The following is a 72,089-nucleotide window of genomic DNA, read 5'->3' on the forward strand; positions in this document are numbered from 1 at the left end:
AACCATGCCCAAAAACTGACCAAAACTTGGTGAACCAATTGACCAAAGTGAAATGAGAGCAGTCGTTATCAAGATAACCGACCAAATGAGCGAATTGTTCATTTGGTCATAACTCGAGCTAGGAAGGTCAAAATGACCTGAAATTTTACCAGTAATTACCAGAAATTTTACCAGTACTTGTTCCGGTGACCGGTGTCGATCCGAATAATTAAGGGGATTAGAACCACACTTAAGACAATTAGAGAAGCCATAAACACAAATAATTAGTAATGTTCAATTAGTTAAATATAAACAAGAAAAACAGAACATAAGAAGTTAAACGAGCCACAACGATGGGTGACCTTCTCGGGAACGACTGCGAAGTCATTTTAAACTCAAATTTCGAACCGTAAAAAGTGACACTGCGGTCCTTAGGACCCTTATGAACACAGTGGAAAAGAGAAAATCACGATAAAGAACTGTTAAGCCAGTCAAATAATTAGGTCAGGGAGCCGGAAGAAATATGGAATTATTTGCAAACCGGAATGAACCGGCGAGGGGCAATTTGGTCAATTGACCCCGAGAGCTGACTCCTGACCTAACGGTCAAATAAAATCGGAGAAAAGAAAATTTCGGAATCGAGAATTAAATTAAAGAACTAATAGAAAAATAAATAGAAAAAAAAAGGAAAATGAAAAAGTTAAAAAGGTAATGACATCATGTGGTGACACATGCATGATGCCATAAGTATTTTAATTAAAAATTTATTTAATTAGAATTATGGTCTTCCTAAGACATACAATAACAAAAAGAAAAGAACAAACAAATTGGTTTCTTCTCCATTCCTGTCACTTCTCACCCCTCTCTCAAAATCCACCATTGAAGCTTGATTTCAAGCTCCATAAACCCTAAAAATCTCCCATAAATTCCCTAATTTTGTTGATTAAACCATGTTTGGGCAATTAGAAAAGAAGTTTGAGCAAGGAAATAAAAGAGAAAAAGGAAGGAATTGAGGAAGAGGAAACTCCAAGTTGAGGTAAACACATCAATTTGAAAGTTTGAGATTATTTGTTGTATTTTTAGCTTGAATTACTTGTAAATAAACTTAAAATAAAAAAAAAATATGTGTGAGGGACTAAACTGAAATTCAGCCAGCATGTGTATAGGGGTATATTTGCATGGTTTGATAGATTTAAATACATATGTGAGCTTGTTTGAGATGAAGAAACATGTATGTATGCATGGAATCAATCAAATGCAACATTTTAGTGTGATTAGGGTTTGGAGGCCTAGGGTTTTGAGGCAAAATTTTGAAAAATGAGTAAATGGCATGTTTGACCTATTGTGAAGTGAAAAATGGTCAATAATAACCAAAGGAGATGTGTGGGAATTATTAGAATGGAAGTCAAATTCGTAGGTTGAATGGTCACGCTGCTGGCAGCATGACCAAGCCAACTTTGAAGGACCAAAATGGAAATTTTACAAGTCCAATTGATATGCCACCAATTGGGGATGAAAATAGACATAAAATGACACAATTTTCATTAAGGAACCATGCCCAAAAACTGACCAAAACTTAGTGAACCAATTGACCAAAGTGAAATGAGAGCAGGCTGCTACTGCACAAACTGACCAAATGAACAGTAATTGTATATTTGGTCATAACTCGAGCTAGGAAGGTCAAAATAACCTGAAATTTTACCAGTAATTAGATAAGATATAGATCTAAAACTTTCATGAAGAACACCAACCCAAATTATGCCATTAACCTGATCAAATGATTGAGCAAAGTTGAGTTACTGAACCTGCAAAACTGCAGATTTCCAATTGAACAGTAATGTTCCAATGGCTATAACTCTCTCTAGAAAACTCCGATTTAGGCGATTCTTGAACCGATGGAAACCTAAGACATAGTAGAACATTTCATATGAAGGAAATTAGACCAAATTATGGACGTAACTTGATCAAATTATTGAATGAAATTGGATCAAAAATCTGCCAGAACCTAAATTGCAGCATGAACAGTGCACGTGAACAGTAATTGTATTTTGGCTATAACTTGAGTTACAAAACTCCAATTGGGGTGATCCAAAAATGAGAATACACTTAAGACAATAAGGAACATTTTCTATAAAGGAAGTTTTGCCACATTCCAACAGTAAAAGGGCTAATGAAACAGTGCAACTTAGGACTCCAAAACCGAAAATTGGCAATTTTGCCTAAAAGACCTAAGTTTTGAGAAAATGACCAAAACCAACAAGTTTAGTGACCAAAATGTGGTATGTGGGTGAATTTGGAATTCCCATACCTATTAAGCCTTAGAAAGTCAACAATTTGACTTGAATAATGCAGTGAATAGTAACCCGAAACACAAAAATTTCGAGAACGTCAAATTTAACACGTTAGAACTAGGTGAATGTGAAGCTAAATTTATTTTAGATTTATGTTAAATTCTAGTACTGAAACATTGTAAAATTGAGTGTTTCAGTTGAAAAGAATATCGGGAAGGAACCCGAGGAACCGAGTCGAGGCTAAGGGACGACTCGCTTGAGGTTTGTGCACAACGTGTAATTTTTGTAAATTATTTGCTGCATATTGTCTTGAATGATTTGAAAAGTGAATTGAGATATTATTTATGATGCTTTAATCGAAATTGTTGAAAGTTATTGTGTATATTTGAAATGACAATGTTTAGCAAATTGTTAAGATAAGTTTTGAAATCACAGTGTCATGACCATATATTTGAACACGTCACTAGCACGACTAGTGGGGGTAATTAGTTTCGAATTTTGATTCCTTCTCTGGAGAAGTGTTGAGGTGTGCCAGTAGAAGAGGATGTGAATGGATATCCATATATTTGAGCTAGCTAGCCTTGTGATATGATTTCTCTTTAGCCTCTGGCTATTGAGATTCTATTTATTTCGAATGGCATGATTTAACTGTGGGTTTTATGAAATGTGTTTTGATACTTCGAAATGAACGTGGTTTGCATTAAAATCTCATAATTCATGTTTTGTGTTTAATGCTCATGTTTAGTCAAAATTTTGAATAAATGTGATTTTATGTTTGCATAAAGATTATTTTAGTATGTTGTGCACCACTGAGTCCTAGTACTCAGCGATAGCTTTTATTCTTTGTCGCAGAATCTGAGACTAGAGGAGCAGCAGATTGAGCTGCTAAAGATTGATGATCATTCAGCCTAAAGTCTTCGGGTATAATTTATACCCTAATTGTAAATATTTCTTTTGATGTATATATTGCACATAAATGTATGGACATGTAAAAATGGATCTTGAGCAGTTGTATAAAATTTGTATAAAGTTTTAATATATATTGTAGTTTGAAATTCTCTTAATGTAAATTTTGTAATGATCAATTTAAATTGTTTTGTTTCTAATGAAATATGAATGGAACTATTTTATTTAATTTGAATGAAATGGATTGTTAGTATTTTGATGATCATTGGATACTGGATTTGAAATTGAAAGTTGATAAATGTGTTGAGAAATTGTTTGAGATTGCGTATGAAATTGAAGCAGTTGTTGAGAAAATTTTTAGAAGTGCTTTTTACAGGTATTTGAAGAACTGTTTTCTCAAAATACAGAGGGAACTCTGTCAAAATTTTTATAAAATTTGCGGAAAAATAAAATGGGCTAAAATTTCCAACTAGCTTTCAACTTAGTCACATGTTTAAAATACTTATTAGAAATGCTCACCACTTATTAAAAATAAGAAAATTGTTTTAAAATCCCTTGTAGGGTACTTAATGAGTTATCGGTAGGTGAAGTTCGGTAGTTCATTAGGTATTCTACGAGATCATGTTTGCCTTACAGAGGGGTAAGGTGTGACAGAGATAGCCACCATGCTTATCTTACCACTGTTATTTGGCTTTGCCCACGGACAAGGGGGAGAAGCTGTGAATTAATAGATGATCTTAGGAGTCAGTTCTCTTTTTGTTTTCATGAATCCTAATGGAAAGAAGCCCTCACTAAGGCAGGATGGATTGTAGCTCAGTTGATTAGCCATGATTGGGGGCAGGGAAGGAATAGACCAAATTCTAGAGCTTAAAGCTAGCTTTGAAACAAAAGAGGCAGATACACAAAGTTAGATCAAACACTATCTCTCATACAAAAGGTTATGGTTTCTCTTGTAGACACATGCAATGCGATTCGTTAGAATCCATGTGTGACTGATCTAGAGGTGGGATTTTTTTTAATGCATCATTGAGGAAGGATCCAAAGTCAACTAAGAAGAGATCGACATGACCATGGAGAGGGAAGCACAAATCGACACAATAATAATAGAGGGTGGAGGCGGCATGACTCTTTAGCAACTCACTTGCACCTTTTGGAATAGTCATTGTACTCTGTCATCTAACCCAGGATAGCCATTGGGGCAGCTGCAACGTCAACAAAAGGAAAGGCTTAGCCTCAGAAAGAAAAACTCTTGAGAGAAAATGCCTCTCTCTAGAAAAGCTAGAGAGAGGTCTTCTTATTATAAAATAAGATAAATATTTACCTATTGAACTCATTCTTATGTAAGAACAAACATATAGTAGTAAAATAAACTCCTCCATCAAGAGATTTAAACTTTCAACATGTTAATAGTAAATTCCAAGCTAAACTTGATAAGAAATACACTCCAAAATTTTTAAAGAATGAAGATCGTCAAACTTTAAACTAACTTCTTATGTTATAGGCAAGTATTTGACCATTAAATTTTTTATATTACACAAAGGAAAAGGGGAAAAAAAAAAAACCCCTTTTTTTCATTTTTAATTTTTTTAAGCAAATTGCAATAAAAGATTTGGCTGTGCACAGTTCCTGCGGATCCGAACTTAAACTGAAAAAGAACCGTTACTATAAGAATCGAATCGAAGTTATTTGACTATTTTGGTTTGGTTTTGATTTTTCATCAAAAACCGAACTAAAGCCAAACCAAAACTGAACCGAAATGAAACTGAGCCGAAAAATTGATTTTATATATATGTATTTTTATATTTTTTAGATATATTACATAGTTTCAATAAAATTATATATATTATTCGCAATTAAGATTATTATATATATATATATATATAACTTAATTTGTTATTAATTGTAAGTGTATCTATATAACATAATATTAACTTTTATTATTTTTATATATTAAATTGATGAAATACATTAAATCACTTTATAGTCATTAATTATCTAACTAAATCACTTTTTAATTATGCAGTATATTTTTTTGTTAAAAATTTTATAATTAAAAAATATGTATAAGATAATAAAATATGCTTGATATATATTATAAAGTGACTTAATTTATGCATGTCAAGGGATTGACTTATATCCCACTCAAAATATAAATAGTGCTGCAAATATGATATTTTGTAAGATCTATGATAATACTAGAAAGCATAATCTAAAATAATATTTAAAAATAAATATTTGTAATTAAATTCACTAAGTTTAAGATTACATTAACTATTTTATTTTAACTATAATCTACAAAATTTTTTAAATATCTACTATATTAAATTAAATTTATTTTAATACTTATTATTATAAATCCAAATTTAAACTAGTAAAAACTATATATTATCTAACAAAATTTTAACTTTAAAGAGCTAAATGAAAATATAATCAAGAATTTCTTTAAAGCCCAAAACTACTTAATTTTATACTTTTAGCTTAGATTAAGTTAATCTTATTCTTGATGATTTGCTATTATCTTATAATTAGATAAAAAATATTCTGACTTATTATGAATACTTAATGTTATCTTAAATTTTTATATGATATTTCTCTTGAATAAGTCATTATGTTTATATTATTTTGTTAATATTTTATATTAATATTAATATTGTCATTTATTATTATTATTATTATTATTATTATTATTATTAGAAATATATAATTATTTTTTTAAAAGAATATAATAATGTTAAAATTTTGAGTATAGAAATTGAGAACCAAACCAAATTAGAATCAAAACTGAAATCGAAACCCGAATAAAAAATAAAACTAAACTGCAACCTAAAGCATTTAAAATTGAACCGAAATTAAAACTAAAATTTGATTTCTCCTCTAATTCTAAAAAATGAAAAAACTTAAAATTCAATTCTGATTCCGATTATTACAAAAAACCAAACTGAAATCAAAACCTCGCAGCTTAATCACCCACGTTAGTGCTGCTCTGCTAAGCTTGTTAACAAGCTCAAATAGGCTGCAATACCGTACTACCACCCAATATGCTCTTGACAAGCGTCTATATAGTTGATGAAACCATGGTAGAAATTTATTTTTATTTTGGATAAATTATACACTGCTGAAAGTAGGGATATAATCACTCAATAGGTAAATTTAAAATGAGATTACACCTGCCAAAAAAAATCATAAAATAAAAAAAATTAATCCCTTCATGGTAATTCCCGAAAAGAAGAAAATCACAGTAGCTCCCCATTTGCATCTCTGCCAACAAACATTTCCCCCTCTAGAAACTTGCCACACAGGTTAGAAGAAGGCTGGACAAAATGGTGTAGAAATTAAGCAACAATAGCATCCTCATAGAGAACTATAAAAATAAAAGGCAAAGAAAACTCCTCTTTTTCAGTCTCATTATACACTCATCTACAGCAGACCAACAACGGATTTCTTTCTCTTTTCTTTTATTTCATTTTTCACTTTCCATTCTTCCTGAGGCAACTAGGGAAAAAAAACAAAAATACCTATTTTCTGCTGGTAACTAGCGAGAAAACTTGCAAGGGTTCATGGAAAACCAAACTTGGACAAGGCTGATAGGAACAAAGTTGAGAACTCCTGGGAAGTATTCTGATCATCAACTTTGATAGTTATCTGTGCTTTAGCTGATGATGTGTTGATTTTACATTCTACAAGATAAATAGATGATTCTTCTGCTTTTTGAGCAAAGAAGAAAAACTTGAAATTGGGCGATTGACCACCTGATGCAATGCATTGAATGGAATGGGATTGCATGTGACGGAGGAGGGCTTGAGGTGCCGTCAATGCTGCAACTCCTTGAGGATTTAGAGAATGCTCCTGCAACAAATTTAATGTGATTTATTAGAAACATGTAGGGTTTATTTGGCATTACTATTGAAACTACTATTGAGAAAAACACTTTTTTAAATATATTAGTCAGAGCATTAAAAAATAATTTAAAATTAAATTTGATAAGTTTTAGTTATTAGAATACTAAAATAGCAAAATAATTTTTTTTCAAACTGCTTTTTTCAACAGCATCTAAATGGTGCTTTTTCCCTACAAAGCAGTTTTATCCTTAAAATCTTAATGCCAAACAGGCGCGTAATTAAAGTATCATAGGGCGTGGTAATAGGTAAATGCAGAGTTGAGAATAGCATAGTTTTTCCCATACATATACTCAACTCAATTTAACTCAACTAAGCTTTTATCCTAAAAATTTGGAATCGGCTATATGAATTCTCTTTCTCCACTCTAAACGATTTCGGGTTAAATCTTCAGAAATGTGTAATGCTTCTAAGTCATGTTATACTGCTCTCCTCCAAGTCAGTTTAGGTCTATCCCTTTTTTTTTTTTTCTATCATCTAACCTAATGTACTCTACTTGTTTAACTAGAGCCTCCGTATGTCTACGCTTCACATGACTAAACCACCTCAGTCTCCCTTCTCTCAACTTATCCTCAATTGGCATCACTTTTACTTTTTCTCTAATACTCTCATTACGGACTTTATCTAGTCTAGTATGACCACTCATCCACCTTAACATTCTCATCTCCGCAACTCTTATCTTAGACACATACGACTCCTTTAGTGCCCAGCACTCACTACTATATAACATGGCCGGTCATATGACTGTACGGTGAAATTTTCCTTTTAACTTATTGGGAATCTTGCGATCACATAAAACTCTCGTGGCACGTCTCCACTTCAACCTTCTAGCTTTAATACTGTGACTAACATCCTCCTCACATCCCCCATCTACTTGAAGGATTGAGCCGAGATATTTAAAGTGATTACTTTGAGACAGTACCACTCCATCCAAACTAACTCCTTCCCTATCACCAGTTCGGTCTTCCCTGAACTTGCAATGCATGTATTCTGTCTTCGTTCTACTTAACTTAAAGCCCTTTGACTTTAGAGTACTTTCCAAAACTCTAGCTTTCTATTGACTCCTCGCGTCTCATCTATCAAAACTATATCATCCGCAAGCATCATGCACCAAGGGATACTCTCTTGTATATGTTTCGTCAATTCATCTAAAACTAATGTAAAAAGGTAAGGACTTACAGCTGAACCTTGATGTTATCCAACCGAGATAGGAAAATTTCTTGTGTCCTCTCCTACTGTGTGCACAATAGTAGTTGCTCCTTCATACATATCTTTCAACACTTGTATGTACCTAATAGATACCATCTTTTGTTCTAACACTCTCCATAAGACATCTCTTGGAACACTATCATAAGCCTTCTCCAAATCAATAAAAATCATATGTAGATCTTTCTTCACATCTCTATATTTTTCCATCAAGCTTCTACTGAGAAAGATCGCTTCCATAGTTGAACGACCGGGCATGAAGCCAAATTGATTGGGAGAGATAGAAGTGTCATGACGTAGTAGATGTCCCACAACTCTCTACCACAACTCTCTACCACAACTTCATAATATGGCTCATGAGTTTAATTAATTCCCCTATAATTTGAGTAACTCTATATGTCTCCCTTATTTTTAAAAAAATGTACTAAAATACTCCTCCATTCATCAGGCATTTTCTTTGAGTTTAGAATCTTATTAAACAATTTAGTTAACCATGCCACTCCCATATCTCCCAAACACTTCCACACTTCAATTGGTATTCCATCGGGTCTACAGGCTTTACTCACTTTCATTCTCTTAAGTGTTTCCTTTACTTCTAAAAATCTAATCCTTCTAGTATAATTCACATTCTTTTCTATTGCTCTATAGTCTATATTCATGCTATTACCATTTTGATCATTATTAAAGAGATCATCGAAATAATTTCTCTATCTTTCTTTAATGTCCTCATCTTTCACCAATACTTTTCCTTTTTTATCCTTAATGAACCTAACTTGATTGAGATCTTGACATTTCTTTTCTCTCCTCCTTGCTAATCCATAAATATCTTTCTCCCCTTCTTTAGTTCCAAGTTTCTCATATATGCTTGCAAAATTACTTTTCTTCATATCCTATTCACAACTCCCATTCCCACCACCCTTGATGTATATTATGGACTTTCAAGAGGTTAAGTTCCTCACAAACACCATAAATGTATTAACTAAAGGGGAGCAAAGACAGAGAGAGAGAACAATGCAGACAACGTCAGTAAATAGGAGAAGATTAAGCTACCATCTACAGAAATCATTGAAGTTTGTTTTTTTTTTTAAATGGAATGGAGATGCATTTTATATTATTTTTCTCCTTTCTCTTTTTCTTCCAGAAAATAAGACACAAGTACAAAAGAAACAAATAAAAATTACTTCAAGTAAACATAGAAGTGAACCTGTGATACAGATATTGGTAGTTGGCGCCATTTTTGCTGAAAAGTGGCCGGATCTAGGACAGCTCTGGAATTAAGCTTCAAAGGAGGAGGTGCAGGTGCTGCTGGTAGACCAAGACCTAGCAAATCATCAATGGCAAAGCTAGCCTGAGGACCTGCTACTTCAAGGTTTGAAATCAATGAATCTGATTGTGCTTGTGAAGCAGCAGCAGACACTGATGAAGCATCATATAAAGGAGCACTATATGCAGAACCATTATTACTGGCACCTCTGCTTTCTTCTTTCTCTGAAGTACTTAGAAGCAGATCCTGATCATTTGCCTCAACTCTATTTGCTCGTACAACATCATTTGTAGCTTCTGCCCCAATAGATAAATTGCCAAGCTCATCTGAAAACTCAAATGGTCCCCGGTGTTCTTTATCAGTGAACATGTAAGATGGCTGCAAGAATTTGAAAGTATAAGTTAATTCAAAACCCGCCCCTTGAAAAAAGTTTACCTACTCTAGACAAGCTGATAACAATCAGAATCATGGATTGCAATTATGGAATATCAAAGCCATTTACAAAATTGTCTGATTACTAATGGTAAGCCAAGAATGAAAGCTGGCAAAATTCAAGAACTTCTTGATAAAATGTTAGAAACTTAAGAATTGACAATAAAATGACACTAGATAAACTTTATTTTATTATTACATAGTCCATTATGCTGTCACAACATGTTGATGGATAGATCATTAATTCCCATGAAGCACTACACAATGTCAATCTCAATGACCATTGGCATGTCAACTTCACCCTGGCCCATTCTCTCTCTCTCTCTCTCTCTCTCTCTCTCTCTCTCTCTCTCTCTCTCTACCTTATCATCTCTGACTTTCTTTTTTTACATAATGGAACTTCAAAATGATTCAAAACTATTACTGTCATGCACAAAGTGAACTCATTTAATTCAGAAAGCACTCAAGGGAACTGTAGTTACCTTTTGGTACACCACAGAGAGTTGATAGATCATTAATGCCCATGAAGCACTACACAATGTCAATCTCAATGACCATTGGCATGTCAATTTCACCCTGGCCCATTCTCTCTCTCTCTCTCTCTCTACCCTTATCATCTCTGACTTTCTTTTTTACATAATGGAACTTCAAAATGATCCAAAACTATTACTGTCATGCACAAAGTGAACTCATTTAATTCAGAAAGCACTCAAGGGAACTGTAGTTACCTTTTGGTACACCACAGAGAGGCTATTAAATTCATCAAAAATGCGATCTTTTATTTCACTGCTATGCGTATCAGCAAAGACAGAAACAGGTTGCTTTGGAGGATTCACAACACGTTCTGCAATTGACACATTGTATTGCAATAGCCTGTAGTAGAACAAGGCTCTATCATGAACATCCTGCAACCAACTGAAAGTTTAATTGTGTTTCCTTACACCAAAGAAATTGAATAACATTGATAAATATGCATGTCAAATTCAATAATTATACAATAGCTAAACAACAGATGTTACAAATCTGAACTTTTCAAAATTTAACAATTTAGTGCTTTAAATTTTTTTCCTATCAATAAAGTGTTTGAATGGAACATTTTATTTCGATTAGGTGCATCTGGCCAGATTTACTCACCAGAAAATTAAAATGGACCATTTTACCAATAAACAATATCACTTTTATTCCTCCACCTCATTTATCAATCTTATTTTTTCCCTTACCTCTTTTTCTTTTTTTATTTTAAAAAAATTTAGTTAAACTTATTTGGTTTTCAAGAAAATGAGAAAAAAAAAATAGTTGTTACCAAAAAAATATGAAAGTTTAAAAATATTTGGGAAAAAAATAAAATATATAAAAAAATTAATCAAATAATGATTGTTGGTTGTAACTCCGCCAAAGTAGTTTGTGCTTAGCTGGTCCCAAGCACGGATAAAGGAGGAGGGTTGCGGTAGGTGACAACCAGCGTAAAAATTTCGTCACACCTTCTGATATGGATTCAAATGATATAAACGTTGGGGCGTCCTCTACTAACAACGCGCTACATCAGAGCTCGGGTGTAGTGAGAAATATGCAAGGGTGTAGGGCGTTCACCGAAAGTGACGCGCCATGCCGGCGCCCGGGTGTAGTGTTAAGTGAGCAAGGGTTCCCACATTATGGACGGGTGTGGATAAAGAAGTTAGTCCATAGGATAGATAGTAGAACAGATAGTGGAACAGAACATAAGATAGATATAGAAAACAATAGAAGATATCATAAAAAGAGACCAATTAGGAGGAACAGGATAAGAGGAGGATCAGGGTTGGTACTTGGAATGTTGGATCACTTACAGGAAAATTAATGGAGCTTGTGGATATCCTGGAAAGGAGAAGGGTGAATATTGCTTGCATTTAGGAGACTAAATGGGTAGGAGAGAAAAACAAGAAAGTGGGTAATTCAAGGTACAAACTGTGGTTTACCAGAAAGGAGAAAAATAAGAACGAAGTGGGCATAATCATAGACAGGACATTGAAAGACGCTGTAATAGCTGTGAAAAGAGTAGGAGATAAAATTATACTAGTAAAGCTAGTACTAGAAGGAAAAATAATAAATATAGTTAGTACTTATGCCCCACAAATAAGACTAGATAGTGAGAGTAAACAAAGGTTTTGAGAAGATATGGATGATTTAATGCAAAACATACCGAATGAAGAGAATATTTTCATTGGTGGAGATTTGAATGGACATGTAGGAAGTGATAGGCAAGGCTATAAGAATTTTCATGGCGGTTTTGGTTTTGGCAGTCAAAATGAGGAGGGAAAAAACATCCTAGATTTTGCTATGGCATACGACCTAATACTAGCAAATACCTACTTTATAAAAAGAGTCACATTTAGTGACTTTCAAAAGTGGGCAACATAGAAGCCAAATCGACTTCCTTTTAACCAGGAAGACAAATAGAGCTCTATGCAAGGATTGTAAGGTCATTCCAGGAGAGGCTTTAACAAGTCAACATCGGTTAGTGGTCTTGGATGTCAAGTTTAGGAACAATTCAAGTAAGGTCAGAAGAAATAGTGTAGCTCGAACAAAGTGGTAGGAGTTCAAAGGAGTAAAGCAAGTGAAGTTAAAAAATGAGCTTCTCGAGTCCGAAGCATAGAAGCTGAATATCGAGGCCAATGATATGTGGATACAGATGGCATCAAAGATTAGAGAAGTAGCTAGAAAAGTACTTAGAGAGTCTGAAGGACATGGACCACCCTCAAAAGAGAGATGGTGGTAGAATGAGGAAGTACAAAAGGCAGTGAAGAGAAAAAGGGAATGATATAAGAAATTACCTAAATGAGATAATAATGAGGCATATGAACAGTACAAGATAGCAAAGAAAGAGGCAAAAAAGGCAGTTATTCTAGCAAGAGCACAGGCCTTTGAAAAGTTATATGAGAAACTTAAAACTAAAAAAGGGAAGAAAGATATTTATAGATTAGCAAGGAGGAGAGAAAGGAAATGTCAATATCTCAATCAAGTTTGGTGCATTAAGGATAAAGAAGGAAAAGTATTGGTGAAAGATGAGAACATTAAAGAAAGATGGAGAAATTATTTTAATCGTCTCTTTAATAATAGTCAAAATGGTAATAGCGTAAATATAGACTATAGAACGATAGAAAAGAATGTGAATTATACTAGAAGGATTAGATCTTTAGAAGTAAAGGAAGGACTTAAGAGAATGAAAGTGGGTAAAGCCTGTGGACCCGATGGAATACCAATTGAAGTGTGGAAGTATTTGGAAGATATGGGAGTGACATGGTTAACTAAATTATTTAATAAGATTCTAAACTCAAAGAAAATGCCTGATGAATGGAGGAGGAGTATTTTAGTACCTATTTTTAAAAATAAGGGAGACATACAGAGTTGCTCGAACTATAGGGGAATTAAACTCATGAGTCATACTATGAAGTTGTAGGAGAGAGTTGCGGAGTATCGACTACGTCATAATACTTCTATCTCTCTCGATCAATTTGGCTTCATGCCCGGTCGTTCAACTATGGAAGCGATCTTTCTCGTCAGAAGCTTGATAGAGAAATATAGAGATGTGAAGAAAGATCTACACATGGTTTTTATTGATTTGGAGAAGGCTTATGATAGTGTCCCAAGAGATGTCCTATGGAGTGTGTTAGAACAAAAAAAGGTCTCTATTAGGTACATACAAGTGTTGAAAGATATGTATGAAGAAGCAACTACTATTGTGCGCACAGTGGGAGGGGACACAAGAGATTTTCCGATCTCAATTGGATTACACCAAGGATCAGCTATAAGCCCTTACCTTTTTACATTAGTTTTAGATGAATTGATGAAACATATACAAGAGAGTATTCCTTGGTGTATGATGCTTGCGGATGATATTGTTCTGATAGATGAGACGCGAGAAGGAGTCAATAAAAAGCTAGTGCTTTGGAGAAGTACTCTAGTGTCAAAGGGCTTTAAGTTAAGCAGAACGAAGACAGAATACATACATTGCAAGTTCAGTGAAGGCCAAACTGGTGATAGGGAAGGAGTTAGTTTGGATGGAGTGTTACTGTCCCAAAGTAATCACTTTAAATATCTCGGCTCAGTCCTTCAAGTAGATAGGGGATGTGAGGAGGATGTTAGTCATAGGATTAAAGTCGGATGGTTGAAGTGGAGACGTACCACGGGAGTTTTATATGATCGCAAGATTCCTAGTAAGTTGAAAGGAAATTTTATTGTACAGCCATACGATCAGCTATATTATATTGTAGTGAGTGTTGGACATTGAAGGAGTCGTATGCGTCTAAGATAAGAGTTGCAAAAATGAGAATGTTAAGGTGAATGAGTGGCCATACTAGACTAGATAAAGTCCGTAATGAGAGTATTAGAGAAAAAGTAGGAGTGGTACCAATTGAGGATAAGTTGAGAGAATAGAGATTGAGGTGGTTTGGTCATGTAAAGCGTAGACATACGAAGGCTCCAGTTAGACAAGTAGAGCACATTAGGTTGCAGGATAGAAAAAAAAAAATGGGTAGACCTAAATTGACTTGGAGGAGAGTAGTACAACGTGACCTAGAGAAGCATTACAAATTTTTGAGGATTTAACCCAAAATCGTTTAGAGTGGAGAAAGCGAATCCATATAGCCGACCCCAAATTTTTGGGATAAAGGCTTAGTTGAGTTGAGTTGAGTAGAATGATTGTTGGTTGTATTTAATTAATTTTTTTTTTTTTTTTGTATTGGAGGGGGAAAAAAAAAGGAAAAAAAATAAATTTTTAAGGCGAGAAAGAGACAGAGAGAGAGAGTGAAAGGCATGAAGAGGGGAAAGGGGTAAGGATAACACAATTTATAAGGGTAAATTTGTTCATTTTAATATTCCATTTCCAGCCTGTCAATCCAGTCAAATGCACTTAATTGAAAAAATGTCTCCATTCAAACACTTGATTGGTACAAAAATAAAGTTCAGACACTGAAATGTCAATATTTGGAAAGTTCAGACCCCATTCATAAAATTAAACCCACCCCAACAAAAAAAAAAAAAAAAAAAAACCCATACCTGGTGGAAATCAGCAAGGCCTGCAGCTAGTGCAGCTCCTAATGCTTTCTGAGTCTCAGGTGGTCTCTTAAAAAAACATTTCATTACTGCTGTGAGGAGATGCAAACGAACCTGTGCATTGCAATCATTTTTCATTGATTCAATAAAAAAGCACTAGAAAGTAGAAAATGTAAAGCAAATCTGATCACAAACATAAAGCTACGGAACAATTGAATGCTCCAGAAAAACTAGATTGCCCCTTTTTTTGTACAATGAAAATTTTATATCCCTTGACGAAGAGAGAGGTCAAAGCCACTACATGATGCAGGTAGGGAAAATGAAAATACGGAACCCGAAATAGCCAAGGGATCATAAATTAAAAATGAGGGAAAATTGAAGAGCAAAAGGGCAGTTTAATTACCTCAGCAGAATGCTCATCATCCCAATTCTCAGTTAAACCCTCTAGAATATAAGGAGCATCATTCATGTCCTGAGAATATTCCCCTAACATCCATATAAGAGCTGCTTTGGCCTTGGGTTCTTGAACATTTTTGCTGCTGATATTCCCAACAACTGCGATGCAATCATGACTCCATTGAGGGTATTTCCTCAGTAGATCTTTAACAAGAACCTGCAGAAAAGAAGTTATCAATCTGATTGCTGATACTTCATTAAAAACAACTTTGCCATTTCTTTGCTTGCAGGATCAGTTTTGCAGGAACCAGAAAGCAGTAGCATTTACATGTTTAATAGTGAGCATTTGAATGAGCACAGTTGTTATTGCTTACCAAAGCTTCAGCAGTCACATAGTCCTTTTCCATCTCCAAAAACTGAAGCAGCCTATCAACAATAGCATTCACATCATACTGCTGCAGTGCTATCTTTCCAACAGCCCGAATTGACTCTCTTGCAATCGGAATATCAACATTTGCAGCATATTCACATAATTCTGTCACTGAAATTGACTCAAGAAGTTTATTCATCAGTCATACTGAAAAGGTAACAACATAGGTTCTACCCATGTCAACTTTTCCCTTAGAGCCATAAAAATGACATTGAGAAGCTGTTTGCTCACCAATTTCATAAGTATTGGTCTCATTTGCAACTGCAGTCAACATTTCAAGCTTCAATTTTTTGACATAAGATGGTTCATTGTACTGGCAATAGAAGTGTTTGTAATCTGAGGAGAATATGTATGGTGCACGCAGTACCAAGAGATGCAAGTGACTTAAAACTGCATAAGATTGCTCTGGACTTCCAGAACTGACTAAAGTAAGCAGAGGAGCTTTAATACGTTCATATACCTAAACAACAAAAAATTTCATCAGTGAAATACTGACATCATAAAGTAATAGCAATCTAATTATAAAGTCTGGTCATTCTAGACAACCCAGGTTAAGAGTGGCATTACAGCTGAGGGAAACATTCCCTGCCACGGTGCCACCAAAATAGGCCTACCTTCAAAGAAAAGATCAAATAGTATTATAGGTGTCTTCCCCTCAAATCAAACATCCCACAATGTATTTTTATCGCTAAATCTCTAAGTGCTGGAAAAAACAATTCATCAAACAAATGCTGCCTCAGGAAGAAAGTAAGAATGAGGAAAGCAAACCAAAGAAATGCAACAGAAGTACTTTACCAAAAACACTTCCAAGTTTTTCTTATGGAGACAATCTTAGGTCTGTAGTTTAACATGGAAGATCATATTTACATGTATAACTAGAAGAAATTTATTTTTCAATAACATAACTGACAAAGAGAGAAAGCTTTAGTGTGTCAAACTGCCACAATAATGACAAAACTTTTTATTTGCCACGAGAATGTCTTGTTAAAGAAAAAAAACATGAAAAATTAACTCAAGTGAAGTAGATTCATGTAAAATTTTTCATCATGAACAAAGTGGACATGCAAAAAAAGATCAAAAATCAAATTGCCTCACAACAACTATGTGTTATGTGATTCTGTAAACACAAGAAATTCTCTTCAAAAAGAAATATCAATCCAGTTCCTGTGCTGCCTGATTTAAATATGAAATAGAAAATACTTTCAATAGTCACCTCCTGATGCACATCAGCCATGGACAAGGTCAACTGTAGAAACACTTTGATGGTTGCAAGGACAACAGCGCCATTTGCATGCTGAAGTCTATCTTCAAGGAGATTCATGATATCAAATATCTCATTGCTATCTGCAGGTACATATTTAGCAACCAATTCAAGCAGAAGACACTGTGCCCATTCACTAAATTCCTTGATCCTGCAAATTAAAAACTAGTAAGAAAGCTAAAAATTGTCATCGTTTGACAGGAAGAAACCCAAAGATGTTCAGTGAAAAATAGCCACAAGTTCACACCACACAAACAGAACAGAGGTTTTCTGCAATTTCCAGGATCAAAGAAAAAAAAAATCTGCTGCTTATTATTATTATTATTATTATTAGACATTTCATGTTATTACATCTGGATTCCAGCTCAAACTATTATTCTCCAATTCACAGCAGAATTAAAGTGACTTTGTCTATTTGTGTTGTTCTTTCTACAACTAGAGTCATCATGTTCTCTCTAGAGGCTACTTCGATGTAGTCAGAGGCAGAACTGGGGGGTGCAAGTAGGAGCCTTGGCCCCCCCCAAACATTTATAAATTTTTTTTTATAGGTGTAAAAAATTTTTATTTTTTATTTTTTGGCCCCCCCAATAAAAATTTTCTGGTTCCGCAACTGGATATAGCAACAAAAAAACACAAAATAAACAACTTATGCGACGGAGGTAATCATGTTGGTTGACCACTATGGGATGTTTTTGTATGCTAAAAAAGGCTGCAGTAGGGATAGCTATGATAGGAACTATGTAAAAAAGCATTTACATGGTAACAACATCAAAGGTTAACTTATTTGTAAATGAATCTATATTATATACCATAAATAGCTAAGATATGTGTATCTGTAGTGATTGTGTGAATATATTTAGGTGCTAGAATCGTGGCTATAATTACGTATTTAATTAGAATTGTATTTCCTATTTAGTTGCCCTGTACAAATTATAAATTGACACCATTGGCTTGAGGGAATAATCAAGCTCTTCAATCATTCTCAATATTCTTCTTCTGTTCCATTTTCTCACATGGTATCAGAGCCCTCGGTGGGTCTGATTTGAAATCTAAAACAAAATCCTCATAGGGAGGAACTTTCCCTCTTTTTCCAGTCACTTTCTAGGAGTTCGTGGCTGTCACAGCCTAGCCTAGTGGATTACCCAGCCCAGGATCAGCCTCAACCACGCTGGTCCCGTCACCTGTTTCTCACTTTTTTGCCACTACCTCTTCATACGGTAGGCTTTTCTGACGTATTTCTGAGCAACATTTCAGTGTGCTTCTCTTGTCAACATGTCTGAGATTGAGGAGTCCTCCAATACAGCCTCCAACACAGGTTCTGAGATTCTCACACCCATATCCAACACAGGTTCTAAGATTCTCAAACCCATATTTTCTTCCATTGGTAATTCACCAGCTATTACTACTGTTAAATTAGTAGGAAGTCAAAATTATATGTCTTGGGCTGCATCAGTGAAATTATGGTTTATGGGGCAGGGGTATGATGACCACTTAGTTAAAAATGCCATAGATATAGCTTTAACAAATAGAGCTAATTGGACTAAGATTGATGCTCAATTATGTAGTCTCTTGTGGCATTCTCTAGACCCAAAATTACTTAATATTTTTCAGTCTTGTAAAACCTGTTGCAAAGCCTGGACTAAGGCAAAAACCTTTTATACAAATGATGTGCAGCGTATTTATAAAGTAGTATCAGATATGGTTCATCTGCAGCAAAATCAACAAGATATGTCTAGTTATTTGAGACAGGTAGAATCACTGAAAGATGAATTTAATTCTATCATGCCATGCACTGATAACATTTCTGAGCAATAGCGGGATAGGTTCTTCATGGTTTTGGCGTTGATTGGGCCAAGACCTGACCTTGATTCTGTTAGAGACCAGATATTAACTAGTCCGGTTATTCCCACTCTAGAGGATGTGTCTGCCAGGCTTCTACGCATCTCACTCGATAAGAATAATTTCTCCGGGATTGAATCTTCAGTTTTAAGAAAGCGAATCCATATATTCAACCCCAAATTTTTGGGATAAAAGCTTATTTAAGTTAAGTTGAATTGAATCTTCAGTTTTAGCTGCACAAAGTGGAAACCAACTGAGACAGGGTACTTATCAGAGAGGCAAAGGTGAAAGGCTCCATTGCACTTATTGTGATAAGAGTAATCACACTCAAGACACTTGTCGGGTCCTTCATGGTCGACCACCACACCCCATTCAGTCAAATAATATGGGCCGATCAACTGCTCATATGGCTCAATCCAGTAAAAATGGTATTCTTCCATTACCTGATGGAAAGGATCAGATGTCAAATTCTATCCTATTAACTGGAGCTGATTACAAGGAGTATTTGCAATATCAAACAACCAAACAACAATCTTCTAGCAGTGCTCATTCTGGTAATTCCTTTGCTTGTCTAACACAATCTTCACTCACTAGTCTATAGATTCTAGACTCTGGTGCTTCTGATCATATATCTGGTAACAAAAATCTTTTCCCATCTCTAGTTTCTCCTCCAGTTTTGTCTAAAGTTACTTTGGCTAATGGTTCACAAACTTTAGTAAAAGGCATAGGAGAAGTAAAAATATTTCAATCTATTCCTTTAACCATAGTTTTGTTCACTCCAGAATGCCCATATAATTTAATCTCCATTAGTAAATTGACTAAAAATCTCAATTGTTCTGTCACCTTTATAGCTGACTTGGTAGTTATGCAAGACCGGAGTATGGGGAAGATGATTGGATTAGGATGTGAGTCACAATGGTTGTATCATCTTTCTACTTCAAATTCTCCAGTTGCTCTTGCCTCTACCACTTCCGCTGATCTTCTTCACAATCGTCTGGGTCATCCGAGTCTTGCCAAATTGTAAAAATTAGTTCCTAGTCTTTCTAGTTTATTTTCTTTTGAATGTGAGTCCTGTCAACTTGGAAAACAAAGTCGTGTTTCTTTTCCCAAGCAAGTCAATAATAGGGCTAAGTCCATGTTTGAAATTGTCCATTGAGACATTTGGGATCCAAGTCGTGTCAATACAACTTAGGGATTCATTATTTTGTTACTTTTATTGATGATTATTCTCATTGCAATAGGTTATTTTTTATGAAGACTCGTTCTGAATTATTCTCTATATTTTAAAAATTCTCTACTGAAATACGTAAACAATTTGGTGTTTCTATTAAAATACTTCGTAGTGACAATGCAAAAGAATATTTGTCTATTCCCTTTACTCATTTCTTATCTTCTCAGGGTATTACTCACCAAACTTCATATGCTTATACCCCTCAACAAAATGGGATTGCCGAACGAAAGAATCGCCATCTAGTTGAGACTGCCTGCACTTTACTCATTCACCATAATGTTCCTCTTCGTTTTTTGGGAGATGCTATTCTTACTGCTTGTTACTTAATTAACCGAATGTCTTCTTCTGTTTTGCAGAATCAGAGTCCTCATTCGATTTTCTTTCCCGACCAAGATGCCCATCAGTTGTCCCTACGTGTATTTGGTTGTATTTGGTTTGTTCATGATCACACTCCTGGCAAAGACAAACTTCAGCCCAAATCAATAAAATGTGTCTTTTTGGGATATTCTAGACTTCAAAAAGGTTACAAATGCTACAATCCACTTACAAATAAATACTTTGTGTCAGCTGATGTAACGTTCTTTGAAATATCTCTCTATTTTTCCTCCAACACCAAGATTTTTATTCCCACTGCCTTACCAGTTCCTACTCTTCCTCCACCACCAATCAGTCCACTACCTCTACACCTCTACTCACGTCGTCCTCATCCTCCCTCTAACACCATTGATGCTTCTTTGCTTGATACAGGTACAACACCAGCTTCTGGTGACTCTTGCCCTCCTTCATCTTCACCTATTCCGGTCTCGCCTTCAGCAGACGATGCTACTCCTCCCATTGCCATCCGAAAAGGTATTCGTTCGTCTCGAAATCCTCATCCTATTCATAATTTTGTGAGTTATCATCGTTTATCTCCTTCTTACAATGCTTTTGTCACCACTTTGTCTAATGTATATTTACCTAAGATTGTTAGAGAAGCTTTGAAACATCCAAGATGGTGTAATGCAATGGTTGAAGAGATGACTGCTCTCCATAACAATGGCACTTGGGATTTGGTGCCACTACTGAAGGGCAAATCTACTGTTGGCTGTCGATGGGTTTATACAGTCAAGGTGAGGTCTGATGGCTAGATTGATAAACTTAAAGCTCGCCTTGTTACAAAGTGCTATACTCAGATCTTTGGCCTCAATTACAGTAATACCTTCTCTCCTGTGGCTAAGATTGCCTCGGTTCGCCTTCTTATTTCCTTAGCTGCCATCCATCACTGGCCACTTCATCAACTGGATATCCAAAATGCCTTTTTACATGGCAAGCTAGCTGAGGAAGTTTATATGGAGCAACCTCCAGGGTTTGTTGCTCAGGGGGAGTCTGGTTTGGTGTATCGCCTACGGCATTCTTTATATGGCTTGAAACAATCTCCGAGAGCATGGTTTAGAAGGTTCAATACTGTAGTCGAACAATTTGGAATGTCTCAGAGTGAAGCTAACAATTCAGTATTTTTCCACCATAATGGCCATTATAAGTGCATTTATCTCGTTGTTTATGTTGATGACATTGTTATTACAGGAAATTATCATGGTGGGATCTCAAAACTCAAACAACACTTATCCAGTCATTTTCAGACTAAGGATCTTGGGGAGCTAAAGTATTTCTTGAGGATTGAAGTGGCACAATCCAAGACAGGTATCGCCATTTCTCAAAGGAAATATGCTTTGGATATACTGACAGAAACGGGCATGTTAGACTGTAGACACGCAGATACTCCTATGGATCCAAATGTCAAACTTGTTCCTGGACAGGGGAGCCATTGGAGAATCCTGGTAGATACCGGAGATTGGTTGGAAAACTCAATTATCTTACAATCACATGCCTAGACATCTCATTTGCTGTAAGTGTGGTCAGTCAATCCCTTCAAGCACCATGTAGTAGTCATTGGAATGTAGTTATTCGAATACTCAGATATATTAAAGGAGCTCTAGGATAACGCTTATTATATGAAGACGGGTCATTCACAGATTATTGGTTACTCAGATGCAGATTGGGCAGGTTCTCCTTCAGACAGACGGTCTACTTCAAGTTATTGCATTATGATTGGAGGTAATTTGATTTCTCGGAGAAATAAGAAGCAAGATGTGGTTGCTAGGTCAAGTGCAGAAGCAGAATATCAAGCTATGACTTGGGCAACTTGTGAACTTGTATGGTTGAAACAACTTCTGCAAGAGTTGAAGTATGGAGAACTTAAACAAATGTAGCTAATCTGTGACAATCAAACTGCACTTCACATTGCCTCTAATCCAATGTTTCATGAGAGAACGAAACATATAGAGGTGGATTGTCATTTCATCAGACAAAAGATTGAATCTGGGTGTATTGTCACTAGCTTTGTTAGCTCAAATGACCAATTAGCAGATATCCTAACAAAATCTCTCAGAGGCTCTCAAATTGAATATATTTGTAACAAGCTTGGAGCATATGATTTGTACGCTCCAGCTTGAGGGGGAGTGTTAAGATATGTACTATAAATAGCTAGAATATGTGTATATGAAATGATTGTGTGAATATATTTAGGTGCTAGAATCGTGGCTATAATTACGTATTTAATTAGGATTGTATTTCCTATTTAGTTGTTCTGTACAGATTATAAATTAACACCATTAGCTTGAGGAAATAATCAAGCTCTTCAATCATTCTCAATATTATTCTTCTTCTATTCTATTTTCTCACACCAGCCATTGTCATTTCATTTACTCTCATGAAGAACAAATCCATATCAAGGTATATGCATTGCAATTTTAGCAAATGGAAGGGAAAGTGATCCAACTGGGATGGCTTGGATGGTGTAGAAATCTCATAATGCATAAACTCTATATAAAAAGGGATGCAGGAAGTGCAGAAGATGTCAAACACAGGACAAAAGCAAGATGGGTGAAGTGGAGAACTGCAACAAGAGTCCTATGTGATTGCAAAATACCAGCTAAGTTGTAGGGAAACTTTTAGAAGACTGCAATTCGATCAATCATGATATATAGCTATGAGTATTGGATGGTGAAGAAACAATCCCTATTCAAGATCAGGGTGGCAAAAATTGCGACAAGGGTCCTACATGATTGCATAATACAAAATAAATTGAAGGAAAAGTTTTACAAGGTTGCAATATAACCTACGGCAATAAGTATTCAGCAGTGAAGAAAAAAACATTTACACAAAATTAGCACAGCAGAAATGAGGATGCTATGATGCATTTGGATAAATAGGACTCAGCAGATAAGGAATGAATGTATCCATAGGTAGATGAAAGTGTATCCAACGAGGAACAGTCCAGAAAAGAGAGATTGAGGTAGTTCACAAACATGCAATCACAAATCAACAAATGCACCAATAAGGCCTAGCACAATGAAGTTGTAGAAGACAAGTAAGACCTCACAACACTGGGAAGTAGTGATAAAAGATTCAAATAGACAACCCACTAGTTTCAGATTAAGTCTTAGCCCAGTAAAAAATGCAGAACTATATGTCTATTGTAATCAATTCCAAAAAACTTAGAAATTAAGTTTCTTGTGTCATAAAGACATGATTGCAAGTTAACCAACCACTTTAAGGTTTAAACCACGCTATAGAACATACCGATTCAAAAGGTAGAATATAACAGGCTTGCTAATTAAAGTTTCTTTCTCCCTTGAAGCCTCCTCAGAAGTGCTTGCTTCTGAGCTCCAAATTTCTTGCAGGGCGGATAAACAATTTGCAACAACCTGTAGAAACCACAATATAGAAAATCCACGAACTAATACAAAGCATGCTTGCATATTAACTAAATCATAAGACAAGGCAAATTTCCAAAGAAAAAAGAAGAAAAAAAGAAAAGAAAAACCATAACACAAGGCAGACAGAAATAAGATGACTTCACCTGTGTGTCAGGGTCATGGAGCATCAAATGCTTTAGCGTTGCTGGAAAATCTGCATCAACACAAGTTGCAGCCGATATATGATACAATTTAAGAACACCCATTACAGCCACCATTCTCACATAGCTATTATTGTCTTTCAACCCCGACCCCAAGGGCCCTACCAAATATTCCACCAGATTCTCCACTCGCAACGAAGACAAGCTCCTCAAAGCAAGCCCTCTAATCATTGGATCCTCGTCCTTACAATCTCTTTGAAGAAAATTGATCGTCAATAAAGCAAGTTCTGGATTACCCTTGGCATAATTCCCTACATAGAGGTAACACATTTTCTTCAAGACGATATCGGAGGTCGCCGAGCACATGACCATCTCGCCGAAAAGAGACGACACATCGATGCCAATCGTCATGTAGGAAATGACCTTCTTGAAGAGCTCCCTCTTAGAATCGTCCACTCCGGGAGCTCGGCTGCCCGCGAGCTGCCGGAGCTGCGTTTTCAAATCCGTAACTTCGCTTTTTCTGAAAATGTAACGGCAATTACATGGCTTAAACGCTTACTAAAATAGAGAAAACTCGATTGGGGGGTGTTCAGAGCTTGAAACTTAAAATTAGGGGTAGGGCTTAGGGTTCAAGAGAAGCTAAACTTACCCGGACGGTTGAGACGGCGACGGTGATCTTTGAGACTGTGCCGGAGGAGCCATGGCCAATCGATTATGCCAATTGCGAGCCGTACTAGTGAGATGGATCGAAGCTGGTGAGATCTCAGCAAAGAGTAAACATGGAGGAAAGTACTGTCTGTGAATTTGAGAGATGGAGGTGACAAAGACGACAAAATCTAATTGGTACTATTTGTAATCATGATGAGATGGCAGTATTTTATTGGTCTATTAGATGTAGGACCCAACGATGTGAGAAAACTGTTGATTAATACGGTGCGTTTTCGATCGGACAGTTATCATTGACGAGATTAAAATTAAAAGAAAAATTAAGAAATTTAAAGCCATTGGATTTGGACTGATTTAACAAATACTTTTATACAAATAAATATAAATGTCAATTTAAAATAATTTTCAGATAAAAATAAATTAAATTTCAAATTAACTAATTATAAAAAAATATTATAAATATAAAAATTTATTAATCTATTTTTAATTAATAAATTTTAATTTAATAATATTAAAATCATTTCTTATTCTTTAAAATTCTATTTTTCTTTTCTTCCTTTAGATAGAATTAGTTATTCTCTTTGACCCTTTTTTCCTTTATTTAAAGGCATCTATTAATTTAAAATTATTATTAACCACTTTTATCGTATAAATTTAATCTTTTAAAAATTACAATAATTATGATGACAAGCTCTATTAAAAAAGTTGAAACATTTAAATAACTAAAATTATATATATATTAAAATGTTTGTTATATTATAATTATCTATATTATATATAAAAAATATATGAAGAAGGGGGATATTGGATTTTTCCAAATTACACTTTATTTTTAGAATTAATTAAAATTATATTTTTATTATTTATTAATTTTAAATTTTTAATTTAGAATTAATATAAATTTAAATTTCTTAATCATATTTATAATTAACTTTAATTAAATATAAATTTTTATAAGATGTAATTAATTAAAATAAGAAATTAAAAAATAAAAAAATATATAATTTGATTGTATTATAACATTAACTTTATTAGTATCTTAATTTTTCAAATTTATATTTACAATTGGTTATTTATTATATATATTTACAAATATTTTATTAGTTACATATTATTTTTTAAGTTAATTTTTATCTAAATTTTTTTTATTTCAATGAAATAATATATTAATATTTATAAAATTATGAATATTAATTAAAATTAAATATTTTAATAACTATAATTTATAAAAATGAAAAAAAATAATATAAATAATCTAAAAATTATTATTAATTTTAAATTTTGTTAGATGAACAATTTAAAAGGAATTTTATTTATTTTTAATTAAAGATCAATGCTAACAAAAAAAATTAAAGACAATTAAATTAAACCTACTTAATTTATTCATATGTATATCTATGTTATTATAAATATGATTTCTTAAAAATTGTTATTATAGAGCTAGCATTATCTCTTGCATTAATAATAAATAAAGGAGTAATATTAATAATATATTAATTAATTAGATTTATATTTATCTTATTACATTATTAATATTTTTTCTATTTTTATTCTTTTAGTATTGAAAATAATAGTGTTCATGGTTCTTATTCTTTTGAATGAAACAAAAAAAAATTGATAAGAATTAAAATAAAAAAGATGTTATAAGAACCAAATTATATTGGACTAAATTTATTTTATTGCGTTAATATAGTTCTAATTTTTCATTAGTAATTGAATCGAGAATCATATCATACCAATCATACAAGATATCAAATAAATTTTATAAAAATATTTTTATGATTTTTTTAAAAATATAATATAATTTTTAAACACGTAATATATATGGTACAGTTATAATACATATACATATAAGTACGAATGAGGGATCAACTTTTTGAACTAACAAAAATATTTTTATAAATATTAATAATATAAATTTATATTTTTGAATAATTTTATTTTTTAAAAATTATTGTACAAAAATTTGTTATAATCTTAATTTAGAATTAGAAACTAATTAATATATATATGTAAAATATGCATGATTAAATTGATATTTATATTTTAATCAATAATGTATTCATAACATATTTAATATAATCTACAATTAAAAAAATAAAAATACTTATTAAATATATTAAATAGGTTTTAAAATTTTTTGAATTAAACTGTATGATAATTTAAAATTTTAAAATATCAATATAGTAGAAATTGTAACACCCTCATTTTAGGTAGTCCGTACATTCTACTGTTCCGACGACTAACGTCTATTCAGATAGCCAGGATGTCTGGAACTACACTTGAACTAGAGTGAAGAGTCATGAGATTATTAAATAAAGACCAAGAAAAATTAAGAAAAAATAAAAAAAATAAATTGCAAATGAGTTAAACGAGTCAGAAGTCACGGCAATGGGTGATTGTACCGAGAAGTGACTGTGAAGACAGTTGCCGACCCCAGACCCGCAAGAAACCCTGTGAAATAAATATTTTGGATTAAATTGAAGGTTTTATAAAAATTAAATGATATTAAAAATGTCAAAAAAAAGTTAAGAAAATTAAGTCAATCAATACAGACAAGTATAACCCGATAAGCACAATGAATGACATTTTGGTCATTTTACCTTTAGAGATAAATTTTGACCTAAATGTCACTTAAAGTGATAGATATTAAAAAACATAAAATAAATTAAAATTATGAATTTATTGATAGAAAAGAAGAAAGGAAAAGAAAATGAAATAAAAATAGAATTTCAACATAAGCATGACCTCATGCTAACCTATGCATGATGACAAAATTACCTCATTAAAATTTAATATAATCTACCATAGGACAAATATGACTATATAAAGACAAATTACATAATTAGAAGTTATCTTCTTCCCTTGTTCTCTCTTATGGGCGAACCCATGAAGCTTTCCCTCTCCTCCATTTTCATTTCCTTTTAGCTTGATTCCCTATGCCATTTTACCCTAAAATCTGCACCTCCCTTCACTAAAACTTGCTTTTAGACCTTGAGGAGGATAGTGGCAGCCAAGAAAAGTAAAGAAAATTGAAGTTTAGGCAAACTCAATTTGGCTCAAGTTGAGGTTAGTGCTTAATCTTCCTTCCCTCCTTCTTTAAACTTTAAATTCTAGTTAAAATGAGTTGAAATTTTCATGAAATCAAAATGAATACCATGAGTAGGGGAAACCCTAATTTCGGCAGCCATGAGGATTGTGAGAAATTAATGATTTTAATTGTTTTAAAATGGTTGGTGAGGACATGTGATGAGTAAAGTTTAGTTTCTGAACTTGAACCTATCTGACCAATTTTGGCAAAAATATCATAACTTGATCTATAAAACTGCAAATATAGTGAAACTAAAGTCAAAATCTCTATAAGACCTAGAACTACAACTTTGGTATTTTGACCAAAACCCAGAACCTAATGAAACTAGCCCAATTAGCTAGGATAATTCAGCATACCAAAACCTGAAATGAACCAAATAACCACTTGATTCTAGAACAGTGTTTATATCATAACTTTTAGTAGAAAACTCCAAATGGGATGAGCCTAACTATTCTAGAAACCTAAGAGATAGAGCTCTAACTTTGATTTAGAAACCTTCCTTAGATTTTGAGTGTAAGAACCCTAAAATGGGAGACAAAACAACTGGCCTGAACCTGGAATCCTAAAGGCACAGGGTACCTGAGTCTAGGCTAGTTAGTTTGCCATAATTAATTCTACAAAACTTGAAAAATTGTAAATCTTAAATTTAAATGATCCTAAGACATAGGGTAACAAATCTTATGAAGAACATTAGGCCTAAAAGTGGCTGTAACATGTCCAAATAATTAGATAAAATTTGACTCCAGAATCTGCTTAGTTCTGGAACTAGAATGAGTTAATGAACCAGTTTTGGTTATTTAACCATAACTTGAGTTCTAAAATTTCAAATGATATGATTCAAAAATGAAAAAAAAGATAAGACATAGATGAACAACTTCCATGAAGGCAGTGTGGCCAAACAATGGCCACATCTTAACCAATTTGCTAGATGAATTTAAGATACTAAATCTGGACCTTGAGAAAGGTTCATAAAATAAATTGGCACATGATATGGAATGAACTAAAGTAATTTACTAAACATAAAAATAACATGAATATGCATGTAGGACTTATATTTCCCATTACAAGTGACGTGAAAATGCTATAAAACACCACTAATATATAACATGAATTAATGAAACTATAAATACTTAATAATTCTACTTTGCCCAAAGTATACCTAGACTTATTTATATAGCATGGATCGATTAGTATACCAATTAGGAACTACAGATTGCAATACTGTCCGCATAAATGATCATTAACAGACAACATATGTCTAAGATGATTGTTCTACTAGCTTTATGCCTGCCCATTGGCCACAGTGCCTATTATTATTGCAGGCTTTATGCCTGCCCTCTGGCCTAGTGCCTGATATGACCGTTGTATACTTGATAGACATACGGATGTCTAACTAGTATACTGCCGTGTATCCAGTCTTTATAGTCTGTCATAGGTTACTTAGGCACAGATAAGAGTAATAAGCCTTAAATTTAAACAAGTACACGAAGAGATCACATGTATGAGTAATAAGACTGAACATGGAATAAATGTAACACCCCTATATGTATAGCCTAGTATATTTCACTAGTCCGGTGACCGGTATCGATTCGGACAATTAAGGGGATTAGAACCACATCTAAGACACCTAGATAAGCCCTGAATATAAATAATTAGTAATTGTCATATAGTTAAGTATAAATAAGAAAAACATAACATAAAAGGTTAAATGAGCCGGGAGTCACAGCGATGAGTGACCTTCCCGGGAAGTGACTGTGAAGGCCATCGTAACCCTAATTTTGAATCTGAAAATGTGACGTTGCGGTCCTAAGGACTATTGCGAACCTAGTGAAAAAGAGAAAACCATAGAAAAGAACTGATAAGTAGGTAAAATAATTAGATCAAGGATCCGAAAGAAATATTGAATTACTTGCAAACCGGATCGAACTGACGAGGGGCAAATTAGTCAATTCACCCCGAGAGGTGACTCCTGACCTAACTATCCAATAAAATTGGAGAAACGAAAATTTTTGAATCGAGAATTAAATTAAAGAAACAAGGAAAAATAAAGAAAAAGAAAAAGTGAGGAAAACTGCTTTATTACATCACCTTACCTCATATATGTGACATCATAAATGAAATTTTAATTTCTCTACACTTTTTACCAAGTCAAAAACATTTAATAAGACATAAAATACAAACAAATTAAAAGAAATTTCACTCTTTCTTCCCCACTCACTTTGGCCGCCCCATCTCCCATAGCTCCTCCATGTGCAAACCTCCATTAAAGCTTGTTTCAAGCTTGAAATCCCTCACTTAACCCTAATTTTTTCCCTAATTACTTCATAGAAGCTTGTTATCTCAACTTAAGAAGTAGATTGAAGAAGAAACCAAGAAGGAAAAGTGAAGAAAATTGGTGATTGGAAAATCAAAGTTGAGGTTAGTAATTTAATTTGAAATTATAGTTTAATACTTATACTTTTAGTTCATTTAACCAAGAAATTAACTTAAAATTTAAAAGAAAACAATTATAGGGGACTAGATAGGAAATTCGGCTAGAATTAAGGGGTATTGAAATTTCATGATTTTGATGGAATTGAAGTATTAGTTAAGTTGATTTGAGTGCATAGAGGTTAATTATAAACTTTAATTGCATTAGATTGCATAATTGTGTAATTAGGGTTCTTAAGCATGTTGAAAATTGGGGGAAAATTAAAGAAAATGGTAAATTGAGGTAAATGGCCTTAATTGAGGTTAGAAATGGTCAATTGGGACCATTTGTTATGTGTATGAATTGATAGAATGAAATTACAATTCGGATTGGTTAGGGATACTATTCTGGCAGCTTGACCTCGGTCTATTTCAGGAGATAAAACTAAGAATTTACCAACCTAATTGGTATGAGGTCAATTGAGAATGAAAATAGACACATAATGGCACATTTTTCATGTAGGAACCATGCCTAGAAAATGACATTAGAATAGTGAACAATTAGGTCAAACCCGGGTGTAGTGCACTGCCACTGTACCAAAATGACCAAATGAACAGTGTTTGTTCATTTGGCCATAACTTGGGCTATACAGGTCCAAATAACCTGATTTTTATGGAATTGGAAAGGTATGACATAGCACTACAACTTTCATGAAGAACATTAACCCAAATTCTGCCCATAACCTAGTCATTTTGAAACCTAAAATTAGTGGTCCAAAACTGCTAGAACCAAAGTAGGTGCCCAGAAATCTGGGTTAGACTAATCCAGCCAGCTATGTTCAAATGGCCATATCTTGGGCTACAAAACTCCAAATGGAGTGATTCAAAAAGGGAATTAATGATAAGACAATAAGGAACAATTTTTATGAAGAACACTTTGCCAAATTTCCACAGTAACTTAACCAATGGAATAGTGCAAAATAGGACACCAAATTTGAAATTTTGAAATTGTACTTAGGAGACCTAAACATTGAAGGGGCAACTAAAACCAACAAATTTGGTAACCAAAATGTGGTATGTGGGTGTAATTGAAATTTTCATACCTATTAAGCATAATAAAGTCAACAATTTGACTTGAATATTGTCATGAATAGTAACCTCGAAATACAAAATTCAAAGAACATTAAATCAAGCATATTAGAACTAGACATAAGTAATTGTGAATTTATGATTGAATTTATTATACGTTATGATACTGAAACACTGTAAAATTGTACGTTTCAGTTGAAAAGAATACCGGAAAAGAACCCGAGACATCGAGTCAAGGCTTAGAAGCGACTCGCACAAGGTTTGTGCAGAACATAAAAATTTTTCTGTAAATTCTCTTTGATAATTTGTTTTGATGAATAAATTATGGTTTATTTTACTGCAAATTTGTGACTGAAATGAATATTATGCTTTTAACCTAAATTGTTGGAAATTAAATTGTATGTGTTTGAATTGTCAATAAATGGTTAGTAAAATGTTAAGATAGTTTTGAAACCACAGTATCATGAACATATATTTGAATGCCTCACTAGCATATCTAGTGTGAGGAATTAGTTTTGAATTTTGAATTTCCTCTCTGGCTGAAGTGTTGAGGTGTGTGCTAGTAGAGGAAGAAATTGAATGGGGAAGAAATTGAATGGGTACCCATAGTTTAAGCTAGCTAGCCTTGAGATTCCTCATAAGCCTCCGGTTATTTAGATGAACATTGTACTGATGGCATGATATAACTGTGTGTTTTTATGAAATCTGTTTTGGGATTTTCGAAATGAGATTGTTTTGATTAAAATTATAAATTGTGTTTTGTATTTATTTTTCATTTTCAGTACCATATTTGAATAAATGTGATTTGATTTATACATAAAATTTTATTTTAGTATGTTGTGCACCACTGAGTCATAGTACTCAGTGATGACTGTTTATTGCTGTCGCAGATAGAGAGACTAGAAGAGCAACGGAGTGAGCTGCTGAGGATTTCAGTGCTACTTTTAGACCATTTGACAGGTATAATTTTATACCCTGATTGTACATATTTATTTTGATGTATGTAACTGTATGTACATTTGTAAATTAGTCATGAGTAGTTGTACAAATTCTGTAATAATATTATTTTGGGTTTTTTGATGTAAATTTAGACCGATAAATGTAAATAAACTTTTCTTCAATGAAATGCAAATGAGATGAATTATTATTATTTTTGGAAATAATTGAATTGAAATTTTGATTTGTGAAATATTGATTGAATTGTGGAGTTTGGAGGAAATTGTGCTGATTTGAGTTATAATGGTAGTTGTGATTTGATGAAGTGTTATATTGGAAGTATTTTCTACAGGTAAAATTTTTTGTTTTCTCAATTACAGCCGGCACTCTGCCGAAATTTTTTAAAATTTGCTAAAAAATAAAAATGGACAAAAATTTTACATAACTTTTAAACTTCAATTAAATATTTTTAATGCTTGTTAGAAATGCTCACCACTTTCAAGAAGTAAAATTTTTTTTTTAAAATCCCTTGTAGTGTATTTAATGGATTATCGGTAGACGGAGTCGATAATTCATTAGGTATACTACGGGATCATGTTATGCCTTATAGAGGGGTAAGGTGTGACATGTTTTAGTGGTATCAGAGCAAATTTTTAAAGTATGTTTTAACTTGCGAATTTGTATATTTTCTTTAATAAGTACAACTGCTCAATATCCTTATTTGATACATATAGTGCATTATATTATAAATATGAACTAACGGAGAGAAATCTCCTTATGTTATTTATCCAGGAGATATCCTACCCCCAATTTGAAATGGAAGAAGGGGATCGCTTAGTTGAGCAGTCGGTAGAGGCTGAGTCACTAGAGGAAGCCCCAGCTCTTCAAAATGTCAGTGGTTAAGTGGCACTAGCCCCACAAATACCGCAGTTTCCTACACAATTTGCCCAGCAGATGGCTGCAATGTTCCAACAGATAGCTGGAAGTATTCCTGCTCAAGCTCCACTTTAGTCACCTATGGTGCAACCTCAGGCTCCAGCCAAACAATATGATAAGCTATTGAAATATGGGGCTATAGAGTTCAAGGGTATAGTAGACCCTCTAGAGGCAGAGCAGTGGCTAGAGAGAATGGATAGAGTATTCAATAAATTGCACTGCCCGGATGAATTGAAGTTTGAATATTCAGTGTCTTTGCTACAAGGGGATGCGTATGACTGGTGGAAGACCATCCCCCACAGCTTGGTGGAACCTTCAGTATTGACCTGGGACGACTTCATTAGAGAGTTCAGACAGAAATATGTCCCAGATGCATATGTGGATCAGAAGTTGCAAGAATTTTTAAGTCTGAAGCAAGATAATAGATCTGTGGCAGAGTATGAAAGGGAGTTCTCCCGCTTAAGCCATTATGCAAGGAGTCTCCTATCTACCAGTAGAGAAAGGTGCAAGAGGTTTAAAACCCAGTCTGAGGATACAAGTGGTTGGATTTATACATAATAACTTCTCTGAGCTCATCTCTCAAGCACTTGAGTTAGAAAGAATTGAGTTAAAAGGGGCACCAGTGAAAGAGAAAACAGAGAAGACAGAGAAAGCAGAAAAAAAGAAAAGTGGAAAGGCAGTGGATCAAAGTTCCAGTGGCAATACTGGAAAAAGAAAGAAATTTGGAGGATCAGGCAGAGGTGGAAGGTCTGGTAGGGGTAGATTTTCTGGGCAGAGACCCCCTTGGTCTGGTCAGCAGAAGACTAGGAGTTCTCACCCTCCCCGCCCTTGTAAGACATGTGGCAAGGCCTATGGTGGGATATGTTACTAGGCTGTAGGAGCCTGTTTTAACTGTGGAGGCACGGGCCATCTAGCTAAAAACTGTACCAGTGCCCGTAGATTTGGGCCACCTTTTACTACTACAAAAGGGTCTATTTAGAGTTTTGCTACCAGAGGTTCTCAACCAGTTAGCAGAGATAGAGGTAGAGGTCGGGGCAGCACTTTAGGCAGTTAGGGTACAATAAACCAATCAGAATAAGATAATGCTCTGGCTAGAGTCTACACTATGAGACAGCGGGAAGAAGCTGAAACTTCTAACATTATGGCCAGTACATTCTCTATCTCTGATCAAGAAGTATTTGTGTTGTTTGATCCGGGTTCTACCCACTCATATGTTAGTGCTAGCATAGTCAGTTCCCTTGTTGTTCCGTGTGTCAAGATGGGTTTTGAAGTGCTAATAACTAATCCGTTAGGATAAGAGGACCGGGTCAACCGAATATATAGAGATTGTCCTTTGGTGATCCAAGGACATATTTTTCTGTCAGATTTGATCCAAATGCCTTTTAAAGATTATGATGTCATATTGGGCATGGATTGGTTAGCCAGGCATCATGCAATGATTGACTGTAGACTAAAGACAGTCACTTTTAGTCTCCCTCTGTATAGTGATGTGGTGATACACGGGGAGAGGCAGTTATTGCCATCAAACATCATTTTAACTGCACTAGCCAGAAAGATGATCAGAAAAGGGTGTGAAACATACTTGGCACATGTGATAGACACCTAAGTGGGGAGTCCAGTATTAAGAGACATCCCTACAGTATGTGATTTTTCGCATGTGTTTCTTGATGAGTTGCCAGGATTACCTTCAGAAAGAGAGGTACAATTTGAGATTGATGTTATGCCTGGTGTGGACCCAATCTCCATAACACATACAGAATGGCACCAGTAGAATTGAAAGAGTTGAAGGTGCAGTTGCAAGAACTACTTGACAAGGGCTTCATTCGCCCTAGTGTGTCACCTTAAGGAGCACCAGTGTTATTTGTTAAGAAGAAAAATGTCACCCTCCACTTGTGTATTGATTATCAGCAGTTGAATAAGGTGACAATAAAGAATAGATATCCATTGCCCCGCATTGATGACTTATTTGATCAGTTAAGGGGTGCAGCTGTGTTCTCCAAAATTGATCTGAGATTGAGTTATTATCAGTTGAAGGTGCAAGAATAGAGTATCCCAAAAACTACCTTTAGAACTCGATATGGCTATTATGAGTTCCTGATCATGCCATTCGAGTTGACTAATGCTCCAACTGCATTTATGGATCTAATGAACACTATCTTTAGACCATACCTCGACCAGTTTGTGGTAGCATTCATTAATGATATATTGGTTTATTCGAGGAGTGCAAAAGAGCATGATAGACATCTGCGGATTGTACTGCATACTTTAAGGGAGAAACAGCTATACGCCAAATTGTCAAAGTGTGAATTTTGGCTGAAAGAAATTTCCTTTTTGGGGCACATAGTATCTACAGAAGGCATTAAGGTAGATTCCAGCAAGATTGAAGCTATCCTTAATTAGAAGCCACCCAAGAATGTCATAGAAATTTATAGTTTTTTGGGGTTAACTGGATACTACCGCAGATTTGTGAGAGGGTTTTCTATGTTGGCTTCTCCACTCGCCAAGCAACTTCAAAAAGATGTGAAATTTCAGTATTTCAGTGGACGGACAAATGCCAGTAGAGCTTTGATGAGTTGAAAAGGTGTTTGACTGAAGCTCCAGTCCTTACTTTACCTACCCTGGGTAAAAAGTATACAGTTTATAGTGATGCTTCTCATAATGGGTTAGGCTGTATACTTATGCAAGATCAGAATGTCACTGCATATGTATCATACTAGCTGAAACCGCATGAAAGAAACTATCCAACACATGACTTGGAGCTTGCAGCTATTGTATTTACTCTTAAGATCTGAAGACACTATTTGTATGGGGAGAAGTGTTACATTTACATAGATCATAAGAGTTTGAAGTATCTGGGCACTCAGAAAGAGTTGAATTTGAGACAGAGGAGATGGTTAGAACTGATTAAAGACTATGATTGTCTGATAGACTATTAGCTAGGGAAAGCTAATGTGGTGGCTGACGCCTTAAGTCGTAAGACTATGGCAAGTCTACGAGTTTCTCCTTTGTCTATGGTACATGAGTTTAGAGCATTGCATGCAAGCTTAGAGATTAATGATGAGGGGCAGACAGTAATTGCATGGCATGTACAGCCAGTGTTGATTGATTAGATAGAATGGCTGCTCAGAATGATCAGAAATATCAGAAACTAGTGGAAGAAGTTTGGCAGGGCAAGAAACTTGAATTCTCAATACGAGAAGATGGCCTACTGCTACACCAGGGTAGAATGTGCATTCCTAATGATGTTGACTTGAGACAGATCATTATGAAGGAAGCATATGAGTCTCCTTTTGCTTTGCACCCTGGTGGCACTAAAATGTGTAAAGGGCTGAAAGAGCATTACTGGTGGATGGGTATGAAAAGAGATGTAGTAGAATTTGTTTTCAAATGCCTAACTTGTCAGCAAGTAAAGGCAGAACATCAAGTGCCAGCTAATTTGTTCCATCCATTACCAGTACCAGAATGAAAATGGGAGAGACTAACGCTGGATTTGGTGATGGGACTTTCGAGGATACAGAAGAGCCATGATGCAGTATGGGTCATAGTTGACAGATTGACCAAGTCTACTCATTTCTTGCCAGTCCGGATGGACTATAGTCTAGAAAGATTGGCCAAGCTGTACATTGATGAGATAGTGAGATTGCATGGAGTGTCAATATCGATTATATCTGACAGAGATCCTAGGTTCACTTCTAGATTCTGGGGTAGTCTACAGAGAGCCCTTGGAACTAGATTGAACTTCAGCACGACATTCCACCCACAGACAGATGGCCAGTCTGAGAGGGTTTTTCAAATCTTGGAGGACATGCTACGGGCTTTTGTGATTGAGTTTGAGGGCAGTTAGGACACACTTGCCTCTGATTGAGTTTGCTTACAACAACAGCTACCAATCAAGCATTGGGATGCCTCCATATGACGCTTTGTATGGCAGGAAGTGCAGAACTCCCCTGTGTTGAGATAAAGTGGGTGAAAGAAAGAAGATTGGGCCTGAAATTGTTTAGTAGATTGAGGAGAAAATTAGATTGATCAGAGATCGACTCAAAGCTGCATCAGACCGTCAGAAGTCCTATATTGATCTGAAGAGAAGGGATATTGAATATACAGTGGGTGAGAAAGTATTCCTCAAAGTTTCCCCTTGGAAGAAAATTATGAGATTTGGCAGAAAGGGGAAACTAAGTCCTCATTTTATCGGACCATATGAGGTTCTGGAAAGAATGGGTCCTTTAGCATATCATTTGGCACTACCTCTAGAGTTAGAGAAGATATATAACGTCTTCCATGTGTCTATGTTGAGGAGGTATAAATCCGACCCATCTCATGTACTACCAGTGGAAGAAATTGAAGTGAATCCAGACCTCACATATAAGGAAGAACCCATAGAAATTCTAGCTTATGAGATGAAGCAGTTATGGAACAAGCAGATGCCGTTGGTTAAAGTGTTGTGGAACCATCATTCAGGCCAAGAAGCTACTTGGGAATGAAAGGAGGATATGAGGAGACAGCACCCACATCTGTTCAGAGACTGATATCAGATAAAATTTCGAGGCGAAATTTATTTTAAGGGGGCGAGCATTATAACACCCCTATATTTATAGCCTGGTATATTTCACTGTTCCGGTGATCGGTGTCAGTCCGGACAATTAAAGGGATTAGAACCACATCTAAGACACCTAGATAAGCCCTGAATATAAATAATTAGTAATTTTCAGATAGTTAAGTATAAATAAGAAAAATAGAACATAAAAGGTTAAATGAGCCGGGAGTCACAGCGATGGATGACCATCCAGGGAAGTGACTGCGAAGGCCATCATAACCCTAAATTTGAATTGAAAAATGTGACGCTGCGGTCCTAAGGACCATTGCGAACCTAGAAAAGAGAAAACCATAGAAAAGAATTGATAAATAGGTCAAATAATTAGGTCAAGAATCCGAAAGAAATATTGAATTACTTGTAAACCGGATCGAACTAGCGAGGGGCAAATTGGTCAATTCACCCTTAGAGGTGACTCCTGACCTAACTGTCCAATAAAATCGGAGAAACAAAAATTTCAAAATCGAGAATTAAATTAAAGAAACAAGGAAAAATAAAGAAAAAGAAAAAGTGAGGAAAACTACTTTATTACATCACCTTACCTCATATATGTGACATCATAAATGAAAATTTAATTTCTCTACATTTTTTACCAAGTCAAAAACATTAAATAAGACATAAAATACAAACAAATTAAAAGAAATTTCACTCTTTCTTCCCCACTCATTTCGGCCGCCCCATCTCCCATAGCTCCTCCATGTGCAAACCTCCATTAAAACTTGTTTCAAGCTTGAAATCCCTCACTTAACCCTAATTTTTCCCCTAATTACTTCATAAAAGCTTGTTATCTCAACTTAAGAAGGAGATTGAAGAAGAAACCAATAAGGAAAAGTGAAGAAAATTGGTGATTGGAAAATCAAAGTTGAGGTTAGTAGTTTAATTTGAAATTCTAGTTTAATACTTGTGCTTTTAGTTCATTTAACCAAGAAATTAACTTAAAATTTAAAAGAAAACAATTATGGGGGACTAGATAGGAAATTCAACCAGCATTAAGGGGTATTGAAATTTCATGATTTTGATAGAATTGAAGTATTAGTTAAGTTGATTTGAGTGTATAGAGGTTAATTATAAACTTTAATGCTTAAGCATCTTGAAAATTAGGAGAAAATTGAAGGAAATGGTAAATTGAGGCAAATGACCTTAATTGAGGTTAGAAATGGTCAAGTGGGACCATTTGTTATATGTACGAATTGATAGAGTGAAATTGCAATTTGGATTGGTTAGGGACACTATTCTGGCAGCTTGACCTAGGTCTCTTTCAGGAACTAAAACTGAAAATTTACCAACCAAATTGGTGTGAAGTTAATTGGGAATGAAAATAAACACATAATGGCACATTTTTTATTTAGGAACCATGCCCAGAAAATGACATTAGGATAGTGAACAATTAGGTTAAACTTGAGTGTAGTACACTGCCACTGTACCAAAATGACCAAATGAACAGTATTTGTTCATGTTCATTTGGCCATAACTTGGGCTCTACAGGTCCAAATAACCTGATTTTTGTGGAATTGGAAAGGTATGGCATAGCAATATAACTTTCATAAAGAACACCAACCCAAATTCTGCCCATAACCCATTCATTTTGCCACCTAAAGTTAGTGGTCCAAAACTGCCAGAACCAAAGTAGGTGCCCAGAAATCTGGATTAAACCAATCCGTCCAGCCATGTTCAAATGGCCATATCTTAGGCTACAAAACTTCAAATGGAGTGATTCAAAAAGAAAATTAATGATAAGACAATAAGAAACAACTTTTATGAAGAACACTTTGCCAAATTTTCACAGCAACTTGACCAATAGAACAGTGCAAAACAGAACACCAAATATGAAAATTTGAAATTGTACGTAGGAGACCTAAAAATTGAAGGGGCAACTAAAACCAACAAATTTGGTAACCAAAATGTGGTATGTGGGTGTAATTCAAATTTCCATACCTATTAAGCATACTAAAGTCAATAATTTAACTTGAATAGTATCGTGAATAGTAACATTGAAATGCAAAATTCAAAGAACGTTAAATCAAGCATATTAGAACTAGACATAAGTAATTGTGAATTTATGATTAAATTTATTATACGTTATAATACTAAAACACTGTAAAATTATGTGTTTAGTTGAAAAGAATACTGGGAAAGAACCCAAGACATCGAGTCAAGGCCTAGAGGCGACTCGCACAAGGTTTGTGCACAACATAAAAATTTTTCTGTAAATTCTCTTTGATAATTTATTTTGATGAATAAATTGCGATTTATTTTACTGCAAATTTGTGACTAAAATGAATATTATGCTTTTGACCTAAATTATTGGAAATTTAATTGTATGTGTTTGAATTGTCAATAAATGGTTAGTAAAATGTTAAGATAGCTTTGAAACCATAGTATCATGACCATATATTTGAATGCCTCACTAGCATGCCTAGTGGGAGAAATTAGTTTTGAATTTTGAATTTTCTCTTAGGCTGAAGTGTTGAGGTGTGTGCCAATAGAGGAAGAAATTGAATGGGTACCTATATTTTGAGCTAGCTAGCTTTGAGATTCCTCATAAGCCTCTGGCTATTGAGATAAATATTGTATTGATGGCATGATATAACTGTGTGTTTTTATGAAATCTGTTTTGGGACTTCCGAAATGAGATTGTTTTAACTAAAATTATAAATTGTATTTTGTATTTGTTTTTCATTTTCAGTATCATATTTGAATAAATGTGATTTGATTTATTCATAATATTTTATTTTAGTATTTTGTGCATAACTGAGTCATAGTACTCAGTGATGGCTGTTTATTGCTGTCGCAGATAGAGAGACTAGTAGAGCAGCGGAGTGAGCTGCTGAGGATTTCAGTGCTACTTTGGACCTTTTGACGAGTATAATTTTATACCATGATTGTACATATTTATTTTTATGTATGTAACTATATGTACATTTGTAAATTGGTCATGAGCAGTTGTACAGATTCTGTAATAATATTATTTTGGATTTGCTGATGTAAATTTAGACTGATAAATGTAAATAAACTTTTCTTCAATGAAATGCAAATGAGATGAATTATTATTATTTTTAGAAATAATTGAATTGTAATTTTGAGTTGTGAAATATTGATTGAATTGTGGAGTTTGGAGCAAATTGTGTTGATTTGAGTTATAATGGTGGTTGTGATTTGATGAAGTGTTATATTGGAAGTGTTTTCTATAGGTAAAATTTTTTGTTTTTCTCAATTACAATCGGCACTCTGCCAAAACTTTTTAAAATTTGCGGAAAAATAAAAATGGACAAAAATTTTACGTAACTTTTAAACTTCAATTAAATTTTTTTAATGTCTGCTAGAAATGCTCACCACTTTCAAAAAGTTAGAAAATTGTTTTAAAATCTCTTGTAATGTATTTAATGGGTTATCTGTAGACGGAGTCGGTAATTCATTAGGTATACTATGGGATCATGTTATGCCTTACAGAGGGATAAGGTGTGACCAATAAATGGATAAAAAAGATCCTGATTAACTTAATTGCTTCCAAAGTTCTATAAATATGTAAAAGATTTTAAATTCATGAAATTCTATATTTCGTTATAAGGTTATACGTGAAATAATTATTTTAATTTTTTAGTTATTTTTATTTCAATTTATGCACCACTAAGTAATATGCTTAGCGCGTTGGTTCTTACCACGCGTAGGTACGGGAGACCAGCAGCAGCAGTAGTAGTGCCTAGACAGAATTTGACCAGATCTGCTATAGTGTCGGTGTCACCTCATCAATTATTTTGGCAGGGCTCATGTATATATTAGATATTACATTTTGATTATTGTACATAAGTAAATGTTGTAAATCATTTTGAGATATGTAATTAAATTTTTGGATTGTATTTAAATTGTACACTATTGTATGTAAATTATATGAATGAAATAAAATTTACTTTCTTAAAAATTTTATGAATAATGACATGATATGACATGACATATAGAAAGAATGAGATGGATAGTATAATATATGATATGAAATTGTTTTTAACAGGTGAATGGTGGAACCCGCCATGCACTAATAAAATAGAGGAGACTCTGTCTGGGTCTCCACAAAAATAAAATTTGATAAAAAAAATTTTCACACATGGAATAATATAAATAAATGGAATTTAAATTAATACAGTATAAGACAAGATAAGATAGAGTGCTCCGGCACCAAATGTAGCACACCTTGCTTGACTGCACTGTAAACGGGTGAGGGGTGTCACATTTAGTGGTATCAGAGCAAAGGTTTAGGCATTCCTAGGCATAGGTAGATAGAAAGATATAATGTGCATAACATGCATGAGCCTTTATTTAGGAGTCGAGGTGACACTAATGCAGATTTGTTCTTTGTCTGTTTTATAAGATCGATGGAGTTTGATCCTTTAGAGGAAGGGTCTTACAGACCTGAGGAGGAGGAGATTGGTAGTCATATACCTGTCCGCAGTCTAGAGTGAGACAGAAGAGAGGAGTCATCGCATAGTGCAGTGGGTAGATGTAACACCCCTGATTTTTTTATATATTATTATTGGGCTTCGTGTAGATATCCTCAATTCGCGGAAATTCGACAGTTGTCCGAATCTGTGAATTTCCGGCCAGACAGACCAGCTACATAAAAAAGTCTCCGAATTGGATCGAGATTTTGGCTACCCCACCATTGTTAGGCATCCCGAGCACGTTCCCGAAGTCGGAATCGGCAAAGGTAAACACGAACCTTGCTTTTTCATAATTTTCTAGTGCTTAAATAGGATTAAAAATCCATAAAATATTCGTGGTAGCTTAGAAAATTACGATTTTTTTTTGCAATAGCTTAGTAATATTTCTAAGGACCGCGGGGCAGAGTTTTATAATTTTTAGAGCTTATTTGAGCAGTTTTTGCAAAAATGATCAATTATAAGGACTAAATTGAAATTTTACATATTGTGATGGATGATTGATTTGATGGGCCCAGGAGGGGCTGTGTGATGTGATTGAGTTGTGGATATATGGATTGTGGATATAGAAGTGTGTTTTGAGCCCTTTTACAGGTTGGGTAGGTCCTAGGTATAGGGGAGACTCTGTCGGATTTTCGGCATGACTTAGGACGTATTGGGTCTTTTCTTGATTTGTATTGAGTCATTTGTATTAAATGATTGTAATAAAATTGTCAGGTGAGCGGACGACCTTCTTCCTCCGCCGCCTCGGTGACCACGTCAGTCTGTGAGTAAAATATTAATTTTAATTGTAATTTCGATATTATTATATGTTCAGCATGCCCATGCATCACTTATATGCATATATTTATGTAGTTAAACTCTAGGCACGATTTATGATGCATTGATAACTATTAAAGTGCCATGATGTTGTTGTGGTAATTTGGAGCAGTGTGCGTGCGTTGGCGTGCGTGTGATGTGGTGTGGACTATGGATAGGACGGGTAGTCACGGCTTGAGTTCTTCGGGACTCGATCCTTGAGGGTAGTCACGGCTTGAGTTCTTCGCTGGGACCCTCGATTTGGTTTATTAAGCGAAAGTCCGGCTTGAGTTCTTCGCTGGCACCAGGTTGGATTTAAGAGAGCTGTATAGGGGATCAGCTCCCATATGTTATGATTGATGCTACAGGGTGCGTGAGTGCTCCAAATTACCTTTTTGATGTTATGATGTGAAAATGATGTTGATGTTGCATTTCACTCTACAGGGTGCATTAGTTTTAGATAGTTATAGAGATTATGGTTAAAATTGATATTTTACTCTCTGAGTCGAACGCTCACTCCTGTTCAATATTTTTTTCAGGCTACAGGAGGATTTTATTTTTGGTTAACCTGCTTTTCTCCTTCGCAGGTTGTTTATCAATATTTGTGTAATTTTATTTACTCCTAGAATTTTCGCATGTGTTAGAAGAATTTATTTGATTATGGTCTGTAATATTATTATCATGTTGGACCTGTAAACATATAATGATATGTATGTTTGATGGATTGGATGAGGAGTGAGCTCCCATTTATTTTATGAGGATATGAGTATGTGGAGGGTGGTGAGCTCCCCAATTGAGTATTTATTATGTTTACAGTCGGGTGAGTGAAAACTCCCGTTGGAAAGTCCATTTTATGGCGGACTCTGTCCGTTTGGTTTCTTGAAATTGGGCCCAAATGGGCCTTAGAGTTGGGTTAATGAGCAGTTAGGCTTACTACGGGCCTCGGGGCTTTAGGGTGGCCTGGTCCTAGTCTTGGTCCGGCCCATAGGTTGGGTCGTGACAAATGTGGTATCGAGCTTAGGCTCCAGTTCATAGGAAAAATCATCTAAGTGTTGGGAAGAGTCTACTAGGAGTCACATGCGAGTATAGGATTACATTTCGTCTTTTCTGTAATTCTTTGTTTCTAGATTCTACGTTATACCTCGGAAATATAAGATTACCTCGGTTAGTGTCTTGATTTTCGTGGAGTACATAGAAATGTGAAATAGAGTTAGTAGGCGTGTGAGGTCTATCATGAGGATACGTACTCCAAGAAATGTTATATTTTTGTCGGTATGGGTTTAAATGGTGTGCCCATTTCGTAAGGCACGAGTACATAAAAGTGAGTCTTAAAAATGCAGTTGCCTAGATAAGGATGAGGATACCACTCTGGCGGTCATCGGTAGATGACCAGTCGAGAATAAGTTTGTGATAATAGAAGATTCATGAGAGATAAGAAATCGGAGACCTAGTGCATCGGGGCGTATCGTAGTAACTATACAATGTTCTCGATGTCCGCTCTGTAGTGCAGATTCTGATGCAGACATGAGATTATTGTGTAGAGGCTGCGTGCATCCCCATGGTGCTCCATAATGAGGGTGTTTGATATGGCTTACATTTTGGTGCGATTATGCGAGCGAGTTACGTATTTGCAGAGGAGTTGGGAACTCTTGGTTAAGAGTCTAGAGTTAGAATATTGAAAGGTTACGGTTGGGTGATAACTAGAGTCGGTGACTCGATTACTGACATGAAGATGAGCTAGAGTTACATCAAGAGTTGCCATCAGACCAGAGGTTTCGGACTAGTTGCAAAGTAAAGGTGACACTTATAGAGTGAGAATAGTATACCTTATGTGTATCAGTATGGAATAAAGTACAACTCTACTTCCTAGAGAAGGTCGAAACTATGAATTGATGATTTATAGAGCTATGATATGATAAAAGATTCATTAAATTGACATGGTTCTGGCAAGGTGGTAGATGTAGTACCTTTGTTGCGACAAGTTAGGATATAGTCCTATCTTTTCAGAATGGATCGAAGGTTATTACTGATAATGATGACTTATGGAATAGTGTCCCAGATGGGACTGTAGAGTGTGGTAGAGAGTAGTTGGCTCGGGTATCCTGGAGAGGATACAAGTTCCATTATAGGAATCATATATAATCAGATCATGATGGATGTAAATCCTTTGAATTGGATGACAGGTTTGTGTGCCCGGAATCTTAAGTTTTGGCTAGTTGAGTAAACATGGAAAATAATAATAATAATAATAATAAAATTACTGCAAAATTAGTTCTCGAGGTAGTAAGGGTATTATGTAAGCTAAAGGATAAGAATAGAGATCATACAATAAAAGTATGACTGTAATTTGCTGAGTTCCTTTCTAATTTCAAATTATTCAAAACAATATTATAATCTAATTATATTAGTGTTAAGAGTAATAAATTAGCGAAGATAAATCACAGAAGGCCAATGGATAAAGAAAGTGCGAATGAAAGTTTGGACAATTGATTGCGGATGCAATATAATCTAAATGCTAGTGGAAGTACTAGCTAGAGTGGTCAAAGGACCAAATCTGAGTATACGGACATATGATAACGCGATAGAGACTATGAAAGATATAGTTAGCAAATCTTGCTATTATGTTAGGAAAAGAATGGAACCAGGATAGAATAGTCAAGTTCTATTTTGGGTAAGACAAAGGAAATAAATGAAAGGACAACCTAAAGAGCGCATAATAAAAGGAACAAAGTTAAGATATAGGATAGGCTAAGTGTTATTCTTGGCAAGGAGAATGACAAGGATGGAAAACCCAAAATGGGACCACATTAGTGAGAAAAGTGATGGAGGTATGGAATACAATAATAATGAGTAAATTTTATAAGGTGTGCGATGGTATTGCGGACTACCTAAATAGGTAGAGAAAGAGAAGTTAGTAAGCGATAAGTTGAATAAAAGTCTCTAAGGGATCAAATAGGTATGATGAGAGGAAAAGAATGATAGATAATGACACATAGGTTTTAGGTTAGACTTTTGAGATAGTGAGAAGGTAGTTAGAGGTTAGTTATGAATGTCGAGGCAAACATTTTTAGTGTGATCAACAGAATCACTTTGTAGTGAAGCAATAACGACGGGACAATAGTAGGGGTAGAGCGAAAAGTGACAAGTGCGGATGGTTATAAATCACTAGAAAGTTCAAGGATCAAATTAATGACCCTAGATAAGGGTGGAATTAGTGTTGGAAGAATTTATTAGTGAGAGAAATCTTTCGAATCAACAAAAGTTAAGGGCACAATAAAAGCGATGATAGATATGAATCATAGGTCGAGTATAAGTAAAGTTAATAAATTATAAAATATTATGTCAAGAAGGAAAATGGTATGCAGTAAAGGGTTCATGCAGATGATACCTTATAGGTAGAGCATAATTGTGCTAGGAGATGATGAAATTTGGAGAGAAAGACCAAGAAACTTAGGTGAAACGTTATAATATGACAATCGGGTGTAGTTAAATATAAGAGGATATTTTCTTTCTTTTCAAGTTTAGCTTGTGCTTTTGGTTCTAGAAGGTTATATAAGGAGCAAACCGAGTCAAGGAGACCTAGTTATTGAGAGTTTGGTAGGCACAAATTCATACATAATTTCCTGATATGAGAATGACAGTAAGTGCATACCTAGTATTAAGTATGAAAGGACAAACAGAGTAATGACAGGAGTTAAATTGAGTTAGCTACTAAGGCTTGTAATGCTTTAAACTATGAGCTAGAGGAAATACTAATTGTGGATGAGTTTCAATAGATGAAATTATTGCTAATGGGTAATTTGAGGTTGAAGTTTGGAAAGTTGTGGGCAGTATATGTGATTATATTAAAGAGAATAAACACGTGAAGTATCTTATTTAGAATTAAGGCATGACATATATTTCCCACAGCCGTGTTAGTTCAGATGGAACTTATAGTTTGGAGCTCCTATCCATCCAGATGAGCAATTTCCTACTAAGGTGGTAGGGAATGATAATGTTACGATAGTTAAGTTGGGAAAGGGGTTACAAAACGAATTTTCTATGGTTAATTATAAGTGTTACAAAAGGTGAAGAATGTCTTTGAGGAGTAAGCGTAAGGTTAGAATTTTCGAAGTAATGGAACTAGTAATCAAGATAAGACTAAGAAATAAAAAGAAAGTTAAAGTTGATAATGTGATAGACGTCTTTGAAGGAAAAGGTGTAAGGATGAGATATGACTAAAATTAAGGAATAAGTACAGCAGGTTGAAAAGATACCAACAATACCAAAAATAGGAAAAGGGAAGTGGATAAGATGCAAAGGACGGGAAGAGAGCTCGATAGAGTCGGTTATAATGACGAGGATAAGGAGTGTCTAACCACCGCCCTGTGTTAACACTACCTATGAGCGGTGAAGGATACACCGTGTCTTGTGGCGCCTCGAGTTGGCCTAGGGTGTGTTTTGATGCGGAATGGAAAAGTAGTGGCTTATGCTTCAAGGCGGTGAAGAGGCATGAGCGAACTATCCCACCCATGATTTGGAAATGGCGGTTGTAGTCTTTGCACTAAAAATGCGGAGACACTACTGTATGGTGAAGTGTGCGAGATATACACCGACCATAAGAGTTTGAAGTACATCTTCCAACAGAGGATTTAAACTTGAGGCAGAGGAGATGGATGGAGCTTACGGAAGACTATGATTGCACCATCGGTACCACCACAGGAAGGCCAATGTAGTAGCAGATGCTTTAGCGAGAAAATCTTACAGCGGTTTGGCGCACATTTGTGAGAAGAGACCGTTGATTCAAGAAGTACATGAGTTGATGGATCAAGGTTTAATCCTAGATCTTTCAGATGAGGGGGTATTGTTGGCTCATTTTTCAATGAGACCAGACCTACTAGACAGAGTTAGAGTTTCCTAGTACAGAGACCAACAATTAATGAAGATCATAGAAAGAGTACGGCAGGGTGAAGGTGGAGAGTTTGGATTTGCTAATGATGGTGCCCTAGTGCAAGGTTCTAGGATATGTGTGCTCGATGTGGACAATCTCGAGAGATGAAATCATGCGAGAGGCACACTATACAACTGTACAATGTCCACCTGAGTTCCACCAAGATGTACCATGATGTGAAAGATAGCTATTGGTGGAATGGCATGAAGAGAGACATAGCAGACTTTGTGTCCAAGTGCTTGACTTGTCAGAAGGTGAAGTTTGAACACCAGAGACCGTCAAGGAAGTTGCAAGAGCTCCCTATTCCAGAATGGAAGTGGGACATGATTTCTATGGATTTTGTGGTAGGTTGCCTCGTACCACGCAAGGATATGACTCGATATGGGTAATTGTAGACCGCTTGACCAAATCGGCTCACTTCTTACATAAAGACTACATACTCGTGGCACAGTATGCGGCTCTACATTCGAGAAATAGTCGATTGCATGGAGTTGCTTCCATAATATTTGTGAGAGGGCCCTGATTCACTTCTCGGTTTTGGAGAAAGTTGCAGAGGCACTTGGCACCTGAACTTGAAGATGCGGCTTTCCACCCTCGAGACAGACGGACGATCGAAAGGACAATCCAAACAACTGGAAGACATGCTTCGCATGAGTGTTTTGGATTTTGGAGGTCAATGGGATGAGCGGCTAGCTTTGGTGGAGTTTGCCTACAACAACGATTATCACTCCAAAGATAGGGATGGCACCCTATGAGGCACTATATGGAAGAAAGTGTAGGTCTCCTGCGTGTTGGATGAAATGGGGAAGCGAAGGTGCATGATGTAGACCTAGTGCGGTACACTTGAGGTAGTTCCTTTAATCGAGAGCAGTGATTTCGATGGCGAGAAGAGTTATACGGACCCAGACGGAGGATGTGGAGTTTGCAATGGGCGACTATGTATTCTGAAGGTTTCTCCAATGAAGGAGTCATGAGATTTGGAAAGAAGGGCAAGTTGGCACCTCGGTATATTGGACCTTTTGAGGTTACGGATAGAGTTGGAGCGATTACCTACGGTTGGAGCTACCACCCAACCTTTCTCACGTTCATCCCGTGTTTCACATCTCCATGCTCGGAAATACATTCCAGATCCTTCTCATGTACTACAACCGGATGTAATAGAGCTAAAAGAGAACTTGACATTTGAGGAGCAACACAGTAGCCATAGTGGACTACCAAGTGAGACGGCTAAGATCAAAGCAGATCCCTATGGTTAAGGTTTTGTGGAAGAGCCGATCGGTGGAAGAGTGCACTGAGTCGAAGGGGACATGCGTAGCAAGTACCCTTATCTGCTCAATGTGTAATCATATACTTTATTACGCCTTGTGTAAAATTCGAGGGCGAATTTTTACGTAAGGAAGAATGTAACACCCGATTTTTATATATTATTATTGGGCTTCGTGTAGATATCCTCAATTCGCGAAATTCGGCGGTTGTCAGAATCTGAATTTCCGGCGAACAGACCACTACATAAAAAGTCTCGAATTGGATCGAGATTTTGGCTACCCCACCATTGTTAGGCATCCCGAGCACGTTCAGAAGTCGGAATCGGCAAAGGTAAACACGAACCTGGCTTATAACTAATTTTCTAGTGCCTAAAGAGGCATAAAAATAACTAAAATATTCGTGGAAGCTTAGAAAATTACGATTTTTTTGCAATAGCTTAGTAATATTTCTAAGGACATGCGAGTTTTATAATTTTTAGAGCTTATTTGAGCGGTTTTGCAAAAATGATCAATTATAAGGACTAAATTGAAATTTTACATATTGTGATGGATGATTGATTTGATGGGCCCAGGAGGGGCTGTGTGATGTGATTGAGTTGTGGATATATGGATTGTGGATATAGAAGTGTGTTTTGAGCCCTTTTACAGGTTGGGTAGGTCCTAGGTATAGGGGAGACTCTGCCGGATTTTCGGCATGACTTAGGACGTATTGGGTCTTTTCTTGATTTGTATTGAGTCATTTGTATTAAATGATTGTAATAAAATTGTTAGTGAGCCGATGACCTTCTTCCTCCGCCGCCTCGGTGACCACCAAGTCTGTGAGTAAAATATTAATTTTAATTGTAATTTCGATATTATTATATGTTCAGCATGCCCATGCATCACTTATATGCATATATTTATGTAGTTAAACTCTAGGCACGATTTATGATGCATTGATAACTGTTAAAGTGCCATGATGTTGTTGTGGTAATTTGGAGCAGTGTGCGTGCGTTGGCGTGCGTGTGATGTGGTGTGGACTATGGATAGGACGGGTAGTCACGGCTTGAGTTCTTCGCTGGGACCCGATCCTTCGAGGGTAGTCACGGCTTGAGTTCTTTGCTGGGATCCCCGATTTGGTTTATTAAGCGAAAGTCCGGCTTGAGTTCTTCGCTGGCACCAGGTTGGATTTAAGAGAGCTGTATAGGGGATCAGCTCCCATATGTTATGATTGATGCTACAGGGTGCGTGAGTGCTCCAAATTACCTTTTTGATGTTATGATGTGAAAATGATGTTGATGTTGCATTTCACTCTCTGAGTGCATTAGTTTTAGATAGTTATAGAGATTATGGTTAAAATTGATATTTTACTCTCTGAGTCGAACGCTCACTCTGTTCAATATTTTTTCAGGCTACAGGAGGATTTTATTTTTGGTTAACCTGCTTTTCTCCTTCGCAGGTTGTTTATCAATATTTGTGTAATTTTATTTACTCCTAGAATTTTCGCATGTGTTAGAAGTATTTATTTGATTATGGTCTGTAATATTATTATCATGTTGGACCTGTAAACATATAATGATATGTATGTTTGATGGATTGGATGAGGAGTGAGCTCCCATTTATTTTATGAGGATATGAGTATGTGGAGGGTGGTGAGCTCCCCAATTGAGTATTTATTATGTTTACAGTCGGGTGAGTGAAAACTCCCGTTGGAAAGTCCATTTTATGGCGGACTCTGTCCGTTTGGTTTCTTGAAATTGGGCCCTAATTGGCCTTAGAGTTGGGTTAATGAGCAGTTAGGCTTACTACGGGCCTCGGGGCTTTAGGTGGCCGAGTCCTAGTCTTGAGTCCGGCCCATAGGTTGGGTCGTGACAAATGTGGTATCGAGCTTAGGCTCCAGTTCATAGGAAAAATCATCTAAGTGTTGGGAAGAGTCTACTAGGAGTCACATGCGGAGTATAGGATTACATTTCGTCTTTTCTGTAATTCTTTGTTTCTAGATTCTACGTTATACCTCGGGAAATATAAGATTACCTCGGTTAGTGTCTTGATTTTCGTGGAGTACATAGAAATGTGAAATAGAGTTAGTAGGCGTGTGAGGTCTATCATGAGGATCGTACTCCAAGAAATGTTATATTTTTGTCGGTATGGGTTTAAATGGTGTGCCCATTTCGTGTAAGGCACGAGTACATAAAAGTGAGTCTTAAAAATGCAGTTGCCTAGATAAGGATGAGGATACCACTCTTGCGGTCATCGGTAGATGACCCGATCGAGAATAAGTTTGTGATAATAGAAGATTCATGAGAGATAAGAAATCGGGAGACCTAGTGCATCGGGGCGTATCGTAGTAACTATACAATGTTCTCGATATGCGCTCTGTAAGCTGCAGATTCTGATGCAGACATGAGATTATTGTGTAGAAGCTGCGTGCATCCCCATGGTGCTCCATAATGAGGTGTTTGAGATGGCTTCTGTTTTGAGTACGATTATGCGAGCGAGTTACGTATTTGCAGATGAGTTGGGAACTCTTGGTTAAGAGTATAGAGTTAGAAAATTGAAAGGTTACAGTTGGGTGATAACTAGAGTCAGTTACTCAGTTACACCAGCATGAGCTAGAGTTACATCAAGAGTTGCCATCGGACGGAGGTTTGGACTAGTTGCAAAGTAAAGGTGACACTTATAGAGTGAGAATAGTATTCCTTGTGTGTATCATTATGGATTTAAGTACAACTCTACTACCTAGAGTAGGTAGATACTATGAATTGATGATTGATAGATCTATGATATGATAAAAGAGTCATTAACTTGACATGGTTCTGGCAAGGTGGTAGATGTAGTACCTTTGTTGCAGCAAGTTAGGATATAGTCCTATCTTTTCAGAATGGATCGAAGGTTATGCGATAATGATGACTTATGGAATAGTGTCCCGGATGGGATTTGTAGAGTGTGGTAGAGAGTAGTTGGCTCGGGTATCTGGAGAGGATACAAGTTCCATTATAGGAATCATATATAATCAGATCATGATGGATGTAAATCCTTTGAATTGGATGACAGGTTTGTGTGCCCGGAATCTTAAGTTTTGGCTAGTTGAGTAAACATGGAAAATAATAATAATAATAATAATAAAATTACTGCAAAATTAGTTCTCGAGGTAGTAAGGGTATTATGTAAGCTAAAGGATAAGAATAGAGATCATACAATAAAAGTATGACTGTAATTTCTTTGAGTTCCTTTCTAATTTCAAATTATTCAAAACAATAGTATAATCTAATTATAATAGTGTTAAGAGTAATAAATTAGCGAAGATAAATCACATAAGGCCAATGGATAAAGAAAGTGCAGAATGAAAGTTTGGACAATTGATTGCAGATGCAATATAATCTAAATGCTAGTGGAAGTACTAGCTAGAGTGGTCAAAGGACCAAATCTGAGTAGCAGGACATATGATAACGATAGAGACTATGAAAGATATAGTTAGCAAATCTTGCTATTATGTTAGGAAAAGAATGGAACCGAGGATAGAATAGTCAAGTTCTATTTTGGGTAAGACAAAGGAAATAAATGAAAGGACAACCTAAAGAGCGCATAATAAAAGGAACAAAGTTAAGATATAGGATAGGCTAAGTGTTATTCTTGGCAAGGAGAATGACAAGGATGGAAAACCCAAAATGGGACCACATTAGTGAGAAAAGTGATGGAGGTATGGAATACAATAATAATGAGTAAATGTTATAAGGTGTGCGATGGTATTGCGGACTACCTAAATAGGTAGAGAAAGAGAAGTTAGTAAGCAGTAAGTTGAATAAAATTCAGTCTAAGGGATCAAATAGGTATGATGAGAGGAAACGAAGGATAGATAATGACACATAGGTTTTAGGTTAGACTTTTGAGATAGTGAGAAGGTAGTTAGAGGTTCGTTATGAATGTCAGGCAAACATTTTTAGTGTGATCAACAGAATCACTTTGTAGTGAAGCAATAACGACAGGACAATAGTAGGGGTAGAACGAAAAGTGACAAGTCTGGATGGTTATAAATCACTAGAAAGTTCAAGGATCAAATTAATGACCCTAGATAAGGGTGGAATTAGTGTTGGAAGAATTTATTAGTGAGAGAAATCTTTCAGGAATCAACAAAAGTTAAGGGCACAATAAAAACGATGATAGATATGAATCATAGGTCGAGTATAAGTAAAGTTAATAAATTATAAAATATTATGTCAAGAAGGAAAATGGTACGGTAAAGGGTTCATGCAGATGATACCTTATAGGTAGAGCATAATTGTGCTAGGAGATGATGAAATTGGAGAGAAAGACCAAAACTTAGGTGAAACGTTATAATATGACAATCGGGTGTAGTTGAATATAAGAGGATATTTTCTTTCTTTTCAAGTTTAGCTTGTGCTTTTGGTTCTAGAAGGTTATATAAGGAGCAATGAGTCAAGGAGACCTAGTTATTGAGAGTTTGGTAGGCACAAATTCATACATAATTTCTGATATGAGAATGACAGTAAGTGCATACCTAGTATTAAGTATGAAAGGACAAGCAGAGTAATGAGGAGTTAAATTGAGTTAGCTACTAAGGCTTGTAACTGTTTTAAACTATGAGCTAGAGGAAATACTAATTGTGGATGAGTTTCAATAGATGAAATTATTGCTAATGGGTAATTTGAGGTTGAAGTTTGGAAAGTTGTGGGCAGTATATGTGATTATAATAAAGAGAATAAACACGTGAAGTATCTTATTTAGAATTAAGGCATGACATACATTTCCCACAGCCGTGTTAGTTCAGATGGAACTTATAGTTTATGGAGCTCCTATCCATCCAGGATGAGCAATTTCCTACTAAGGCTGGTAGGGAATGATAATGTTCTGATAGTTAAGTTGGGAAAGGGGTTACAAAAATGAATTTTCTATGGTTAATTATAAGTGTTACAAAAGGTGAAGAATGTCTTTGGCGAGTAAGCGTAAGGTTAGAATTTTCGAAGTAATGGAACTAGTAATCAAGATAAGACTAAGAAATAAAAAGAAAGTTAAAGTTGATGATGTGATAGACGTCTTTGAAGGAAAAGGTGTAAGGATGAGATATGACTAAAATTAAGGAATAAGTACAGCAGGTTGAAAAGATACCAACAATACCAAAAATAGGAAAAGGGAAGTGGATAAGATGCAAAGGACAGGAAGAGAGCTCGATAGAGTCAGTTATAATGACGAGGATAAGGAGTGTCTAACCACTGCCCCTGTGTTAACACTACCTATGAGCGGTGAAGGATACACCGTGTACTGTGACGCCTCCAGAGTTGGCCTAGGGTGTGTTTTGATGCGGAATGGAAAAGTAGTGGCTTATGCTTCAAGGCGGTGAAGAGGCATGAGCGAACTATCCCACCCATGATTTGGAAATGGCGGTTGTAGTCTTTGCACTAAAAATGCGGAGACACTATACGTATGGTGAAGTGTGCGAGATATACACCGACCATAAGAGTTTGAAGTACATCTTCCAACAGAGGATTTAAACTTGAGGCAGAGGAGATGGATGGAGCTTACGGAAGACTATGATTGCACCATCGGTACCACCACAGGAAGGCCAATGTAGTAGCAGATGCTTTAAGCGAGAAAATCTTACAGCGGTTTGGCGCACATTTCAGCAGAGAAGAGACCGTTGATTCAGGAAGTACATGAGTTGATGGATCAAGGTTTAATCCTAGATCTTTCAGATGAGGGGGTATTATTGGCTCATTCTTCAGTGAGGCCAGACTTGCAGGACAGAGTTAGAGTTTCCTAGTACAGAGACCAACAATTAATGAAGATCATAGAAAGAGTACAGCAAGGTGAAGGTGGTGAGTTTGGATTTGCCAATGATGGTGCCCTAGTGCAAGGTTCTAGGATATGTGTGCTCGATGTGGACAATCTCAGAGATGAAATCATGCGAGAGGCACACTATACACTGTACAATGTCCACCCAGGTTCCACCAAGATGTACCATGATGTGAAAGATAGCTATTGGTGGAATGGCATGAAGAGAGACATAGCAGACTTTGTGTCCAAGTGCTTGACTTGTCAGAAGGTGAAGTTTGAACACCAGAGACCGTCAAGGAAGTTGCAAGAGCTCCCTATTCCAGAATGGAAGTGGGAAATGATTTCTATGGATTTTGTGACTGGGTTGCCTCGTACCACGCAAGGATATGACTCGATATGGGTAATTGTAGACCGCTTGACCAAATCAGCTCACTTCTTACCTGTAAAGACTACATACTCTGTGGCACAGTATGCCCGGCTCTACATTCGAGAAATAGTCAGATTGCATGGAGTTAGGCTTCCATAATATTTGTGAGAGGGCTGATTCACTTCTCGGTTTTGGAGAAAGTTGCGGGAGGCACTTGGCACAGTTGAACTTGATGCGGCTTTCCACCCTCGATGCAGACGGACGATCGAAGGACAATCCAAACAACTGGAAGACATGCTTCGCATGAGTGTTTTGGATTTTGGAGGTCAATGGGATGAGCGGCTAGCTTTGGTGGAGTTTGCCTACAACAACGATTATCACTCCAGATAGGATGGCACCCTATGAGGCACTATATGGAAGAAAGTTTAGGTCTCCTCTGTGTTGGACAGAAATGGGGGAAGCGAAGGTGCATGATGTAGACCTAGTGCAGTACACTTCAGAGGTAGTTCCTTTAATCAGGGAACGATTTTCGATGGCGAGAAGAGTTATGCACGGACCCAGACGGAGGATGTGGAGTTTGCAATGGCGACTATGTATTCTGAAGGTTTCTCCAATGAAGAGTCATGAGATTTGGAAAGAAGGGCAAGTTGGCACCTCGGTATATTGGACCTTTTGAGGTTACGGATAGAGTTGGGCGATTGCCTACCGGTTGGAGCTACCACCCAACCTTTCACACGTACATCCCGTGTTTCACATATCCATGCTCAGGAAATACATACCAGATCCTACTCATGAACAACAGCCGGATGTAATAGAACTAAAGAGAACTTGACATTTGAGGAGCAACTTTGTAGCCATAGTGGACTACCAAGTGACAGCTAAGATCAAAGCAGATCCCTATGGTTAAGGTTTTGTGGAAGAGCCGATCGGTGGAAGAGTGCACTGGAGTCGAGAAGGGGACATGCGTAGCAAGTACCCTTATCATTCAATGTGTAATCATATACTTTATTACGCCTTGTGTAAAATTCGAGGCGAATTTTACGTAAGGGGAAGAATGTAACACCCACGATTTTTATATATATTATTATTGGGCTTCGTGTAGATATCCTCAATTCGCGGAAATTCGGCGGTTGTCGGATGCGTGAATTCCGGCGAACAGAACCGACTACGGAAAAGTCTCGAATTGGATCGAGATTTTGGCTACCCCATCATTGTTAGGCATCGAGCACGTTCGAAGTCAGAATCGGCAAAGGTAAACACGAACCTTGCTTTTTCGTAATTTTCTAGTGCTTAAATAGGATTAAAAATCCATAAAATATTCGTGGTAGCTTAGAAAATTACGATTTTTTTTGCAATAGCTTAGTAATATTTCTAAGGACCGCGGGGCAGAGTTTTATAATTTTTAGAGCTTATTTGAGCAGTTTTTGCAAAAATGATCAATTATAAGGACTAAATTGAAATTTTACATATTGTGATGGATGATTGATTTGATGGGCCCAGGAGGGGCTGTGTGATGTGATTGAGTTGTGGATATATGGATTGTGGATATAGAAGTGTGTTTTGAGCCCTTTTACAGGTTGGGTAGGTCCTAGGTATAGGGGAGACTCTGCCGGATTTTCGGCATGACTTAGGACGTATTGGGTCTTTTCTTGATTTGTATTGAGTCATTTGTATTAAATGATTGTAATAAAATTGTCAGGTGAGCCGGGATGACCTTCTTCCTCCGCCCACCGCCTCGGTGACAAACGTCATGTCTGTGAGTAAAATATTAATTTTAATTGTAATTTCGATATTATTATATGTTCAGCATGCCCATGCATCACTTATATGCATATATTTATGTAGTTAAACTCTAGGCACGATTTATGATGCATTGATAACTATTAAAGTGCCATGATGTTGTTGTGGTAATTTGGAGCAGTGTGCGTGCGTTGGCGTGCGTGTGATGTGGTGTGGACTATGGATAGGACGGGTAGTCACGGCTTGAGTTCTTCATTTGGGACCCGATCCTTCGAGGGATAGTCACGGCTTGTGTTCTTAGATGGGACCCTCGATTTGGTTTATAAAGCGAAAGTCAGGCTTGAGTTCAACGCTGGCACCAGGGGGGATTTAAGAGAGCTGTATAGGGGATCAGCTCCCCTATGTTATGATGGATGCGACAGGGTGCGTGAGTGCTCCAAAGTACCTTTTGGCTGTTATGATGTGAAAATGATGTTGATGTTGCATTTCACTCTACAGGTGCATTAGTTTTAGATAGTTATAGAGATTATGGTTAAAATTGATATTTTACTCTGCAGTGACGCTCACTCTGTTCAATATTTTTTCTCTAAAGGAGGATTTTATTTTTGGTTAATCGCTTTTCTCCTTCGCAGTTGTTTATCAATATTTGTGTAATTTTATTTACTCCTAGAATTTTCGCATGTGTTAGAAGTATTTATTTGATTATGGTCGTAATATTATTATCATGTTGGACTGTAAACATATAATGATATGTATGTTTGATGGATTGGATGAGGGTGAGCTCCCATTTATTTTATGAGGATATGAGTATGTGGAGGGTGGTGAGCTCCCCAATTGAGTATTTATTATGTTTACAGTCGGGTGAGTGAAAACTCCCGTTGGAAAGGCCTTTTTATGGCCGGACTCTGTCCGTGTGGTTTCTTGAAAATGGGCCCAAATGGTCCGTAGAGATGGGTTCATGAACAGTTAGGCTTACTACGGGCCTCGGGGGCTTTAGGCTGGCCCAGTCCTAGTCTTGGTCCGGCCATAGGTTGGGTCGTGACAAATGTGGTATCGAGCTTAGGCTCAGATTCATAGGGAAAAATCATCTAAGTGTTGGAAAGAGTCTACTAGGAGTCACATGCGGAGTATAGGATTACATTTCGTCTTTTCTGTAATTCTTTGTTTCTAGATTCTACGTTATACCTCGGGAAATATAAGATTACCTCAGTTAGTGTCTTGATTTTCGTGGAGTACATAGAAATGTGAAATAGAGTTAGTAGACGTGTGAGGTCTATCATGAGGATACGTACTCCAAGAAATGTTATATTTTTGTCAGTATGGGTTTAAATGGTGTGCCCATTTCGTGTAAGGCACGAGTACATAAAAGTGAGTCTTAAAAGTACAGTTGCCCTAGATAAGGATGAGGATACCACTACTGGCAGTCATCAGTAGATGACCCAGTCAGAATAAGTTTGTGATAATAAAAGATTCATGAGAGATAAGAAATCAGGAGACCTAGTCTGTCAGGACGTATCGTAGTAACTATACAATATACTCGATGTCTGCTCTGTAAGCTGCGATTCTGATCGACATGAGATTATTGTGTAGAGCTGCGTGCATCCCCATGGTGCTCCATAATGAGGGTGTTTGATATGGCTTCTGTTTTGGTACAGTTATGCCAGAACAGAGTTCTGTATTTGCAGAGGAGTTGGGAACTCTTGGTTAAGAGTCTAGAGTTAGAATATTGAAAGGTTACAGTTGGGTGATAACTAGAGTCAGTGACTCAGTTACTGACATGAGCGAGAGTTACATCAAGAGTTGCCATCAGACCAGAGGTTTCGGACTAGTTGCAAAGTAAAGGTGACACTTATAGAGTGAGAATAGTATACCTTGTGTGTATCAGTATGGAATAAAGTACAACTCTACTTCCTAGAGAAGGTCGAAACTATGAATTGATGATTTATAGAGCTATGATATGATAAAAGAGTCATTAACTTGACATGGTTCTGGCAAGGTGGTAGATGTAGTACCTTTGTTGCAGCAAGTTAGGATATAGTCCTATCTTTTCAGAATGGATCGAAGGTTATTCGATAATGATGACTTATGGAATAGTGTCCCGGATGGGATGTAGAGTGTGGTAGAGAGTAGTTGGCTCGGGTATCCTGGAGAGGATACAAGTTCCATTATAGGAATCATATATAATCAGATCATGATGGATGTAAATCCTTTGAATTGGATGACAGGTTTGTGTGCCCGGAATCTTAAGTTTTGGCTAGTTGAGTAAACATGGAAAATAATAATAATAATAATAATAAAATTACTGCAAAATTAGTTCTCGAGGTAGTAAGGGTATTATGTAAGCTAAAGGATAAGAATAGAGATCATACAATAAAAGTATGACTGTAATTTGCTGAGTTCCTTTCTAATTTCAAATTATTCAAAACAATAGTATAATCTAATTATAATAGTGTTAAGAGTAATAAATTAGCGAAGATAAATCACAGAAGGCCAATGGATAAAGAAAGTGCAGAATGAAAGTTTGGACAATTGATTGCAGATGCAATATAATCTAAATGCTAGTGGAAGTACTAGCTAGAGTGGTCAAAGGACCAAATCTGAGTAGCACAGACATATGATAACGCGATAGAGACTATGAAAGATATAGTTAGCAAGTACTGCTATTATGTTAGGAAAAAGAATGGAACCAGGGATAGAATAGTCAAGTTCTATTTTGGGTAAGACAAAGGAAATAAATGAAAGGACAACCTAAAGAGCGCATAATAAAAGGAACAAAGTTAAGATATAGGATAGGCTAAGTGTTATTCTTGGCAAGGAGAATGACAAGGATGGAAAACCCAAAATGGGACCACATTAGTGAGAAAAGTGATGGAGGTATGGAATACAATAATAATGAGTAAATGTTATAAGGTGTGCGATGGTATTGCGGACTACCTAAATAGGTAGAGAAAGAGAAGTTAGTAAGCAGTAAGTTGAATAAAAGTCAGTCTAAGGGATCAAATAGGTATGATGAGAGGAAAAGAATGATAGATAATGACACATAGGTTTTAGGTTAGACTTTTGAGATAGTGAGAAGGTAGTTAGAGGTTCGTTATGAATGTCAGGCAAACATTTTTAGTGTGATCAACAGAATCACTTTGTAGTGAAGCAATAACGACAGGACAATAGCTTAAATTGAGACAGAGACAGCTTACGGTCTTTGAGTGTCAGAGGGGGTTTATAAGGTTAAGTAGATATGCATGGAAGATGATTCCTACAGAGGCAGATCGGTGTCGTAGGTTCGAGGATGGACTGAACAATAATATTAGACTTCTGGTGACGGCACATGGGCTTACCGACTTCTCCCGGTTAGTGGCTGCAGCTCTTAATGTGGAGAGAGTGAGAGAGAGTGAGCCAACTCGGAGAGATAGGCAGCGTAAGAGAGGATCTGGATCGGGGCAGTCTAGCATGTCGACTTCTGCTAGTAGGAGGTCTAAGGGTTCACAGGGCTAAACACAGGGCTAGAGAGGCTAGTCTGGGATATTTATAGCCAGTTCCCCGGGTACAGCAATAAGGGGATCAGTCCCAGTGCCAGGTGTACACACTGCGGAAGGAGGCATCGAGGAGAGTGCCGATTATTGACTAGAGGATGCTTTAGATGTTTATCTACATATAATTTCTTACAAGATTGCCCACAGAGGAGTGCTCCCACTACTTTACCACCGACTGAGAGATCTGCCCCTACGGCCCAGAGGGGTAGACGATCTACGAGGCCGGAAGTGACAGGTACACCATATAGACCTATTTCTTAGACTATAGAGCGGCCCGAGGCCAGAGTAGCACCTCGCATATATGCCATAGCTCGGGAGGAGCCAAATCTAGCAGATGTTAGCAGAGGAACAAATTCTTTTTATAATACCTTTGAATATGTGTTAATAGACCCTGTATATGAGATGAAAGAAGATAGGTATAGAACTAGTTGTAAGATTATAAAGTTAGATCTAGTAAAATAGACTAAGGAAAAGGTAAAGAATTATAACACAAAAAAGTGGAGAGACAAGGAGATAATAGTTCATCGACTATTTACACCAGGTAAATTTTGAGGATGAAATTTTTATTTAGAGTAGGAGAATTGTAACGCCCTCACTTTAGGCAGTCCGTACATTCTACTGTTCCGATGACTAACGTTTATTCGGACAGCCAGGATATCTGAAACTACACTTGAACTAGAGTGAGGAGTCATGAGATGATTAAATAATGACCAAAAAAAATTAAGGAGAAATAAAAGAAATGAATTGCAAATGAGTTAAACGAGCTGGAAGTCACGGCGATGGGAGATTGTACCGGAAAGTGACTGTGAAGACAGTTGCCGACCCCAAACCCGCAAGGAACCCTATGAAATAAATATTTTGGATTAAATTGAAGGTTTTATGAAGATTAAATGACATTAAAAATATCAAAGAAAATTTAAGAAAATTAAGTCAATCAGTACAGACAAGTATAACCTGATAAGCACAATGAAGGATATTTTGGTCATTTCACCTTTAGAGATGAATTTTGACCTAAATATCACTTAAAATGAGAGAGATTAAAACACATAAAACAAATTAAAATTATGAATTTATTGATAGAAAATAAGAAAGGAAAAGAAAATGAAATAAAAATAGAATTTCTACATAAGCATGACCTCATGCTAACCTAAGCATAACCTAAGCATGATGACAAAATTACCTTATTAAAATTTAATATAATCTACCATAGGATAAATATGACTATATAAAGAAAAATTACATAATTAGAAGTCATCTTCTTCCCTTGTTCTCTCTTATGGCCGAACCCATGAAGCTTTCCCTCTCCTCCATTTTCATTTCGTTTTAGCTTGATTCCCCATGCCATTTTACCCTAAAATCCACTCCTCCCTTCACTAAAACTTGCTTTTAGACCTTGAGGAAGATAGTGGCAGCCAAGAAAAGCAAGGAAAATTGAAGTTTAGGCAAACTCAATTTGGCTCAAGTTGAGGTTAGTACTTAATCTTCCTTCCTTCCTTCTTTAAACTTTGAATTCTTGTTAAAATGAGTTGAAATTTCCATGAAATCAAAATGAATACCATGAGTAGGGGAAACCATAATTTTGGCAGCCATGAGAATTGTGAGAAATTAATGATTTTAATTGTTTTAAAATGGTTTGTGAGGACATGTGATGAGTAAAGTTTAGTTAGATTATGAATTATAAGTGTTATGCATGAATTGTGAAAGTTGAAATTAGGGTTTTGACCTAACTTTGGGAAATCTTGTGTATGACTTGAAATTGGCATTGTTGAGATCAATTGTTGACTGTTAGAAGTTCTATAAATGTGAATTAAAGTTTGGAAGTTGGGTGGATTTGAAATTGAGAGTGTTGATTTTCATACAGGATTTGCGGACTCATGTGTCCAGTGTAGTTTTTAAGCTATAAGTAGAGTTATATTGCTCCAATTGGTGTGATGCTAATTGGAAATGAAACTAGGGTCATAATGCCCCATTTTTCATGAAGAGACTATGCCCAAAAACTATCCCTAACCTAACCTAAAAACTACTTGAATCCGTATAACCCTAATATGGATTTAGGAAAATGACCAAATGAACAATAAATGTTCAAATGGCCATAACGTACTCTAGAAAGGTCAAAATGACTTAATTTTTAAACCCATAAAAAGATTAGACATAGTAGAACAACTTTTATGAAGAATAGAAATCCAAATTCTGATCATAACTACGTCAAATTGCTAACCAAAATTAGCTTGTCAAAACTGCCATAACCAAAATTGCTCAGAATTTCTGGACTTGAACCTATCCGATCAATTTTGGCAAAAATGCCATAACTTGGTCCAAAAAACTGCAAATTTAGTGAAACTAAAGTCAAAATTTCTATAAGACCTAGAATTATAACTTTGGTATTTTGACTAAAACCCAGAACGTAATGGAACTAGGCCAATTAGCTAGGATAAATCAGCATACCAAAACCTAAAATGAACCAAATACCCACTTGACTCTATAATAGTATTTATACCATAACTTTTAGTAGAAAACTCCAAATGAGATGAGCCTAACTGTTCTGGAAACCTAAGAGATAGGGCTCTAACTTTGATTTAGGAACCTTCCTCAAATTTTGAGTGTAAGAACCCTAAAATGGGAGACAAATCTACTGACCTGAACCTGGAATCCTGAAGGCACAAGATACCTGAGTTCAGGCCAGTTAGTTTGCCATAATTAATTCTAAAAAACTTGAAAAATTGTAAATCTTAAATATGAGTGATCCAAAGACATAGGGTAACAACTCCTATGAAGAATATTAGGCCTAAAAGTGGCTGTAACATGTCTAAATAATTAGATAAAATTTGACTCCAGAATCTGCCTAGTTTTGGAACTAGAATGAGTCAATGAACTAGTTTTGGTTATTTGATCATAACTTGAGTTTTAAAAATCCAAATGACATAATTTAATAAGGAAAACAAAGACAAGATATAGAGGAACAACTTCCTTGAAGGAAGTGTGGCCAAACAGTGGCTACATCTTAACTAATTTGCTAGATGAATTCATGATACCAAATCTGGACCTTGAGAAAGATTCATAAAATAACTTGGAACATGATATGGAATGAACTAAAGTAATTTGCTAAACATAAAAATAACATGAATATGCATGTGGGACTTATGTTTCCCATTACAAGTGATATGAAAATGCTATGAAACACCACTAGTATATAACATGAATTAATGAAACTTTAAATACTTAATAATTCTACTTTGCCCAAAGTATACCTAGACTTATTTATATAACATGGATCAATTGGTATATTAGGAACTACAGATTATAGTACTGCCTACATGAATGATCATTGACAGCCAATATATGTCTGAGATGATTGTTCTACTCGCTTTATACCTGCCCGTTGGCCACAGTGCCTATTATTATTACTGGCTTTATGCCTGCCCGCTAGCCTAGTGCCTGATATAACCGTTGTATACTTGATAGACATACGGATGTCTAACAAGTATACTCCCGTGTATCCAGTCTTTATAGTCTGTCATAGGTTACTTGGGCACAGATAAGAGTAATAAACATTAAATTTAAATAAGTACACGAAAAGATTACAGATATGAGTAAAAAGACTGAACATGGAATAAATGAACAAAAAAGATCCTGATTAACTTAATTGCTTCCAAATTTCTATAAATATGTAAAAGATTTTAAATTCATGGAATTCTGTATTTTGTTATAAGGTTATACGTAGAATAATTATTTTAATTGTTTAGTTATTTTTATTTCAATTTATGCACCACTGAGCAATATGCTTAGAGCGTTGGTTCTTACCACATGTAGGTACGGGAGACCAGCAGCAGCAACAGTAGTGCCTAGACAGAATTTGATCAGATCTGCTACAGTGTCGGTGTCACCTCATCAGTTATTTTGATAGGGCTCATATATATATTAGATGTTGCATTTTGATCATTGTAGATAAGTAAATATTGTAAATCATTTTGAGATATGTAATTAAAATTTTGAATTGTATATAAATTATACATTATTGTATGTAAATTTTATATGAATGAAATGGAATTTTCTTTCTTGAAAATTTTATGAATAATGACATGGCATATAGAAAGAATGGGATGGATAATATAATATATGATATGAAATTGTTTTTAACAGGTGAATGGTGAAACCCGCCATGCACTAATAAAACAGAGAAAACTCTGTCTAGGTCTCCACAAAAATAAAATGTGATAAAAAAAAATTTTTCCACACATGAAATAATATAAATAAATGGAATTTAAATTAATACTGTATAAGATAAGATAAAATATGGTGCTCTGGCACCGAATGTAGCACACTTTACTTGACTACACTGTAGACGAGTGAGGGGGTGTCGCAGAAATGAAAATTTATAATGATAATGCACTAAACTAATAAAAAATTCATTTCAAAAATTATTCTATTTTCTAATTTTATAAATAATTTTTTTTACATATGCAATTTCATTATGGAAATTAAAATTATTTTAAATTATGAAAAATTAAAATAAAATATATGCAAATCAAACTTAAAAAAAAGTAAAATAATAGATTTTAAATTAATTAAATTCAATAAGATGATTTGCATTTATTATTAATTTATTTAAATTTGTAAACATTTTTACCTATTTGTATTTTTAAATTTATTATTATATCTTTTTTAATTATATTACATTTAAGTTTATAATTAAGTCAATATTATATGTTAATAATATAACACATAACTTTCATAAAAATATGATTAATAAAAAAATAATTTTTAAATTGATAAATATTTTTATTTATATAATTAATTAAAATGACATTAAAATTAATATTTTAATTTAAATAATTAAATATAATATTTATAATGCTATGATAATATTATATAATATATAAAAAAATTAATAAAAATTATATAAAAAATTAAATAATAAGTTTTTATGACTAGTATAGTAATGTGCAAAATGTTTTGTAAAAAAATTAGTATATATTAACGCATGAAGGGAGGATATTAGTTTTGCTAAAAATACCTATAATAATTTAGTACTATTACAATAAATGACTAAATTTAATATTTATTAAAAACTAAACTTAATTTTAAAATAAGTAGAATTCTTTTTGTATTATTTATGATATTAGAAAATTTAATTTAGTGTCATAACAATTAAGGACTAAATTTAATTGGCTATTGAAAACTAATCTTAATTTTAAAATAAGTGGGATTCTTTTTATATTATTTATCTATATAATATATAATTGTGGAAAGGGAGAGAGGATGTCACACCTTACCCCTCTGTAAGGCATAACATGATCCCGTAGAATACCTAATGAATTACCGAACTTCACCTACCGATAACTCATTAAGTACCCTACAAGGGATTTTAAAACAATTTTCTTATTTTTGATAAGTGGTGAGCATTTTCTAATAAGTATTTAAAATATTTAGTTAAAATTAAAGCTAGTTAATATTTTTGGTCCATTTTATTTTTTCACAAATTTTATAAAAATTTTGACAGAGTTCCCTCTGTATTTTGAGAAAACAGTTCTTCAAATACCTGTAAAAAGCACTTCTAAAAATTTTTCCCCAACAACTACTTCAATTTCACAATCACACTCAATCCATTTCAACAACTCCACAATCATTTCAATTAATTTCTCAAGTTCAAAATTTAATAATCCTCAAAATACTAGCAATACATTTCATTCAAATTAAATAAAATAGTTCCACTCATATTTCATTAGAAACAAAATAATTTAGATACATCATTACAAAATTTACATTAAGAGAATTTCAAACTACAATATATATTACAACTTTATACAATTTTTATACAAACTGCTCAAGACCCATTTTTACATGTCCATACATTTATGTGCAATATATACATCAAAAGAAATATTTACAGTTAGGGTATAAATTATACCCGAAAACTTTAAGCTGATAGCTCCTCACACCTTAGCAGCTCAGTCTACTGCTCCTCTAGTCTCTGTATCTGCGACAGCAATAGAAGCTATCGCTGAGTATTAGGACTCAGTGGTGCACAACATACTAAAATAATCTTTATGGAAAACTTAAATCACATTTATTCAAAAATTTGGCTGAACATGAGAATTAAGTACAAATCATGCATTGTGAGATTTTAAATGCAAACCAAGTTCATTTCAAAGTATCAAAACACATTTCATAAAACCCACAGTTAGATCATGCCATTCGAAACAAATAGAATCTCAATAGCCAGAGGCTAAAGAGAAATCACATCACAAGGCTAGCTAGCTCAAATATATGGATATCCATTCACATCCTCTTCTACTGGCACACCTCAACACTTCTCCAGAGAAGGAATCAAAATTCAAAACTAATTACCCCCACTAGTCGTGCTAGTGAGGTGTTCAAATATATGGTCATGATACTGTGGTTTCAAAACTTATCTTAACAATTGGCTAAACATTGTCATTTCAATATACATAATAACTTTCAACAATTTAAATCAAAACATCATAAGAATGCCATAATCCAATATTTCACATTATTCAAAACAGTATGCAAAAGATGATTACAAAAAGTATACGTTGTGCACAAACCTCAAACGAGTCGCCTATTGGCCTTGACTCGACTCTTCGGGTTCTGTCCCGGTATTCCTTTTCACTGAAACATACAATTTCACAGTGTTTCAGTACCATAACTTAGCATAAATCCAAAAATAAATTTAACTTCACTTTTACCTAGCTCTAACGTGCTAAATTTGACGTTCTTAAAATTTTGTGTTTCGGGTTACTATTCACTGCACTATTCAAGTCAAATTATTGACTTTCTAAGGCTTAATAGGTATGGGAATTCCAACTTTACCCACATACCACATTTTGGTCACCAAACTTTTTGGTTTTGGTCATTTTCTCAAAACTTAGGTCTTTTAGGCAAAATTGCCAAATTTTCAGTTTTGATGTCCCTAATTATACTGTTTCATTGGTCAGTTTACTGTTAGAATTTGGTAAAACTTTCTTCATAGAAAATGTTCCTTATTGTCTTAAGTTTATTCTCCTTTTTGAATCACCCCAGTTGGAGATTTGTAGCTCAAGTTATAAGCAAATTATGTTTACTGTTCATGCTGCAGAATTTTATTCTGGCAGATTATTAATTCCAAATTCGTTCAGCAATTTGATCAAGTTAGGTCCATAATTTGGTTTAACTTTCTTCATATGAAATGTTCTAATATGCCTTAGGTTTCCATCGGTTCAAGAATCGCATAAATCGGAGTTTTCTAGAGAGAGTTATAGCCATTGAAACTTTAATGTTCAAATGGCAAATCTGTAGTCTGCAGATTCAGGTCACCAACTTTGCTCAGTAATTTGATTAGGTTAATGGCATAATTTAGGTTGGTGTTCTTCATGAAAGTTTTAGGTCTATATTTCATCTAACCACTGGTAAAATTTCAGGTCATTTCGACCTACCGAGCTCGAGTTATGACTAAATGAACAAACACTGTTCATTTGGTCAGTTTGTGCAGTGGTAGCCTGCGATTTCTCAACTTTGGTCACTTTGTTCACTAGGTTTTAGTCACTTTTTGGGCAGGCTTCCTGAATGAAAATTGTGTCATTTAGTGCCTATTTTCATCCCCAATTGGTCCCATATCCATTGGACTTGTAAAATTTCATTTTTGGTCCCTCAAAGGAGGTTTTGGTCATGCTGCTAACACATGACCTTATCCAATCCGAATTGGCTTTTAATTCCAACATTTTTAACACACCTCATTTGGTCACAAATGACCATTTTTCAATTCACATTAGTTCAAAGACACCATTTACAAGTTTTTCACATTTTTGATCTCTAAACCCTAATGTCCAAACCCTAATTCACTAACCTCATGCATTTACTTGATTCCATACCTCTAAACATAGTCATTCAACTAACTAAGGTTTATATACCCAATTAAATCCATCAAACCATGCAAATATACTCCCATATACATGCTGGCTGAAAATTATTCATGTTCCCTCAACAAATTTTTATTTCATTTTAAGCATTTTTCTAAGTTAACTAAGTTATAAACACAAGTAATAAACTCATTTGCAACTTAAATCACTAACCTTTGTGTAGCAACTTCTAACTCCCCTTTTCTCCAATTTTCTTTCTTCTTTTCTCCTTTCTTTGATGACCAATCTTCTTTTCAAGTGATTAAATCAAGTTTTTATGGGAAAATTTGGGGTAAGGTAGGGTCAAATGGGTGTTAAAAAGCTTGTATTCAAGCTTTCATGGAGGATCAATGGTGGGGTTTGGGAAAGACTATGGCTGCCATTTTCTTTGAGGTAGGAGAAGGTTGATATTTTTGTTTTTATGTATTTTATGTCTTGTTTTATGTATTTGAATGGGTCAACAATTGTGGGAATTAAAATAATTAATTTTGACATCATTTTGATGTCATAAGGTAATGTAATTAACTTTTTCTTTTCTTTTCTTTTTCTTTTTTTTCTATTTATTTTTCTATTAGTTCTTTAATTTAATTCTCGATTCCGAAATTTTCTTTTCTTCGATTTTATTTGACAGTTAGGTCAGGAGTCAGCTCTCGGGGTCAATTGACCAAATTGCCCCTCGCCGGTTCATCCCGATTTGTAATTAATTCCATATTTCTTCCTGCTTCCTGACCTAATTATTTGACTGGCTTAACAGTTATTTTTCATGATTTTCTCTTTTCCACTGTGTTTATAAGGGTCCTAAGGACCGCAGCGTCACTTTTTACGATTCAAAATTTGAGTTTAAAATGACTTGCAGTCTTTCCCGAGAAGGTCACCCATCACTGTGACTCTCAGCTCGTTTAACTTCTTCTGTTCTGTTTTTCTTATTTATACTCAACTAATTGAACATTACTAATTATTTGTGTTTATGGCTTCTTTAGTTGTCTTAAGTATGGTTTAATCTCCTTAATTGTCCGGACTGACTCCGGTCACCGCAACAGTGAAATCTACCAGGCTATGCAAACGGGGGTGTTACAATTCTCCCCCCTTTAAAATAAATTTCGTCTCGAAATTTTACCTGGTACTAATCACTGAATAGCTGTGGGTGCTGTCTCCTTATGTCCTCTTCTCGTTCCCAAGTAGCCTCCTGGCCCGAATGATGGTTCCACAACACTTTTACCAACGGTATTTGCTTGTTCCGTAGCTGCTTCACCTCATAAGCCAGAATCTCTATGGGTTCTTCTTCATATGTGAGATCTGGATTCACTTCAGTTTCCTCTACTAGTAGTACATGAGATGGGTCTGATCGATACCTCCTCAACATAGACACATGGAAGACATTATGTATCTTCTCCAACTCTGGAGGTAGTGCCAAACGATATGCCAAAGGACCCACTCTTTCCAGAACCTCATATGGCCCAATGAAATGAGAACTCAGTTTCCCCTTTCTGCCGAATCTCGTAATTCTCTTCCAAGGAGAAACCTTAAGGAAAACTTTCTCACCCACTGCATACTCAATATCCCTTCTCTTCAGATCAATATAGGACTTCTGACGGTCTGATGAAGTCTTAAGTCGATCTTAGATCACCTTGATTTTCTCCTCAGTCTGCTGAACAATTTCGGGTCCAATCATCTTTCTTTCACCCACGTCATCCCAACACAATGGGGTTCTACATTTTCTGCCATACAAAGCTTCATATGGAGGCATCCCAATGCTTGATTGGTAGCTGTTGTTGTAAGCAAACTCAATCAAAGGCAAGTGTGTATCCCAACCACCTTCAAATTCAATCACACAAGCCCGTAGCATGTCCTCCAAGATCTGAATTACCCTCTCAGACTGGCCATCTGTCTGTGGGTGGAATGCAGTACTAAAGTTCAATCTAGTTCCTAGGGCTCTCTGAAGACTACCCCAGAATCTAGAAGTGAACCTAGGATCTCTGTCTGATACGATGGATACTGGCACTCCATGCAGTCTCACAATCTCATCAATGTACAACTTGGCCAATCTTTCTAAACTATAGTCCATCCGAACTGGCAGAAAATGAGCAGACTTGGTTAGTCTGTCAACAATGACCCAAACTGCATCATGACTCTTCTGTGTCCTCAGAAGTCCCATTACAAAATCCATCGTTATTCTTTCCCATTTCCATTCTGGTACTGGTAGTGGATGTAACAACCTAGTGGGTACTTGATGCTCTGCCTTCACTTGCTGACAAGTTAGGCATTTGGATACAAACCCTGCCACATCTCTTTTCATACCCATCCACCAGTAATGCTCCTTTAGCCCCCTATACATTTTTGTGCCACCAGAGTGCATGGCAAAAGGAGACTCACGTGCTTCCTTCAAAATGATTTGCCTCAAATCGACATCATTAGGAACACATATTCTGCCCTGGTGTAGCAGTAGACCGTCATCTCTGATTGAGAATTCTGGTTTCTTGCCCTGCTTGACTTCTTCCAACAGCTTTTGATATTTCTAATCATTCTAAGCAGCCATTCTAATCTGATCAATCAACACTGGCTGTACATGCCATGCAACTGCTGTCTGCCCATCATCATTAATCTCTAAGCTAGCATGCAATGATCTTAACTCATGTACCAAAGACAAAGGAGTAACCCATAGACTCGCCATAGTCTTGCGATTTAAGGCATCAGCCACAACATTAGCTTTTCCTGGCTGATAGTCTATTAGACAATCATAATCTTTTATCAACTCTAACCATCTCCTCTGTCTCAAATTCAGCTCTTTCTGGGTGCCCAAATACTTCAAACTCTTATGATCTGTGTAAATGTAACACTTCTCTCCATACAAATAATGTCTCCAGATCTTAAGAGCAAACACAATAGCTGCAAGCTCCAAATCATATGTTGGATAACTCCTCTCATGCGGTTTTAGCTGGCGTGATGCATAGGCAATGACATTTTGATCTTGCATCAATACACAGCCTAACCCATAATGAGAAGTATCACTATATACTGTATATTCTTTACCCGGAGTAGGTAAAGTCAGGACTGGAGCTTCAGTCAAACATCTCTTCAATTCATCAAAACTCTGCTGGCATTTGTCCGTCCACTGAAATTTCACATCTTTTCTAAGCAGCTTGGTCAATGGAGATGCCAACATGGAGAATCCCTTCACAAATCTATGATAGTATCCAGCTAAACTCAGAAAACTGCGAATCTCTGTGACATTTCTGGGTGGCCTCCAATTAAGGACAGCTTCAATCTTACTTGGATCTACCTTAATGCCCTCTTCTGATACTACATGCCCCAAGAAAGATATCTCCTTCAGCCAAAATTCATACTTCGACAATTTGGCATATAGTTATTTCTCCCTCAAAGTCTGCAGTATAATCTGCAGATGTCTATCATGCTCTTCTGCATTCCTCGAATAAACCAATATATCATCAATGAATACCACCACAAACTGGTCGAGGTATGGTCTGAAGATAGTGTTCATCAGATCCATAAAAGCAGTCGGAGCATTAGTTAACCCGAATGGCATAACCAAAAACTCAAAATGGCCATAGCGGGTTCTGAAGGCA

General features: G+C 35.6%; 1 protein-coding gene across 2 annotated transcripts; it reads right to left on the reverse strand.

The window, feature by feature from the left end:
• Positions 1–6,236: 6,236 nt before the first annotated feature.
• Positions 6,237–24,874, reverse strand: LOC110654577 (beta-adaptin-like protein A). Of its 2 annotated transcripts, XM_021810612.2 has the most exons (12): positions 24,710–24,874; positions 24,064–24,580; positions 23,784–23,908; positions 17,045–17,243; positions 16,063–16,291; positions 15,776–15,942; positions 15,409–15,618; positions 15,009–15,119; positions 10,703–10,879; positions 9,483–9,920; positions 6,692–7,022; positions 6,237–6,487 (listed from the first exon to the last, which is right to left on the reverse strand). In XM_021810612.2, the coding sequence occupies exons 1-11, from the start codon at positions 24,760–24,762 to the stop codon at positions 6,732–6,734; spliced, it is 2,517 nt and encodes an 838-aa protein (XP_021666304.1). In that variant the 5' UTR covers positions 24,763–24,874; the 3' UTR covers positions 6,237–6,487; positions 6,692–6,731. The 2 variants fall into 2 exon arrangements, with proteins under 2 accessions (XP_021666304.1, XP_021666303.1); XM_021810611.2 differs by having other exon boundaries at positions 6,237–7,022.
• Positions 24,875–72,089: the final 47,215 nt, after the last annotated feature.

This window comes from Hevea brasiliensis, chromosome 11 (assembly GCF_030052815.1).
Source record: "Hevea brasiliensis isolate MT/VB/25A 57/8 chromosome 11, ASM3005281v1, whole genome shotgun sequence".
NCBI lineage: Eukaryota > Viridiplantae > Streptophyta > Magnoliopsida > Malpighiales > Euphorbiaceae > Hevea > Hevea brasiliensis.

Coding starts and splice junctions, on each gene's coding strand:
- LOC110654577 (XM_021810612.2), bottom strand. CDS start 24,762: ATGGCTCCTCCGGCACAGTCTCAAAGATCACCGTCGCCGTCTCAACCG. Junction 23,909..24,063: donor TCCATGACCCTGACACACAG/GTGAAGTCATCT, acceptor TGGTTTCTACAG/GTTGTTGCAAATTGTTTATC. Junction 17,244..23,783: donor ATATTCTACCTTTTGAATCG/GTATGTTCTATA, acceptor TTTAATTTGCAG/GATCAAGGAATTTAGTGAAT.